The 72,089-nt window shown below is 38.9% G+C and overlaps 2 long non-coding RNA genes across 2 annotated transcripts; both read left to right on the top strand.

Annotated features, from left to right (window-relative positions):
• The first annotated feature begins 12,493 nt into the window (after positions 1–12,493).
• On the top strand, positions 12,494–14,672 carry LOC145553777 (uncharacterized). The gene is made up of 4 exons (XR_014089824.1): positions 12,494–12,688; positions 13,218–13,328; positions 13,793–14,066; positions 14,224–14,672. It is a non-coding gene; the product is annotated as an uncharacterized LOC145553777 (long non-coding RNA).
• A 9,066-nt stretch (positions 14,673–23,738) lies between these two features.
• LOC103461654 (uncharacterized) lies at positions 23,739–44,619 on the top strand. The gene is made up of 2 exons (XR_533165.3): positions 23,739–24,195; positions 42,733–44,619. It is a non-coding gene; the product is annotated as an uncharacterized LOC103461654 (long non-coding RNA).
• The last annotated feature ends 27,470 nt before the right edge of the window (positions 44,620–72,089 follow it).

The following is a 72,089-nucleotide window of genomic DNA, read 5'->3' on the forward strand; positions in this document are numbered from 1 at the left end:
TTAAGCAAATTTGGATTTCGCAATTTAACACCTTGAAATTGGGTCTGTGTCTCTTTAAGAGACTCCTGCTCTTCCCGAAACTCTGCCTTCAGGAAATCATCACAACATGGTTCCTCTATTAACCCTTTAACAACATTTTCAGTAGTGTTGCACTGAGAATTAGCTCGTATAATGAGCTGGGCTGATGCTCAGTTCCACCAGGTGTTTGCTAATTGCTCCTGGCTAGTCTGAAGGAACTGAGTGGGGGAGTGGCAAGGGAGGGCTGCTCTTCGAGGCGGAAGCTCAGAGACTGCAGCTCCGAGAAGGAGCTTGGTCCAATCCAGGCTTTTAACACAGCTGAATGGTTGCCATGGGAGACTAAAGGATTTCTCCTGGAAGACTTGCTGTGATAAATGGAACCACAAATTCTGCTGTCGACAAAAACATCCTGAAGGACAACATCCAGCCATCTGGTCATAACCTCAAGCTGAAACCATCTTAGGTTTTATAGCAGGACAACGATCCAAAACACACCAGTGAGTCCACCTCCAACCGCCTGAAGAAAAATAAAATTAAAGGAGCCAAAATTCCTTCCTAGCTGGAAAAGACTCACAGCAAGTGACACAGTTTCATCACAGTTGTTGCTGCTAAAGGAGATTCAACCAGTTCTTAGTTTTAGGGGGAAATCTTTTTTTCATACATTGCCATATAGGATTTGAGTAATTTTCTCCATTAATCTTCATTTAAAAACTGCATTTTGTGTTTATTTGTGTCGTCTTTGATATTTAAATTAGTTTGATTTTCTGAAACATTAATGTTTGACAAACATGCAAAAAAATTGGGAACAAAGAAGAGGCCAAAACTTTTTCACACCCCTGTGAATCGTAGTGGGTTTTGCCGATATAACAAAATAATAGTTTTTGAAGTCGTATTGGTTTATCTCACTCTGCTTTAAAAGGCACTTAGGAAATAAACTTTATTGAAACTTAGCCGCTCGTGTTGAAATTATGCCACATAATCACAGAGTCAACATATTTTCTTAAAAATTTGTTTTTTGGAGTTTTTGCTACAAATCTAAGTTTTGTTATTTTTGTGTAAATAAGCCAAGCTGAGACAGACTGAAACCCAAATCTACCAACAGAACCCGACAGTCAAAATAGACTGCAATGCCAATCACTGAGCTGCTCCCCTGGAATGAGGAGGGCTGGAGAAAGTGAGTGGAAAAATGTAGTGGGTAGCAAGAGAGCTTATCAAAAAGAGGGAGAAGCAGAAAGATGTGGATGAAGGAAAAAAGTCTAACATGGAAACAATGGGAAGCGGGCGGGGAATCGATAAGAGGCAGAAAATAACGATAAAGAATGAATTCTGTTGTCCAGCGAGATCCCAACAAGAGCCTCCAAGTTTCTGTCACTTTCCAGTGCAGATCAAGTAGCACATATTTTCTTTATTTTGGACCTTTTTCTCTTTCTTGCTGTTTTTGTCCATCTTAGCTATGAGCCCCTTGAGAAATGAGAAGCATTTCCTCTTTTTCTTTTTTCATAAAGCCCCTGCAACTTCTAGTCTTTTAGTGTCAGTTTGCTGCTCCTCTTGCAGTTTTTATATCCATTTTTCTTCTCTATGTTTTATATTTACTCTTATCTTCCATTTTCCATTGCAGGCCAGTTTCATCTGTCTTCCTGTCTTTTTATTCCCCTTGAATTCTTCTTTCTCTCTCTAAGTTCCTTCCTTTTTTGACTGTTAAGATTCTTGATATTCTCTTTAAAGGGCAGTGTTATGTAAAATTGAATTTTTACATAATACTGAGTTTTACATCATGTACATTATAAGTGAGTTTTACATTGTGTTGTAATATTTTTATTTCATCAAAAACACACCAGGAGTATTGCCTTGATTCTTTCATGCATGTTTTAGAAATCTTTGAGTCTCCCATGACTCCACCTTAAAAACACATCTCCACCTCTGAGCTTCAGTTTACAAGCTTCCCTCTCACACAACAGCCCTCCTGCACAACTCCCTCACTCAGCTCCTTCAGACTAGCCAGCAGCAATTAGCAAACAGCTGGTGGAACTGAGCATCTGAGCTCTTTATCGGAGCGACTTCTCAATGCAACTCTGATAAAGACGTTGTTAAAGGGTTAATAGAGGAGCCATGTTGTGATGACTTCCTGAAGGTGGAGTTTCAGAAAGAGCAGGAGCTTCTTAAAGAGACAGAGGCCCGATTTCAGGGTATTAAGTTACAGAGTCAAATTTTTTATAAGTTTTTAAGTCTGATTTGATACACTGCATTTATCTATTTGACTGGAAAATACATAATACTTCCTCATTAATGTAATTTTTGTCCACATTCATATTTAATGAATGGGCTTAGTTTTAGACTTTTTTAATTATCACTTCATCATGAGCATAACAACAAAACTATTGATTGGTCCTTTGCTGAACATGTGTGCTCTGTGTTAGAGCTGTAAGCAGCAGCGGAGGACCACAGGGAGGCTGGCCTCGCTCTCAGTTTTTCATCATTTTGTACACCTCAGGCTTTCAGAGAAGCCCAAAGTCATGCGATCAGCAGAAACACTCCGATGACTCTGCAGTTGTGGTGTCTGTGAGTGGTGGACAGGAATCTAAACACAGAGAACTGGTAGACCACTGTGCAGCACGGTGTGGCAGCAGTCATTTCATATTGGATGTCAACAAAGTGAAGGAGTTGATTGTGGAGCAGAGGAAGGAAATTGAACATTATGTTCCTCCTGAGAGAACATGTACACAGCCTTGCAAAAGTATTCACGTCCCTCGGATTTGTTTCACATTTTTGTCACACTGGAATGTGAACCTTTGCTGAGTATTTTGCTTAGATCTTACTTGACTTTCCATCGTTAAGTAAAACATATTATCTTGCGTCTTAGTGCAATTTCTGTCATATTACGTGTGTTTGATGGTGGACCCAAATGCAGAGAGGCAGAGGTGGCAGGTCAATTTGGTATTTTAATGAAACAATGAAAAAAATACATACAAAAAAAAGAAAAACACAGGGAGCCAGAGCGGAACAAAAACCATAAATACAAGGAAAAAGCCAGCAGGGGACACAGGGAAGAAACGAGGAAAATAACAGGATGTAACAGGTTTAGATGAGAGGAACCAGCAAGGAGGAACTGAGAAGGAGTTACATATAAATTGGTACTGTCAACAATATGTACAGTAATCAAGGATATCAAGCCATCTGTTTCTTTTTTAAAGGCTTTTTTGGCACAAGTGGTCTTTATTTGAAAGGGCAAGGAAGGGAAAGTAAGTAATAAAAGAGGAAAGACACGCGGCAAGGGTCACATGACAAATCTGAAACATAAATCCTTATAGGCTTGAATACTTTTGCAAGGCACTGTACTCCAGTTATTGATGCAGTAGTTTTCTTTGGGTGCGAGTATTTTAAGTAAGTATTTTCCATCCATTTTCTTTACACCCTTGTCCCTCGTGGGGTCGGGAGAGGTGCTGGTGCCTCTCCAGCGAATGTTGCGGGTGAGAGGTGGGGTTCACCCTGGACAGGTCACCAGTTTGTCGCAGGGCAACACAGAGATAGACAGGACACACAACCATGCACACACACACTCACACCTAGGGAGAATTTGGAAAGGCCAATTAACCTGACAGTCATGTTTTTGGACTGTGGGAGGAAGCCAGAGTACCTGGAGAGAACACACCATGCACAGGGAGAACATGCAAACTCTGTGCAAAAAGACCCCAGGCCAGAAATCGAACCCAGGACCTTCTTGCTGCAAGGCAACAGTTCTACCCACAGTGCAGCTGCAAGTATTTTCATTAAATAAAATAAATTCAGTCTCCTGCCTAGTTTGCTTCACTTGATTCCCTTCACAAAAAGCAGTGATTCTCACTCTTTGTTGCATTGTTTTGTTTTCATGTCTGTCACCTCTTTTTATTATTTTTTTTACCTCCAGGTTTTATCTCGCTCCTTCTACTTATCTGGTTCCCTGCTCCAAATTTCTCCATCCCTCCTTCTAGTGGAGATCACTTTCATTGTGGTTCCCTAAAATAAAGCTGTGTTCCCTTTGAGCTGGTCACTATCAGATCAAATTCCCGGTCCTGTTTTTCAGACGGAGGTTGTCCTCCTGGGGGGTCTTCAAAGCCCCTGCTGGGACACTTGAGCTTCTGAAATAAATCTTGGCCAGTAGCACAAAGTAGGGCTTTGAAATCCTCCTCATGTGTTTGCAGCGTCTTCTCCATCATGTTACTGAGACTGAAAGAAGCGGTAGGGTTAAAGTGAAACAGAACAAACGCTGCTGTGATTAACTGTTATATCATATTAGCACGATGAAGAAAGTAGACAAAACTGACACCATAAAGTTAAATTTTAAACAAATCAGAGCATTTACTGGATAACTCACATTTCAATTTAATCGTTTCAAGAGCATCATCTACTGACACTACGTTTCTCTTTTCTTTAATTGTTTCTGGTCTATTGATTTGATCAAATCAATCAAATTTGATCCAATTTGATCAAATTTTTCATATGGATAATTACAAACCAGATCCAGATCTGTCTGTCTGTATAAAACACAGACGAACACGTGTCATTGTACCTATATTTTTATAGTGATAAGAATTCTACAAAAAAAAAATCCAAATAATATTTGAAGTTTTAAAGAAGTCCTATAATATAATTCTGCAACAACAATAAAAAATACTAGAAGTAACAATTCAGGATGCCAACTAATCTGACCTTTACATCAACCTCGACATCATCATTGTGTATTGGAAAATCTATAAATCGAAGAAAAACAAAAATCATGCCTAAACCTTTAGCTTGCTTCAGGCTGCAGGACGTGTTGCTTCTGCGGTGTGAAACAGTGCATTAAATGATGTCAGGAGGGATTATCCTCCGAGTCGTCTCCCATCCAGTTACTGCCATGTCACAGTAAGAATGCATAAGCAGCCCAACAACACAACAGAGTCGGTTTAAAATGAGCACAGGAGTCTTGCCAGGGCAAAATCCCAAATGAGTGCAGCAAAAAAAATAAAAGAGAGAAGCCCTGCTGCCAAGCGTTTGCTGTGGCTGTGATTACTTGGACTTCCTCCACACAGAATGCAGTCTCTTCTTTTCCAAGCAGCTGCTGTAAAAACCACCAATCCGGGGGAAACAAAAAAAGAGGGAAAAAGAACGAGGGATCTGCCAGCTCGGTCCTGTGGGTGATGCATTACGGAGTCAGACTAGCGGAGGCTAATGATGCAAAAGGCGGCGTTGTTGACCTGTGATTATGCCTTTAATCTTGGGCTGGCTGAGCGTGCCAAGTGGTTTGCAGGTTTGGAGATACAGAGAACAAACAGATGAGTGTTGGTCAGCTCTGACTGGCTGGCTAAGCTTTGTCAGAATACATTACCACCCTTGTCATCCTCTGCCCCCTCCAGCATCCCACTGCACCATGCTGTGTTTGAATCCCAGGCTGCTGTTCTCTTTGATCCCCCCGCCCCACACACACACACACACACACCTGCTACTTTTCTTCAAGAGTTTTTCCTCTTGGGGATCACAAACACACACCAGCTGAGATCCTGCTGCTACTGTAGGAGGGGATCAGCATAAATCGGACCATCATTGAGACACTTAATTCTTGCTACTGTGGGGTTTTGAGGTGCTGAATGCTGACAAATCAAACCTGCTTCTGAATCTGGGTAAGTTTCCTGGTTTCCTCCCCTCATAAAGCGGAAGCTGAAAATCAGTAAAATGACTGAAAGTCTTGAGTATAATCTGAAAGAATTCACTTTATGTGTATTTTTAGCTTGTGCAGCCTGGAGAAAGTAAAGACATAATTTGGTATTTCCAAAAGAACAGAACAATTTTGTTTTCACTTAAGCTGAATAACTTCAGTGCTTCAGCTTCAGTGAAGCATCATCTGAGTTTCTGCTCATAATGAAGGAAATGAGCAGAAACGTGACATCTAAAGCAACAAGATCACAAGTTTTAAAAGAAAAACAAGAATTTACAAAAATGTGAAAAAAGTACATTTGATATAAAAAAAATTATTTCCTAACATGGCAACACACTGTTGCTAAGCTGTACTCAACCTAGATTTGTTATCTCATGTTATTGTTCTGCAGGTTTAGAAGTGAAAATGAAGGAGTTTTAGAATTTGTATATGATGAATATGAGAGTCTCTGTTCCACCCCCAGCTGAGACTCTGTTTCTGTAATTTGTGCAGCATGTTTTTAAAAATCAAATCATATCCATATGGGATCCTTAACATGACACATGAAGAGAAAAGATCATGTCACCGCTGGTTTCATGTATCTCAAGTGTTTTTATGGGATTAATGAAATTTTGGTGTGAGATTTAGGATAGGCGAATCCTTACACCTCAGAACTCATAAATCATAATCAATGTAAATACAGGCAGGATGGCTACAAATGACGGAGCAGAACATGTGACTGATTTTATTTTTACACGTCTGTGTTCTAACCATCTTTTTACCACCTGTGATCTTTTCAGCTCAGAATAAAGACTTCAAATTCTGGCACAGCAAGCCAGACTAAATGGTAATAAAATCCCCCCACAGGTAAAGCTCACTAATATGCACATGCTGAGTCTCAGTTTAGTTTAGAATGTATTGATCTTCCCTTTCTAATCCTATTTTTGGGACTTTTTTTGATCTTGGCTGATTTGAACATGGCACACATGAAATAGTCAAACTGTATCTCACCAATCAGTGATGAAAAGAATTCCTGGCTACAGCCTTGTGGTTGTGAACATGCCTTGGTGTGTTTTACCGATCTGATTGAGCTAAGTTGAAAATCTGAGAAAGCTTTCCTTCTTACAAAAGGGGATCCGCTGCTGAGCAAACTCTTTGCGGGATACAGATCAGGACCTAATCATGCCAAAGCTTTTCTGACTTCATTTGAATTACAATTTCTATGAACCATGGCACTGTTAAAGGTGCAGCATGTAACTTTATAAGCATTTACAATGTGTGTTTTGCCTACTTGTTAGAAGTGTCACCATGTTATGACCGATAGTGTGTGAAAAAATAGAGTCCCTCTGCTTCCTCACTATGAAAGTACTGCCATCTGCAGAAATGCACCACTTTGAGTCAGAAACAACCAATCAGAGCCAGGAGGAGGGTTTTAGCGCTGTCAATCATGCTTCTGTACATGCAGCTGGATGTGCTGATGGCGGAGAAACAACTGTTTATCTGCCGTCATCGGTGGCCGTGCTGGACAGCTAGCAGTAGTCTGGCAGAAAGCAACAAGGAAGGTGCGAGTAGTACGTACACAAGGATGATTGACAGTGCTACGATTCTGCTCTACTTTTCTTTTTTTTTTTACTTTTTTATTGTTATTTCTATTGGCGCCTGTGTACTGCCATTTTCCAGACACATAGTATCTGATACATCTGAATATACACTGAATATACAAAGTGAGGGACAATAAAAAACATTTCTCTTCCATTATGTGAAGGAATTTTGAATCACTGTCTTTTGTAGAACTGGTTCAATTTCACAACCTTGGAGGGTTTTGACCCTAATCTGTTTTTTGTTTATTTGTTTGTTTTTCTTTTGTTTTTGTTTTTTCATGAAACCAGTGGTTTTCATTTGATAGTTCTGCAATGGTCATGAAAAAAATGGCTGAAAGTTTACTTCCAGGATTTTCTGCTGGAGAGCAAAATTCAAGGTCCCTTTAGTAAAAAAAAAAAGGTTTCTCCAGATTCTAAGAAAACAAAGCAGCCCCAATTAAAACACTACCACCATCATGTTTAGCATTTGGTTTGCTGTTCTTTTCCTGACATTATCTTGGATGCAACATGATCCTCAACTTCCAAAACGTTCATGAGATGGATCTATAATCTGGTCAGCAGTGGTTCTGGTATTAGGACTCCCTGAATCCATCTCTTTTTTTCCCCAGCTGAGGATAAACGACTCTCCCTGACTCATCAAGAGTTACCTCTGAATTAGTGTGTATGCAGAATATGCATACTTGTTAGTCATTTGAGAACATTTTTAAAAAGCATGTATCGTTTTTCATTCAGTTCACGATGACGCACTACTTTGTGTGGACCTGTCATATAAAATCCCAGTGAAATACAACAGTTTATGGTTATAACACGACAGAATGGGGATCAAGTTCAAATCGTATATAAACACGTTTTCAAAGCACCGTTTATCATTTCATGTCCTCTAGTAGTGGAAATGATTGAAGTGTGACCACCTACATGGAAGAGCCTAATTAAAGTTTTCTTTTATGATGATGAGGACGTAGGCAGGCTGTGATACCAGGTAGGTGCAGGATCTGACTTGAAGACACAGTCACTGAGAGCCTACAGCACTTTGGGACTTGATGGATGTGGAAGTGGGAGAACTGTTGATGTTGGATTTATCTTTCAGTTTGTAGAGTTGCTCATTTCTTGTTACTCATAAAGATTAAAAATGAATTATTTGAACACCTACACATTTCTAAGGCCTAAAGAAATAACTTCAGAATAGGAATTACTAGTGTATGCAAACAAAAGTGTGGTTACTGATTAGGCTTCATTTGACCTGTTCCTACATTTAGCCTGGTGATACAAAACTAGAAAAAGAGACAGGAAACGTTTTACTTCAATTTCAGGTACTTATCAGTTAAACAGGTCAGACTGCTGTTGTTCTGGTTTTGAACTCGCACACATAAGACCTGAAATCAAATCAGTAGTGTAAGCAGGGGGGTGGAGGGATTCTTCTTTGTGGCTTTTATCTTTTGAAGGACTTTAAATCTATGCCTGGCAGCCATTGCAGGAGTCCAACATTGTTGGTGCCCTGGAATAATTGAAGACTCTGGGTAAAAGCCATTTTGTTACGTGGAAGTGTGGAAACAGAAGCACTCAGACTGCGCTGTACACCATAACATATATATATATATATTTATTTATATATATATATATAGCTGGTTTCTTTCTCAAAAATCCTACAGTTGCTGTAATTTGTTTCTCCACCAAAGATGTGGACAAGGGCATCTCCTAATCTATTTTCCTCTCTCACTTTGTGGAACAAATGCGCTAAATTCAACCAATTTTTCCTCAATAAACTGCATAAGACAGATGGAGTGCTTTCATCCAGTCAGCAAATCATGTTGGGCAAGATTGATGTTCTCTCTGTTTCTCGGAAAAACACTGGCTGCCTCCTCTCCTCCCTGCCGGACGGCGTTGTGTGCGTGCGTTCATGTGGTCAGCAGCAGCAAAGCCTCACATCGGCAGTCCTGTGAGGTCTCCGCTGCTCTGGTTCCTCCAAACTCTAATCATCGCTCTGGAAAGACACAAACAAACGAAGTGGAAATGCTTTGTTTGATAAGCACAGGTTTGATTATTGTACCTGTAATTGTTTCACCGTTGGAATAGTTAATGAATTCAAATTGGTGCGTTACCATTAAACTTGTGTTAAATACAGTATGCAACATGATGTTTATATTGCTTTAAAAATTAGGCAGAGGAGCATTTTTTACAGAACAACTTTTTTCCTCGTCTTTCTTTCTTAATAATTAAAACAACCAGACTGAAAAAAGAGAATGCAGCTCCAGCATGAAAAAATGACTTAATTTGTTACATTTAATCAAATTAGATTTCTTTAACATGACAACTTAGTGAACTTAATTTATTCACTTTGATTAATATAATTTGATTACTTGTAAAAAATAAAAATAAAATGCTTAAAAAAACAGCTGAAACACTGAGTTCCTTCAAATTAAAGGCTAAAAAATAATTTGTTTAGAGTAAATACCAAGAAGAATATAGATTAGTTTTAGTCTTCATTCCCATATTTCACTATGACAATTTCTGATTATTTTAGTGATGACATTTGATTAAATAATGTTTCTTTATGTTTTCATCATGTAAAGCTCCTTCAATTACTTTGTTGCTAAACTGTGCAGTATAAACAAACCTACCTTGCCTTGTCATCAGAACATTTCTCAGTGTTTGACATTGTGTTTGTTGCAATGTCAGATGCTCTCACACAACGAAGCTGGCTGCTATTTCTGGCTTTGTCAATAGTATTCACACCTCACCGCAAAAATATTCACACTCCACTCCTTACAGGGTTGTTGTTTTCACCCCTAACGAGAATGACTATGAAAAATCACACACAAACATTGTTCAGTTTAAAACTGGGAAAACTTTCTCTCTTTCCCAGAGGGAGACAATTAGCAAACAGCACAATTCTCAGCTTTATCTCAGAAGAAGCTCCACCTAATCTCTGTACTTTCAGCCGTTTCCTGCGTCTGTGACTCAATTTACGTTCTGAGCACTGCAGACCTATCATGATCTGTCTTTCTTGTGAAATCTGCGGTATGGATCTTGGGGTTTTCTGACTAACTTTGTACTTTGGAAGGTCACCTGCAGGTTGAGGCAATGAGTTTTAAGAGGAAGCCCGTATCTATAGCACCACATATAGCTTTACCTCCACAGGAAACCCTTGTGGGAGATCCAACGAGAGGCCATGTTGTCCATTTAAATGTTTGCACCTCGGCTTCATGGTCTATCAGCTCTGTTTTATAGCTTTGTTGAACTGAGAAGTAAGTGCATTTACAGTGGGATTAATTGGAGGTGATTGAAAGCCTGAGAGAAAATCCCAGGAACTCAAGATTCTGCTTTATTTTCTCGATTCTGAACTACGAAACGTCGCAAAAAAGAGGTAACTACAACATAAACGTAGACTCATAATATCAGCCATTAAAACCCACAAGTCAACGCAGCATCACCACTAACATTCGTAACATCTTTAAAGTGGGAAAACACACAGAGGCTTTTCTAAGAAATGGGTCTTGAATTATTAGGCCTATATTTAGGCAGACCAGCAAACGCGTCTTAGATCTGAGTTCATAAAGCGAGAGATTGCCAATAGTCACTGGAGACACTTGGCAGTGTAACATAAACCCCAAGCCCGAAAAAGTATTATGAACAGTGCAAATAATATTGGTGTCTGGGAAAAACATGGCTGCTCAATTCCCCAGAAGCTCAGCAGGAACAGCTAAAGCCAGCAAAAAAAGGCTTTATGTCAAGCTCTATTAATCCATGGCAATGCTTAAGAGATGGTTGTTAAATCATCTGTGAGTGTGCAGCGAGGTAGCTCAGTGCTTCTGCTGCAGCACATCCCACAGATGGGGAAACACTGAACCCACACTAGTGAGGTTTCACTCCCCAGTTTAGGTCTCTCCCCTCCAAACCTCTGGATTCCTAAAGAACGACTGCAACACTGAGTTCAACATGTCTGCCATCAAAATGTAAATAAGCAGAAATAATTTCTATAAACTCTTAAATATTTGGAAACGATGAATATTGGGATTAATGTTCAACAAATATGCATGTGTGTACAAGATTATTGTTTTAAAAAAAATGTGTAACTTTAAAGAGGACCTATTAAGCAAAACTGTCTTTTTGCACTTTTCTGTGCTTCCATTTGGGTCAGTAAACTATCTGAGCTCTAAAAGAAAACAGCCAGACGTTTTTTGGCAATAAGTAAATGTTCAGTTGGTGGCTGGAAAATGTGCTTTTGCAAACACCTGTCCCGTTAACCTAGCAACTCCAGCCGAGCCCGGGCCCTCACTAAACTGAGCGATGCTCTGATCACTTCAATTTTAGAAAAAGAACATGTTTTGTCAGCTGGTTTTACCGCTGTATGTGTTGCACAATGGCTGCTGGAAAACACAGGTGTTTTGTTGTCCGCTGCAATATGAACATGTGTCCATGAACATTCTGCTGTTGACGGAGAACAGACCTACTGGGCTGCATTTTACTTTTTAATGGCAGTGTCCCAGCCACATTGCCAAATCAATCTTGCAGTTTGCACAAATCATTTCACTAATGACTCTTCTGTAAACAACCGACAATACACGGCAGGATTTACCAACAGACTTCAACTCAGGGAAACGTCTGTCTCAACTGTTCAATGCAAATCAGCAGATAAAAAAAAATCACTCCACCTTCTCCAGGACCGTACGTAGGGTAAAAAGCTCAAGCCCTTTCCTCAGACCGCCGGAGCGATAACTTCCCAGTCATAATCCGCTGTTGTGTTTTTCATGGCTGAGCAGGAGGCACCACTCCTTCTGCTTCTGGCTCTGACTCAGGGTCAAAGATGAATCGCTGAATAACTGTGCATCTGCTTGCAACCATTTTTACATTCATAAAGTGAGTTGGGGGTGGCCAGTAACAGCTTAGTTACATAACAGTGACGAAGCCCTGAAACAGCTCAAATAGACAGAACTAACAGTATAATATGAGACACATAATCAGTGAAAAGATGAAGCTCCTCTATGGAGTTAGATTTGTTTCACAATTATTCAATCAAAAAAAAATTACACTCAACCAAAAAAAAGAGATTCAATCAAAAAAAAAATCTTCTCAAACAAAAAAAAAAAAGTCATAAAAACTATTTAATCATAAAAATATTTTTAAACATTTTTAAAGTTTTTTTTTTTGATTGAATCTCTTTTTTTTGGTTGAGTGTAATTTTTTTTTGGTTGAGTGTAATTTTTTTTTGGTTGAGTGTATTTTTTTTTTGGTTGAATTTATTTTCATGCTTATACAACTTTATTTGCTTTGGGGAAGCTTACATGAACATTCTGGGCGGGGATTAAGGACGAGCGGTGTAAGACGTCTCCCTATTGGTTAACGCTGACTGAAGCGACAGACTCTGAGCTTCTTCTTCTCAGAACTTCTCCGCCATTCCGCTTGTAGCAGAAAGCAAATTGTAAGTAATCTTCACAATATTACATTGATTAACAGCTACTAAGTGTCCATGCTTTATTCAGAGAATAACATCTTATGCAGCTTATGAGCACAGTTGCTATATATTTTGTGCCTTGCTCCGGGTTTAGTATATCAGGTTAGCTAATGTTAGCATCAGCTGAAGTGCTATGGGGTTGCCGCCTAACCCGTATTTGGCTGTTTAAAGGTTGCGTCCCGTATTGAACCGGTAACGGAACCGGTAATCTGTTCCATATTTCTATAAATCCCATATAGACATGACTATCACAAACTAAACTAATAACAATATTGACAAAAAAAAAAAGAAACAGGAAATTTTAAGGTCAGCTAAGTTGCTGTGGCTAAAGGACCCCCAGTACGCTGACGTCATGGTTGCCTAGATACCGACATTACGCAGCCGTGTAGAAATAAAAAAACAAATCTAAAAATACCTAATTTTTCTGGACTAAATTTGTGCTACATAACATATTGCATTGAATGTTGCATGACATAATTTACTGTTTCCCTTACAGAGTTCGAGGGAATCACGGGGTTGAAAATGTGGACATTGCAAAGTGCATGTTTACAGTTCGAGGTACTGGACGTGGCAGTTTCATTGCTGGGAAAAGTGTTCATAATCAACGGTAATGTACCAAAAAGCGTCTGTCTTTTTCTGCTATTTACAACAATGAAAAGCTTGTATCTGTTAATTTTCTTTTATAAAAAATATCTGCTACAATAAATTTATTTGGCAAAATTTCAATAATGACAAGTTGCTGTTATGCAAAAATGCACAGCGAAACAAGTAATCAAACAGGTTGTGAAGATTGTTCATGGTTTTGTGGACTTTACTAAACTCCTTTGTGGAAGAAAATGTAGCAACAAGAGAAACGCATACTTGACATATTGGAGTAATTTCCTTTTATTATTGACTGAATAATTTGTGTGGAGTGACTTGTTTTTTTTTTTACTACCATTGAAAACCAAAACCAAATTTATATATTTGTGATTAGCAGTAGGAAGTAATATTCACTACACAATTATTTCCAAATAAAGAATTTGACAGTAATAATGTTTTGTCTTCAAATGTGTCATTCTTATGTTTTAGAATTGAACGCTTGTGGAGAGATGTTTGGAGTGTAACTTCAAAGTATTACAACATGCTCCACAGTTTGGAGGAAGAGGGTCTCATTGACCTGTCCAACGCTGTCCATCTGTTCTGTTTGGGGTACATCTTTATACCACGATTAAGAAAAGATCTTCAGATTTTTGAGGACAGCTGGAATGCTCATCCGTTGAGAACTGAAAGAAACTTGTCACCGAACCGACTATGGACAATTGGAATGCTGCAGGAACAAGTGCCAGAGCCCGACCTCACAGAGGTGTGTTTTCCATGTTTTACTTGGCTGTAATTGTAACATTCAGATTTCATAACACAAACATGGCATCACTACATGCATGGATAACCTCTTTTTTTATTTTATTAGATGGATGGATGGATTTATGTAAATGATCTGTCCTTGACTTTTGTCTAAGCAGATCCTGCAAGGTGCGGAAGGGCTGTCCCAAGATCAACAAAGTACAGAACACGGAATTAATATTCCAGAAATCCAGTGCCCGCTGTCCACTGAGAGACTGAATGCACTGCAGGAGCATGTAAACCGTTTGGCTGAGTCTACATCACTTGGAGAAGATCTCTATTTCTTAGCTCTTGAGGTGACCTCTGGTTGATCTGATAGAGCATGGTGTGTACACAGAAAACTGCTGGAGATGTACCAGCCCTCCTGGCAAACCTACAGGTATATATATGTGCTAAGATATGTATCTTATTTTTATTTCTTAAGTCAATATTGTTTTTAGTCTGTCGATGTCACATTTTTGAAGAATTTACTGTAAGGAAATGATTTACATTAAATACGACATGCATTGGTTGTAAAAATGTTATGCTGTTTTTTAATAAATCCTGTACATCAGTGGTTCCCAAAGTTTTTCCTGTGAGGGCCACATACTTTTCCCTTCTCTGCTGGGGGCCGGAGTTAGTTTGTAACAGAAAAATTGTGACGATAGCAGGAGTGCCTAAATGTAGAAATCTATTGTTTTCCAGAAAGCACAATCAAATAACCCAAAGTTATTTTAAAATGGCCAGTTAACATACACATATAAGCCTCAGATATTAGTCCAAGGGCCAGAGGCCAAAATTGGAAATTTTTGTCCATTTCAGGGTGGTAAAGTCTATCAATATTTTTTGGAAAGAGACATGTCTCTAATATTTTGGTATCAATAGCCCTTCCAAAATGGTAGCTGAGTCATAGTTATTATTTCATCAAGTAAACAACTCATTTAAAAAATTACGTTTTTTGAGGCTGGTGTATCTCTGGTTTAGGGTCATGTTATGGGCATTTGTCAAAGGTCTATAATGCAATATTTGGTATCACCTTAAATGGGACACTCTTGGCTTTCATTTAATCCTTGTTCAGAGTTTCTCTGACCAACACAGAGGTCATTAAAGGTCATTACACCAAAATTATTACAAATTTTTCCACACCATTTGACCAAACTAGATGCATTTCTTAAATCCCAGTGATATCCAGAGACATCAGGGACACAAGAATTAACAACTAAAATACTGATGATACTAATACTAAAAATACTAATGAAAAAATATTAATAAGTAATAGACTTTGCCGTATTCTGATTTAGTAATGTAATTATATTAATTGTGTTACCACCCCCACGCCACTGGAGGCAGTACCTACCCCGAAAAGATGCAACTAAGGAGCAAATTTAGAAGTACACCAAAAGCTACAGAAAGCTTCAGGTGACCAGCAGCATTGAACAGCATTTGTTATTCATTTACTACCACATTTCTTTTAACCCAGCTGTACCGGAGAAGAAGTTAACAACTCCAGTACTCTACAGACTAAGGCAGTGGTCTCAAACTGCATTCTTCAAGGGCCAGAGTCCTGCAATTTTTAGATGTGTCCCTTGTTATCCACACCAAAAATCATTGGCTGAACTACCTTACCAGCATGAAGTCTTAGATTTCAAAGCAGTCTTGGTGCAACATTTGAGCTTGCACATTTCTGAGCTCTTCAGCCTGTTTGCACATCAGGTAGCTTGCATGCTACCCAACTGTTCCTGATGCTCGGGGTCCTCACATACAGTCTTAGTAGATGGAGAAATTCATAGCAAGATAGTAGGCTATTAGACCATTAGATGTGAGGACATAAACCTCTACCAGCTGGCTGGCTATATAGATAGGCAGACCATAGACAGAAAGACAGAGAACTTTATTTTCATCAAATGCTGACATTAAAATTTATTGCCTTGAGTAAAAGAATTCCCAATAAAAATGTGAAAAATTGCTCAAAGTATAAAGTTTATAGTCAAATAAAAATATTTAAAAGGAAAAATATGTAAATGTATAACTTTAAGTAAGTTAATTTATATGTCCAGTCAGTTCAGTTCTTAATATATCTAAACTCCCTCAGGATCTTCAGCATGACTGTCTCCTGCTCTCCACATAAAGCTGCAGTATGTAATGTTTATTAATTTTTTTTTACCTAATTAAAATGAAAACTATGTCCTAAAAATATAACATGGATAATCTGTGAAAAGAATCCTAATTTTCCATGTCTGGCATATAACAATTTATTTATCTTTTAAACTGGTTCTATTGGTCCTGTGTCTAGACAGAGGGATAATCAGTAGCTTAGCATCATGACCTGTTCTGAAGATCCTGCAGCTTCTTCCTAACATGGCGCCTCCTCATCCTGACTCTCAGACTAACAGGAGGAACCAGAGTCTGTTAGGTTAAAGCTCATCTTCTGAATTTGGGATGTTTTTCCTCCAATAGGTTCCAATAGTTCCAATAGGTTTGTGCTGCACAAACCAGCACAAACGTAGCCGAGTTGATTGACACCCATTTTGTCTGATTTGAAGAAAGTGGGGTACTGGTTGACCTTGGATGACCCCTAGAAACATTTCTTTATATCTTTAAAATGATAGCGGCACAAACGAAAATTTTTGCTGCACAAACCAGCACAAACGTAGCACAAACGTTTGACACCAATTTTGTCTGATTTGAAAAAGGTGGGGGGGCCAACTTCACTCAGGTCAACTGTGCTCATAAGCTGCATAAGATGTTATTCTCTGAATAAAGCATGGACACTTAGTAGCTGTTAATCAATGTAATATTGTGAAGATTACTTACAATTTGCTTTCTGCTACAAGCGGAATGGCGGAGAAGTTCTGAGAAGAAGAAGCTCAGAGTCTGTCAGCGTTAACCAATAGGGAGACGTCTTACACCGCTCGTCCTTAACCCCGCCCAGAATGTTCATGTAAGCTTCCCCAAAGCAAATAAAGTTGTATAAGCATAAAAATAAATTCAACCAAAAAAAAATACACTCAACCAAAAAAAAGAGATTCAATAAAAAAAAATACACTCAACCAAAAAAAAGAGATTCAATCAAAAAAAAAAAAACTTTAAAAATGTTTAAAAATATTTTTATGATTAAATAGTTTTTATGACTCTTTTTTTTTTGTTTGAGAAGATTTTTTTTTTGATTGAATCTCTTTTTTTTGGTTGAGTGTAATTTTTTTTTGATTGAATAATTGTGAAACAAATCTAACTCCATACTCCTCCACCTGCTTCCTGAGCTTCTACTGGTATCTGTCAGTCATCCTCATGTACGCGCTGCTCAATGTGCTAATCGAGAAGCAGCTTATCGTTGCAGGAAAACTGTTTGTCTGCCGTCATCAGTAGCTATGCTAACTAGCCTTAGCATTTGTGCCAGGCTATGTAGCAGAAAACAAGGTAGAGGAGATGAGCATGAGAGTGATTGACAGCGCTAAGACCATCCTCCTGGCTGCTATTGGTTGTTTCTGAGTGAACGATGTATTTCTGCAGTTAGTACTGGGAGCACTGATTATTTGTCACAATGCAGTGATCATTTTAGACAAAATGTTAACATATTTTTAATAAAAGTTACAAACTGCAGCTTTAATGCAACAAATCATTTTGTTTAAATAAATAAGATTACTGAGTTATTAAGATATTCTGTTGGCCATGTAAACGGAATAAAATGAAAAGGCTTTTTATTTTTTAAAAGCCTTGTCAACATGTTTTATGTCCATTCTACTGACAACATTTTCTTTACAGTGTGGATTTTTGCTTTTGATCAGAGACTGAAGGCAAGAAATCGGTGAGAGTGAGGCATGAAGCTGAAATAAGGTAATCAATCAGTCTTTGGATGATACAGTACCTCAGCGGCATGCTTATTGGTAAATAAAAATCTATTTTGAAACTAAGTTAATCATTTTTAGATTCATGTGTTTTTACTGCGGGTCGATTGGGTTTATAAATGCTTTGATAGATGTTTTATGCTTCCTGTTGTGGATGCTTGATGAGAATTAAATCAGTGCAAGGATCATTTTTGTGTCCTTTGCTCTCAAAAACAATTCCAGGACTGACATTAGCAGGGCCGAACATAGGAAGCTGTGGGCTGTGGGCTTCAGCTAATTTATGGGCCCGCTTTCCATTCAGCACCATGTTGTTATGTACAGCTATGCAATTTTACAGTAATATGTTGGATTTTTCTTAGTCCATGATCAGCACACATGAGCAGCAGCTGAGCAATCTACATATGAACAATATCAGAGATGTTGTGGTGGAGGATGAAGTAGATCACAGGCACATGAAGGCTTTGAGAGATATAAATCTAGACAGAGCCAATCAATTGAATAGGTTTGACCTAAAAGGTCTGCTTGTCTACATACTTGTCTTCAACCAAATCAGGAGATGCTGCTGCTCCCTTTGCCTCCCCCCATGTCTATCTTTAGAAGTCAGGTGAAGAGACAGCTGGACAGACTGAACCGGAACAAGCAGACTCTTTGGTGTCAGCCAAAGAGTGCAACATCTCTTCAACCTTAGCCTGACCCACGAGAAGGTTCTGTTGATGTGGAAGATATCCAGGCTGGTTCTGGTACCAAAGAAACTCACCCTCTGTGGGAAACTCCAGAAGACACAGGTGGAGGCCTCAACAATCAGCTGGATCTATGGCTTCCTCATAAACAGACCACAGTGTGCTGGAAGACTGTCAGACTTGTGTTTTTATAGATGACTCTAGTCATCTACAAAAACCAGCATCTTCTCATCTCATCTTGAACGTGAACAGAACAAAGAAGGTTATTGCATATTTTAGGAAAAACAGGGTTGGATCAAATCCTCTTTCCATCACAAGAGGAGAAGTGGAGAAGGTTGAGGAATATAAATACCTCAATGTTCATCTGGACATTAGACTGGACTGGAGTCAGAAGTCCTTTCCTGCAGTCATTGTTGTTTTGCAAGTTCTTGTTTAATTACTTCTTTTATTAAATTTTTTACCTTTCCGCGCTGCCTGTGCCTGTTCTGCACCTGGCATCCATCATCACAACCAAACATCATTAACAATATGAAATGGAAAGATCACAAGTTTATTTGACTTCATTATTAGTCATGTGCAAATAATTCAATTGTGTTGCTCTGACATTTGATTTAAGAGTAACACAGCTTATTAAAGTGAAATGTGTTTCTGCTACATTTATTAGGCATATTTTAAATTAGTTGCCTTCCTAAAAAGCCCAGTGAAATAACTGCTGCAGAAAAAAAAGCAATCCCCAGTGTGGGACATCTTTTTATTGGTGAAGTCATGAATTATTCATGTTCATTCAGCGAGTTAGAAACGTAGAGCTGGTTGTCATTTTTCGGTGACAGGCAGACATGGACAGATTCTTCTATCAGAGCACACAAACACAGAGAAACGTCTCTCATTCATCGACTGATCTGTGAGCAGGTTTCATCCAAATCACACATTCATACATTCACAGAGAAAGAGTGAGAGAGATTTGCGCGTTATTGATTTTCAAACACATTATTTCTATTCAGACGAGTGGAGCGGAGTCTCTGAGTGACAGGTGGTGGTGAATTTTAATTCAGTCATTTTTACATGAAAGCTCTGAGTCTGGAGGTATTTCATTGTCCTGCAACGACCATCCAGAGCAACGTCCAAAGACAAGCAGAAGCTTAAGTTTAACTTTTAACATGAAGGTATTCATTCTGACTTTTAAGAAAGCAGCAAGTATAAAATCCTACATAATAAGCAGCTTGGTAGGCCTACATCTCACTAGAAAATGTGGATTTATGAAGTGTTTCACTTTAACACGAATACAGACTTTTTTTAAGGTCAGTGGTGATTTTTCAGAGGGCAAAGGTCTCAGAGAAGATTTTACAGAAACATAATAAATGTTCTGATGTGTTCTGGGATGACAGTTAGTTTCTCAAAGTCTGGAGCCAATCAGAAGAAAATCTGCACTCCTCCCTCCAGGTCTGGGATCAGTTTTTTTTTTTTTTTTTTGGCACAAGCAGAGAAATTCACATGCCTTGATGTCTTGTTTACAAGTGATGGTGTGTGATGGGGCCGAAGATAAATAGATGGATTGAGGCCCTATCTACAGTAATGCGACTGCTGCTCTGGTCTGTCGTGGTGAAGAATGAGCCAAGCTCAGAATATATCTTTCTGTCTGTGTTCCAGTCATGACACATGAATCATAACTGAAATAATACAAGCAGCTGAAATGAGCTTCCTCTCCAGGGCGGCTGTGGCTTTGTGGGAAAAGTAGTCGCATGAAATCAGAAAACTGAGTTCGATTCCAGCTTGTTGATGTAACTGAGCAAGGCAGTCGATCCCGGATGCCTATGAATCTGTGTGTGAATGTGTGTGTGCATGTATGAGTGTGATTTGGTAAATGTGGCTCTTGTGGGAAGGGCTTCGAGGGGCTGCAACGACTAGAAAAGTAATTTTAATAATAATATATTTTTGCCACTGCACTCTTCATAACATGAATTTACTCAACAAACCTTCTCATCTATTTGCAGACTGTGCCTTTGATATTATTCAAATGTACACTGTAAATGTATTAATATTGTAATATTAACACTTTATTTAAACATTGTAGCATCCGTGTTAAACTAATAGCATCTTTTACAATATTTGTTTACGCACTGTACCTTGACTGTGACACAGATTATTCTTAGATATTTTTAATAACCACTCAGTATATTATTTACATATCTCTTGTCTGAATAGTCAAAAATAAATATTTGACTGTATAATAATAATAATAAAGTTTAATATAATTTACTGGAACATGTGTTTCTTTTGATGCAAGTATTTTCTTGTAAATGTACAGACATGTTGCTCTGTTCTTACCAGCTCTGTGAATATGAAAAACACCCTGTGGCAGAGGAGAAATTAATATGCACCAGTGTATGTTTGTTATGACACATATGACTTCAACACTATCTCAGTTGTTGCAATTTATACCAGCTGCTAAATTTGATGTGATTTAAATGTCATTCTTTTGTTTACCTACTACATCAAGGCAACATCCATGAGAAGAAAAGGTTTTTCTTCAGTGACAAAGCTGTTACGATAAATATATTCCATACACAAACTTCCTTTTAAGCCAAGAACAAAAGCAAGATATGAAAATATATCAATCAATCTGACGAACGTGCCAGTATAATTACACACCAGAATGACGCTTCTGTCATGGCCTTAAAGGGGATAATCATTTTCTAATTAGATAGTTCACTAAAAGCATTGATGTAATTGTATCTGGATGGTACAAAAATGCATGTTTTTTGTTGGCATAAAATGACACATTTTACATCATAGAATATTTCACAATCAACACCAGAACAAAGAAAGATGTTCTTCCTGAAACATTCGGAATATTCAACGGCTTCGTTTACTTGTCCCTTTCTGTTCCAAAATATGAAAAAAGTCAGAGTCTGTTCCATTTTAATCGCTTTGGATACCTTAAATAAAGAGACAGCAACAAGTGTTAAACCATAAGAGATTTAATTCACAGATAGGAAGGACGGGTGACATCCAAACTTCAGAAAGTAAATCACATGTTTTCTGAGAGACGCGTATATTCCACTGATTGCTGAATCTCGCTTCAGAATAAAACAGTAATAACAGCCAGGAGATGAGCCGCCGTGATTGAGCTGAAGGAAACGGCAGCCAGTTCTTCTACAGATAATTCAAGTTTAATCGGAGCCGTGCAGACGCTCGCACCACCACAGATATACTCCCAGTAGTCTAACGTTATCAAGCGGCAGAAAAAAAACATAATCACGTCTGCGAGAACGTTGTATATATATACTCTGGAATTACACTGATTGCTATAGACGTTGCCTGTGATAAGAAAAAAACTTGGTTTATACACTGTGGGCCGATACAACACTAGATCCTGCAAAAAAAAAAAAAGAGCCTGATATGAATCACTCTGTGGAGGAAAAGGTGTTTCAGGTTTAGAAAATAAAGAATGGTAACTGGCCATTCACAAAATGCTAGCATGAAGGCTTATTTACTCACCAAGCTGCAAATGCATTCACATACAACTTAATGTGACAGGGTGAAGCTGATAAACACATTCAGTGCAGGTCAAAACTTTTACAATGGTTCCAAACAGGAAATAAATAACCTGCAGATTTTCTCCCAGTAAAAATACCACAGAATCACAGCACTTAAGACAAAACTGTTTGATGTGACGTAATTACTTTTATTTAACTGCGACAGACTGGCGACCGGTCCAGGGGACCCCGCTTCTCACCCGAAACCTTCGCTGGAGATCGGCACCAGCAACCCTCCTGACCCCACGAGGGACAAGGATCCCAAGTGGGGTGTACAGAAAATGGATGGATGGATGGATGGACTTTCATTTAAATAACCGAAAGAAATAACTAATCCTACTCTCACATATTCTTCATTCAAACTGATTATTATATTAACATTATTCACAGGTATCTTGATTTTGATTCACACTTACTGTGAAAACATTCATGACCAGTCCTCAATGCTTTCATAAATTCCCGCTTAAAGGGGACAGAACATTCAAAATCCACTTCTTTTAGCCCTTATTACATTATTTTGTGTCCTTTCAGTGTCTAGCACTGCAAAATATTCAAAATTATTCTCTCCCGGTGCTGTGTAGATGTCTTTATATTCTTTTGCGTTATATTTTTCAGTCTGTTCATTTTTCTCTACTGCCTGGGATGTTTTCTTGGCTATGACATCACTTCCTGTGGAACTACTAAACAAGGTCTAATCAGTTTTGTGAATCTGCCTTTTTTTTCTCAGTGATTTAGTAGTCCAAGTTCATTTATGCTGAAGTTGTAAGTAAACAAGTCAGAATGTTTGGTTGTAGTGTGTACCAGCACACACAATTCCTTACCTTCTCCTTCTCCTGCTCTGAGTCAGTCTCTGGCTCCAACATGTAAGGTTGGATGGATAACTCCTCCGTTGTTGACATCATTAATAAACTTTGGAATAAAAAGTTTCTCTGCCAGTAGGTAATCATACAGTATCTCTGATATCAAACTACAAAAATGACCGAATGGGGTGGAGTGGAACGCTGTGTGTTCTGGAGGGGGGCAGGGCGGGAAATGATTCATTCACATTTTTAAAAAACACAGGAAAATGAGTCGCTCGTTCTAGAACGAGTTGCTCTAGAACGAGTTGCTCTAGAACGCACCTCTCTGGAGCTACAATAACCAGAAATTCAGACCAAAGTATTGCAGTTCTACTTTGTCTCTAGACCAGGGGTGCCCAAAGTCGGCCCTCATCCTGCATGTTTTAGTTCTCTCCCTGGTTTGACACACCTGCATCAAATGATGGCTCATTAGAGGCCTAAGGAGAACATTGACTTGCTGAGGAGGTTGTTACAACCACTAGGGAGAGAACTAAAACATGCAGGATGCCGGCCCTCCAGGACCGACTTTGGACACCCCTGATGTAGAGCATAAATGATTTAGATGTGATAAGGAAGGATTTAAAAGCATCATATATACACTTTAATTAATATGTTTTTGATGCAAAGGAGGAAAACAAGTCTTTGTTCTTTCTGAAACACAAGCTGTTCTCATCCCCAGTCGTTTAGAAAAATTAACATGAACACCATCTTTGAGATGCACTAAATCGCTTTCAGTGTGGCTGATGTTTCTTAGCCGTGGCTACTGTATTTAATTTTCTGTTTAGAACAAAACGTGAAACAGACATTGAAGCTAAACAGTTTTCATCTTAGGCTGTTGGTTTGTTGTGACCTGGCTTCTCCTTGGAAAGCGTTATTTGTGTGTGTTGGTTCTCCTTAGAGAAGTCATTAGATCATTTCAAACCAAACAGTTCTGAGGATTCTCTCAGGCTGTGTTTCCATCCTGGTCCTCAGGGACCAGGATTCAAACGATAGCACCTGATTCAAACGATAGCATTAGCTCCTGCATGCCATCCAGTGCTGCAGACGCCTGTTAATCACCCATTTATTCAGAGCAGGTGTGTGGCAGAAGGGAGACATGCAGGGCAGTTTTCCCTGAGGACCGGAACTGAGAAACGCCGCTCTGAGGAAACTTGGCACGATAAGGAGACCAGCGGGGAACGACATGTCATCTAGGGTTTCTCTTGATGATAGGTATGTATTCTCCGTTATTTTCCAGTTTTTAACAATAGTGTAGAAAAACTGGTTCATATAAAGCTTTGCTGGATTTTTAACCCTCAGAGAAAGAGGTTCACGTTTTACCTCACAGGTTCTGTCTGCTTGTTTCGGTCTGAGATAGAAACACTTCAGCTCTCAATATTTATTCATTTGTTCAAATCTCTGTTAATAGTGAGTATACACAAAAACCTGCATGTTTATTTTTTTAGTCCAAACTGCTGGTTTACATTGCTGGAACAATATAAGCCACCAACTATCTAAGGGAAAGTTTCATCCACACTCCGGATGAACAATTTGCTGGTTTCCTGACATTTCGAGGAATACACCGACCTGACCACTTCAGTAGTTGTGTTTCCATTAAAAATGTGCGCAAAACTTTGTCAATATTCCCCTGATATTGGGAAAAAAAATACAATTTTGTAATTGTTGTTATTCCATTAAACAAGAAATGCAATTAAAACCACACATGAATAAGTTTGTTCAGGCAATAAGTCGCTAAAAAACATGTGGTGCCATAATCCTCCTACTACTTCCTGTTGTCGTCTTCTTGGTTTGTGCCAGTAGCAACATCAGGTTGTTGGTCATGTGACTCATGTGATGCAGAAAAAGTGTTTCCATTGTAGTTTTGCAAAATAAACCAATTTTGATATGACAAAAAATCACCTCACCCTAGCACTTAAACTAGAGTTTAAGTGCAAGAGTTTAGTTGTTTTTTTTTTCAAAATTGTCACGTACCAACTAAGTAAATCTATTTTCAAAATGTCAGATTCTGCAATTATAGTCAGCGGAGATGTAGCTACTGACTCTCTTCCACAGGGTAAAAAAATAAATTGTAGAACAAAAACTTTATTATAAAACATTTAGTTTTTTAGCCCCTCAGCATTGAGTCTCTTCTTTCTCAGGACAGTTATATTCTAATTTACTGAGATTTATTTGGTTACTGAACATATCCATTGATATACAAATGGACTTGTTCGGCATTGAAAGTGTTATTAAACGTTACTAGATTGTCGTTTTCTCCTGGGCCCCCCACCGCCTATGGATTACAACTAGCTTTCTGTTTGAACGACGTGTGTTAGCGGGGGAAGAGGATTCTTAGAGACCGTCTCTGGGGTGGGATCTACTTTTGGGGGGGCAAAATGAATCTACGTAGCTGAACATAGACAACACCAGTAGCCTACAAGCTACTTAACAAGCTTAAGGTGCTGTATTGATATGAGCTAGTTATCTTTTAGCTAACATTACCTGCATCCAACAGCTTTACTCAGCTCAGTCGGTTAGTTTGGGGGAAAACTGAAAAGTTCTTTGCGTTTTGCTGGTTTGCTGCCATGATTCTAACGCATCTGCGTGGCTCTGCACAGCAGCAGCAGGTCTCCTTCACTGCCGCACAGGTGTAAACCCAGCGCGAGCGTCGTAGCCTCATGTTGAGTTTGAAGGCGGCTCGGAAAAACAGGTTACCGCGTGTTAATGTGGCGACACTAGACGGAGACTCGGATTTTGTGGAAGTTTAGTTTTAGTAAATTGCTCAACAACGCCACCCTAAGAATATTACCTCTTGTTTAAGGCACACAGGTTCAGTTATGCATGGATTAAAACATCTGAGAGAGTTTCAAAATTCCAGAAAACCATTTATTAAATTATTTAAAATGATTTTTAAAACCAGTTTCCTTTAAGAATGAAACAAAAGAAATCAAGAAAATAGAAGAGCTGCAGCAGCTGAGGTTACCGGCCGGAGGGAGCACTATGGGGACGACATCCACCAAACAGCAAATCAAACAAAACCTTTAACACACCAGACGCAGTGGGAACAACCCAAACTCAAGAATCACAGCACGCAGAAGAGGAAGACACCGTCACCAACACCGGACCTCAGCAACTGCAAAACAAAAGAAAACCAGTTAACCAATATAACAATCTTAAACCTAATAAAAGAAAAACTATATCAGCCCGACTAAATAAACAAAAAGGGCCGTAAATAAAATAAGTAAAGAAATAGAAGTTAATTAACAATAGACGGTACAAATTAAAACATCAGGACCAGGCGTGGCCCGCTTGTCCCGCCACAACAGGAGGTGAAATGGATGCGCCGATGCCACACCCCAAACACGCTTCAATGGGGGCGGATAACGCCGCCGCAGTCCAACTTTAGAATAATTGTACAGAAATCCGGGAGATTAACGTAGACGGAGCGGAGCAAAGCAGAACAGATCCGGGAAACGAACGCAGACTGAGCAGCAATGGTTCAACTGTGGGGAACCTATAAAAAATATTAGTCACCATTTTAAATAAAACTAGAAGAAACTGGAGCTTAGATGAGTGTTAATTTCTTACCTGCTGATCCACAAACATGCACACACACTCGCAGACCGAGGAAGAGAAGGAGCGCAGTGGCGTTTTACCTATGATCACACTTCAGTTTCGATTTTCTGACCAAGATCAGCTAAAGTGCAGGAGAGAGAGAGAGAGAACACCTACTAGTGATGGACCATCTGAATCCAGGCTATGAGGCTTGTACCGAGTAAAAAGGGGGCGTGTCCGATGAAGCCCCGCATCTAGGCTTGTGTCATCTTGCTGAAAACCACGTGACTGGCAACAAACAAGGCCTCGCATTGCACAGGTCACGTGACTGCTTCATTTTGCGTGTCGGTTTCAAAATAAAAGCGCTATGAGCCGTGCTGCATCATGGGTTGTTGTCCTTTTGGTCTCGCATCAGAGCATATTTATCTTCATTGGCCAAAATAAAATGAACATTGACCAACATATTTGATGTGTATTGATGATGGTACTCATCAAAATGTAATGTTTGTTACTGCTTTTATCAATTGTAGATTATGTTGCTTTTTAATAATTATATTTTTGTGATTTTATGATGCAAATCTTTTTGAACTGCATTGTTGCTGAAATGTACTACACAAGTAAACTTGATTAATTGTCTGAAATGGAGTCAGCAATAGGAAAATCTCTGACATCTGGGAATACTTTGAGATGATCACTCACAATAAAATTCTTTTTAGATGACGATAATTAACCCTCCACCTCCCAATTTCTCTCCTTCTGCAAAGTTCCACTATTATTTGTAGTCTGATTGGCAAAGATATATCAGTCTTTCACAGCGGAAACAGATTTAATCCTGTTGCAGAACTAAAATTCAACATGTAGCCAATTATAAGGGATCAGAGTCAATTAGAAATCTAAGAAAAAGCGAATGTCCCAACAGGCACTGGACTCCCAAGACACTAAAACATCAAATGTCTTTATTGTCAAATCAGTCTGACATAAAAGAAATTAGTAATTTTTGGAAGTATGATCCAACTGAGTGACAAGGCTGTTACAGTTTCACCAGCAGATGTCACTGGTGAGCAATGAATGAAGCATCGAGTAATGAACCTTTTTGCAAAGCAAAGGGCTGGAAAGCTTCATTGCTTCATGAGGCTTCATTTGCCCATCACTACCTACCACCAGAATATCAGCGCAACATGCACCAGCCAGCGATTTGTTGCTTTCCGCTGCCAGAGTCCACCGGACGCAAGCCACACAGTGGAAGAACAAAGACACATGCCTGAATGAACGCAGCAGCTCCCTTATATACACCACGCCCACCTTAAGAACCGGAACTTCTCACCTGGAAACTATTTCTGTGGAATTATGTATATTTCTATAACACTACATTAACATTGGATTAAACAGTTTTAACTGCTGATAAAAGTGACAGAGGACACAGATATGGGAAGTGTGGAACAACTAAAAACCAGCAATCAGGCCCGAAACCTGGGAGTAGTGATGGACTCTAACCTGAACCTTCAGAGCCACATTAAGACAGTCACAAAGTCGGCCTTCTATCACCTGAAGAACATCTCTAGGATTAGAGGACTTATGTCTCAGCACGATCTAGAGAAACTCATCCATGCGTTTATCTTTAGCCGCATTGATTACTGCAACAGCGTCTTCACAGGTCTGACTAATAAATCAATCAAACAGCTGCAGCTGATCCAGAACGCTGCTGCTCGGGTTCTCACTAAAACCAGGAAGATAGAGCACATAACACCAGTTTTAAAGTCCCTACACTGGCTCCCTGTAGCTCAGAGAATAGACTTTAAAATACTGATGTTAGTTTATAAATCACTGAACGGTTTGGCATCACAATACCTTAAAGATCTGTTATTACTGTACCAACCGTCTAGACCCCTCAGATCTTCTGGTTCTGGTTCTGCTCTGCATCCCCAGAACCAGAACCAGACGAGGAGAAGCAGCATTCAGTTTCTATGCACCACAGATTTGGAACAAACTTCCAGAAAACTGTAAAACAGCTGAAACACTGGGTGTTTTTAAATCTCAACTTAAAACCCACCTGTTTAGAGTTGCTTATGGCTAAATTAGGGTTAGAGTGCGGGTTTTGACGTCTTCCATGTTTTTATGTCTTTAATGTTTTTAATTTCTTTTTCTTTCTTTTCGACGATTTAATGATGTAATGTTTTTTTTATTTTTTTTATTTTTTTATTATTTTTTTTATTTTTTATCTCTTTCTCTTTCTCACTGTTTATTTCTGTTTTTATTTTAATTATGTAATGCACTTTGAAATGCCTTGCTGCTGAAATGTGCTATACAAATAAAATTTGATTGATTGATTGATTGATTGGAAGCCCCTACTGTATCAAATTCACATAGGAATAAAAGAGTTGGCCACTCAAAGGTAAAAACCCAGTGCATACAGCGTTCATGTTTTTTTTCATCCAGACAGCTTCCCGCGCGCCCCCTGCAATGGCACGGTGCCCCCCTCCCCTTGTAAGGGGGCGCGCCCCAAGTTTTGGAACCTCTGCCTTACAGCAAGGAGGTTCTGGGTTTGAATCCTGGCCTTTCTATGCGTAGTCTGCATGTTCCGTAGTATGCAAAAAGTCGGTTGGAAATAAATAACAGGTTTAGCATCAGATGTAAATCACTTGAGCATATTTTTGTGTTTAAAACTAACAAAAAGCCAGATAAATCACCAGGCAGTTTTTAGATTACAAAGGGAGAGACTTTTTCAGTCTCTTTTTCTTGCTGAGACATTAAATGACACTCCATCTTTAGAAAACCCACTTCAGTCGCTACATTTTATCAACTTATTGTTTGAGGCTGAAAGTTTTTGCTTGTTTGTCCTTGGATGAAGGCAACTCTTCTGTCAATAGCGGCTGATTTTTTTTTTCTTTTTTTGGGAGCTACGCCTCGGTGTGCTGATTTGCTGCATCTGGCAAGATGAATGATCACAGCAATACATTCAGCTCCACTGTCTCAATCCATCAACATTACATGGGAGTAGTAGTGGGAGCTGTACGGCCTGCATCTGGTTCATTTCAAGTTCTAAGAAGAAATTGGAAAAAAAAAAAAGGGCAAACAGATCAGTGAAACAAGAGTGTTTACTGAACATGCTGTCAATGAGATTTAAATATTATGACAGCTAAATGACACTTCAGTTACATTTCAATCATCCAACATTTTAAATGCTAACTCTCAATCTGCGCGAATTCCTTTATGCAGCTGTGAATCGACTAAATAGCTCTACTTTGCTTTTTTTTAATCATGTCATGTTTCCAAGTGCACGGATTTCTATTAGCCACTTTTATGCAGAAACACCCGTAAAACCCCCTTCAGTCTCCTCTCAGGTCCTACTCCACAGTCTTTCACTTTTGCTGCCGTTTATTCCTGAAAATTGGCTCCAGGCGGTGGGAGAGTGCCGGAATAAACAGTAAGGGGCATATGTCCGCCGTTAAAAGAGTAGGAAGCTGCGCGACACTCTCAGGAAACAAGAACAAGACTTTGGAGTCAAGCACCACGACGGAGCTGCAGTTCACACCATTAAGATGGAGGCTTTTTCTAAAAGAAAATCAGCCAGTGATGCAAAATAACACCGGAGCCTTCTGGTATGTCCAATTCAACTCGCAGTTAGGAAGAAATTTGTGGTTGTGTTAGAAAGAAATTAAAAAAGGTGAAATAAATGATTCAAACGCTGCACTCAGCAATTTACTAGAGGGCAGGGATAACAGCAGATCATTTCAAGTCATTCACAGTCACTGAATAATTCTGTGATAATGAAGAGTTGTGATAATGGGTGTTCACGTCAGCGTGCAGAGAGTCTCTCTGATGTTTGTGGTGTTAATGCATTTCCCACAGCAGTGCTTAAGTTTAAAAGTGAAATGACTCCAGACAGGAAAACTACGGCGCCATTAGCAATGTTTCATCGCTGAGTTAAGTTCAGTGGGCTTTCTGGTTCTGCTCAGAGATTCGTTTGAGTGCAGAGCTCAGAACTGGAAACAAAGTCAAATGTTTTGAGGCTTATGAGAAAAATCTCAATTTAACAAGTTTAAAGTTTGAAGTAAAATCTGCTCACAGTTTCAATTATCAGTCACAAAGGTGATGAAAGACGGGAACGAATCCACTTCCTGTTGGACTGATTGGTTGGTTCATTGGTTGATTGATCTGGGATGACTGGAAAAAAAAATTCTGTTCGTCCTTTCAGTGTTATGTAGGATCAACTGTTTTTTTTAGCTCTACCAAGTTATAATGTTATTCCCTCATCAAAAACCTAACTGGAGTGTTATCTTAATTATTTTATGAATGTTTGAGAAATCCTTTAATCTCCAATAGAAACCGTTCAGCTGTGCAAAATGCCTGGGTGGGCCTAGCTCCGCCTTCGAAGACGTAGCTCTTCCTCAGAGCTGCAGTTTACAAGCTTCCCTCTCACACAGGAGCCCTCCCCCACAACTCTCCCACTGAGCTCCTTCAGACTAGTCAGCAGCAATTAGCAAGCATCTACTGAGCTCATTATATAAAATACGTCCATGTGTAACGCAGGTAAAAACGTTGTTTCAGGGTATATAACAATAGATAATATTGTGATGAATTCCTGAAGGCAGAGTGATGGAAAGAGCAGGAGTTTCTTAAAGAGACAGAGGGCCAATTTCATGATGTTGACCACTAGAGTTGGCATACTTACTTGATTGTACTACAAAATGGCACTACGTGCCTGGAAAACACATAATTACTGTTACTAAAGAATTTTCTAATTTAATTATGATCTAGAGTTTGATTTTCTCTTCAGTCCATTCTTTGGTAAAACTGTTGTCACATTTTGAGGGTTTAACTTTATCCAGCTCAGTAAAATCCGTCCGTCCGTCCATCCATCCAAGAGCTGTATCAGTAAATACATTTGCTTGCTTTTAACTAAGCAGTTTTTATAATACAAAGACATCATATATGACACTTTCTCAAAAGCTTTGTGTCATTATTGATTTATTTATTCATCTTCCTTGGTTGTAATATTTTAAAATACTTTTTGAGAAGTAATTCTCCAAGCTCTCTCAGGGTCTTTCAAGGTTTTCCTGACCAAATTGATTGTTTTTCTCTTATTTTCACTCCAGCACTTGACGTTTCTAAAGTTTATTTATGATGCTTGCTTGCAAAGCCACTTAGCTCTTCATCTTCTAAGGCACGACATGGGTTTTATTTATAGGATGATGTTTGTCGCGTCACCAGGCTGTTATAGTCGCAATATTTTGTGTATTTAAAAGACGTTGTGTTTCTTGCTGTGACACCTAAAAGTTTCTGCAGCCCGTACAACGTGTCTGTTCTCGGAGATCACACAGCCTGGCAGAAACAGACACAAACCTGGGTGCAAGCAGGAGGTTTGCATCAGCATGGAGCTTTAAAACAAATTTTACTTGAACTTTGTTCAATGTGGAAAATGTATGACAGAGTATTAGTTTAAAACTTGTTTAATCCAGTGCAGGCAGCTCAGAGAGCTTAGTTTATAAAACGTCAGGCTTCTCTCCGCCAAACAGGAGCTCATGACTTTATAACTACAGCTTCAAAACATCAGCATTACTGTTCTCCACTGCTTTGTAGGAACCTAAGGAACTTAAAAAAAACCCTCATAAAGTTATTATTTCATGTAACTACCAATACTAGTATAAGTCAAGATGTAGCTGATAGTGTAAATTCAGGCTGGAAGACTCCACCCCGTCCTTTCACCCATCAACGTCATGCTCATCTCCGACCTCAGCACTGGTCCTCACCCTGTGCGTCCAATCATCAATCAGGCTCTGCATAAAAGGATCCACACCCAAGCCGTCAGCCGGTTCCCAGCTGCGTTCAACCCACCACCTCCCCTTCTCCACCCACATCCTTCGGCTCTAGGATGGCACCCTTTCCTGACCTCCACCACCCGTGTCGGGCCCCGGGGGAGAGCATCCCTAATCAGTTATCGGGATGTTCATCAAGTTCACATCAAATCTCAGATCAGATCAGCTACCGGGGCCCGAGCGCCAAAGAACTGTTATTCATTCCTGTCATTAAATCTTTTAATTGTTCCTTTTTTTCCGTCTGAGTCTTTCCAGATTGAAATGGTGTTAGTGGTTCAAACTGAAAGTTTGAGGCAGCCCACCAACGGAGCAAGCAGTGTTTGGAGACCAGATTTGTTTATTTATTTAATTATTTTTATTTTTTTAATTTATTTTATTTATTTCGAATGTGATAACAGTATGAAATAACACACATGAACAATAATTGCAAAGAATTATTTGAAGGGATGTGCATAAGACTGATATGGAACTGTCATAAACATGACATGACACCTGTTATAAACATGAAGGAGTGTTTATGAATGTCTATGACTTGTCTTTAAGTGTCATTTGGTAAATAATAGTTTAGTAAATTAATTAAAAGTCCATTAAAGTGTCATTTTCTACCAAATAATGCAAAGTTGCCATTTTTATTGGACTATTAATGTAACTTTCAAAGCAACTTTTCATTAAAAGTGTCATTATTTACAGAATGACACTTCATGACAACAGTCATAAATTGACATAAAGACTTCTTCATGTTCATGTTCATGACAGTGCCATATCAGTCTTATGCACACCCTGTCAAATAAAGTGTTACTAAAGAAGGTTTGGTGAAAGTGAGTGTGATCTGTCTGAGAACATTCCACCATCGCAGTGATGTCGTCATTCCAAGGCGTCGTCTGTGCATCATTCCAGCTCGTATGGGATGATTCTGAAAATCCACATTAAAATGGAAACGTGTGTGCACCAAAATTCTTGCTTTAAAAACTCATTGAAGTTGCATTTACAGTATATCTTTGTTTTATAAGCAAATACTGTTGGGGAAAGAAGTCTCTTATTTAAATGAAAGTATCAGAGTTTGTCCTTATCCTAATCAGCGGCACACAAATGCCTGGAGGCCATCTTCAGATTTCAGACATATTTGTCATAGGAGCTTCAGAAAAACAATTGACTCATTCTTTCATTATTGTTTACTCCTGGTACTCCTGATGTGCATTCCTCAAAATTTAATTAGAACAAAATTAATTCAGCGTTTTAGTCACCGACTGGCTCAGCTCTGCTGTGTGAATTATCAGCACAGGAAGTCATTCCTCCCCATCGCATTATTCCTCTCCATAAGGACTTATTGTATTTACGTTTATAGAAAATACAACACAGTTTTCTCTTTTTGGGATTAATAAAGTGTGATTAGATTTGATTAGGCTGAAAACAAGTTGAAAAGTTGAAACTAAAACAGACACTTCAGTGGCTGAATTGGATTTGATGTGGGTCTTAATATTCGGCGAGGCACATGAACACAGAAAGATGTGAACTTTATTTTTAATGGACTCATCTAAAATCCTATCCATGTTGACATCTTATCTCGTGTTAAAGTGCTATTATTTCTCATAGCCTTTGGCAGATTTCAGCGATCAGTGCATAGATTGCTGACAGAATTCGGCGGTTGAAAAGATAGAAGCGTAATCAAACTGGAGCCACGATAAAAAGACCTTAATGCGCTGTCTGGGAGCGGGAGCACCGATCTGGATGTTGATATGGACAGCTGCATCACTAAATGGTTGGGATTTGTTTTCAGTCAGATATTTGCACTTTGTCACACTTCCACTCCACGAAATGAAATGTTGAGTATTTGACCAAAGTTGGGGGGTTGGGGGGTAGTGACACAAAGGAGTTTTTAGCATCAAGGATAAGCAGAGCTGCATTTTTAATCAGAATGATCAGCTTTGACTGACCCTACCAGCACCAAGAAGGTTACAAGTCCACAACACAGAGAGGATTCCTTGGTATTAAATTAAACATATCTTGGTCTGGATGACAGATATTTATTCTTAGTGGCCAAAATACATTTTTGTTTTCTTTTTGTTGTGCTATTGTTGCTCCTGAAGCTCTGATAAAAGCAGCACACAGATGTTTAACTCCCTCCAAAGAAAATAAGATTTTACTGCAGGGACTTTTTGTGAGGCTGGAACAGCTCAGATATTCTCATTTTAACTTGTGGCGCAAAATATTTAGCAATTTATAAAAGTGAAAATATTTGTCAAGCCAAGATGAAGACTCCAACCTACACACACTTCAGTCAGGTGACGTTTCTCAATCAGGAGTAATGCACAGATGTGAACAAAATGGAGCACAGTTATAGAATGACTATGAAAAGTTAGATGAATTCTAACTTATTTTTTCTGTTTATGTCCAAATTAAAGCTGGCACTGCAGCAGAACCAGAAATGCAGGAGGAGGAGTTTTTGTCAGGATGCTGATCTAAAGTTGAGGTATTTTATGTCCCTTAACTGATCACTGCATGATATTTTGAACAGAGAGTGGAGGTGATGTCAGGTGTTAGTGATTATAATTAGAGATACACAATCCACCTTTTTCACTTCTGATACTGATACCGATATCTGACGTTTAGTATTAACCGATACCATCCAATACAGAAAAACAGCTAAATTAACATAAAATCTTTCTTTTTTTTAAACACAGAGATGGATGTACCGAAATACAAATTTACTTGTTATCTCTGTATCAGAACAGCTCACTTAGACACACCAGTAGCTTCACCAGCTTGGTAAAACATGTAAAAAAAAAAAAAAAAAACACTAATTTGTTCTGTCAGTTCAGTTAGGAGTGAAAAAGCCAATATAAAATAAATAATGAAGAAAATGAAAGTAACAAAAACAACAGGTTGAAGAACTTGGTGAAACGTACAAATAAATGCAACAAACTTCTTTCAAATGGTTCAAAAAATGCGATTAGGAATTCAAAAAATAATAAATAATAAAGCATTATGCCAACTCAGAGCAAGAAGCGTAGAAGTAAAGTGACTAGATCTGCCCTTATGGATGGGGCACTGATATCTGACCTAGAAGGTTTTTCAGTATCAGGACAATAAAATGATTAATATTGAACCTCTAATTATAACACCATATTACATCCAGCATAATACTGAACAATATTAGAAATTCATGCAATGGCAAATATTTTTAGTTAAATCTTATATTAGCTGCACTAAATCCACATTTTCCTCAGTCATCTGTTTCTGATTTGCCGTGACAAAAGCTTTCAACTCTCTGGAGCATTCTCTGGATGATCTTTTCATTACATGATCTGTTTGTGTTTATGACACAATCAACTGAGTCCTCAGCATGAAATATGAGTTTAAAGTAATGTCACGATGAACCCGCAACCACTTGATTTACAGGGGCAACATGAGATTAAGGAAAGGCGAAGGCAGCGGCACAGTGTGCCACTTTAAGTCTGATCTGAGAAAAGAAATCTGATGCAGTTGACATACAGATGACAAATGTGATTTTATTAAAAGCACTAAATGTGTTTGAACTTCCCATCTACATGAAGAAGGCAGCACAAAGCTCAGAGGAAATCCCACATGTCTTAAACAGGTGACTGCTGCAAGCTTAGGCCACGCCCCTTTGACTCTTTAACCCACCCTGCATGATCTGAAAGGCCTCAAAGTGGAGGTTCATGACTGTGTTCATTTATGGAAGTTAGATCTGAAAGACGTAGTTTGACCTCAAAAGGTTTTGCTACCTTACAGATTTCTTCAGTTTGTACTTCTGGTCCAATGACACGTTTTAATGACAGAAAACGACAATCTGAACAAATGTAAAATTTAGGTTTTCAATTATGACTCAATGCACTAGATTAAAAAAAACTAAACCAACTCGGCCCCTCTGTGAACAAGTTGCCAAACCCCCTGTTTTATATTGTTTATAAACCGTGATCATATTTTTTTAAAGCTTAGATGAACTGCAGTAGAAAAGATAAAAACATTTTTTATAAAAGTTTACATGCTGTAGTTTTAAGTTCTGTGTAAGTTGTAAGATAAGAAAGAGAGAAAAAAGATTTCCATGGGAGAATTTCAAAGCTAAACTCTCTGCTGACCAAAGATAACATGATGACAGACGTCTCCTGTTTGATAGAAATGATTGTGATGTGTCCTAAAACTTTTGGGAACATATTCAGTCGACTGATGAGACAAAAGGGGAACTTTTTTGGAAGGTCTGTGCAACATTAAAATACACAACATTTCAGAAAACTAAGCAAGAATTTCAGAGAACGAACGTCATGCCCACATTCATAGATTGTGTGGGTTTGACATTCTAAGAGTGCTGTGCTCTTTCAGGACCTAAATGATTTGCTATATTTGATGCAACCATGAATAATGCTCTATAGCAGACAATCCTGAAGGAGAATGTTTCAGTTCGTCTTCAAGTGCTCTCCAAGCAAACCATCAAGGACAACTCTGAATGGCTCAGGAAATATAAAATCATGGTTTGGAAGAGGCCTAATCAAAGTTGGAACTTGCATTCAATTGAGATCCTGTGGTGTGACCTTAATCAAACTGTCTGTGTTCGAAGGCAGTCCGACTTGTGCTTACCCCGATTCGCTTTGTCTGCAATCAAAACGTGTTGGATGATCTGAAACATTCAAGTAAAAAAAGAAAAAATCTGTAGGAGGAAACGGAACATTTATATAGTATTGCAGTTTTGGCAATGATAACTTCCATAAAAAAGTTCAGCCAGTAGTTAGTCATATGCTGCCATTGTTTTTGGATCCCTGAATATGTGAAAAGCTAATGAAAAAACCTGTTATTAAGCTTTTATTACAGTATCTGTTGTATACAGGGTTAATTCTGAGCTTGTCGTAAGTTTTCACTAAGATATTTCTTCCTGTGTCCCTGATAAGGTATTTGAAGTGCTGACTGAGAACGAGGAAGCAGATTGAGGTTTGATGCTCAACAGTAATTAAAACAGGAAATACACTTTTCAGCTTGTGAGTGTTATGTTTTATTAAAGGGGAAGTGTTGTGTATTTCGCTGGCACAATCAAGTAACTATGTTTCCTTCAGTTGTTATAAAAATTATATACAGTATATAGGAAATATGACTTAAAATAAATTGACTTCATAATTTAATGCCTTGTAATTTTGCCACTATCTTTTTTAAAAAGCTCCTCTTTTATCCCTTTAACAACATTTCTACCTGTGATGCGCTGAACAGTAGCTCATAAAATGAGCTCAGCTGATTCGCAGTTCCACCAGTTGTTTGCTAATTGCTGCTTGCTAGTTTGAAGGAGCTGTGTGTGGAAACTGCATCTCTGGGGAGGAGCTTCGTTCTTGAAGGCGGAGCAAGGTCCACCCAGGCATTTTGCACAGAAGAATTGTTTGCTACGGGAGATTAACTAATTTCTCAAACACGCATGAAAGAATGAAGGCAACACCTCAAATATGTTTTTGATGAGGGAATAACATTATAACATGATGTAAGTCTTAAAAAAAAGTCAATTTAGCATAATACTACCCCTTTTAAAATACTCTGAGTCATACAATTGTTTTCTGACTGAGATAACTTTTACTCTAAGAGAGTAAGTTTTTACCTCAGTCTAATTCTTATTAACAAATAAAATACTTTTTTTCAAGTGTTTTGAGGTCACACACATACATAATAAAGATATATTAGACCAAATGCATTCTTGAACATTACAAGTGTCTTGTCTTGAGGATCTTTTACCACCTTTTTGGTTTTCAAGACAACTAAGCTGACAAAGAAGCAAATAATGAATTTAATTGTTTCTCCTGGACCCTCTTCTATGTCACTCTTGCTTTTTATCATTCAGTTAAACATTTCTAGAGCTTCTCACATGAGTAACGTTTGAGAATTTGAGTTAGATGACTACTTTTATTGAGAGCTCACACTGCACGAGTCAGTGAGGTTGTTACAGTAGATCAGTTTTTTCTCAGCCGCTCCATGTTCCAGGAAGTGTGTTTTCCGCCGTGGCACAGACATGTTTGTTTTCAAAATTGTCTGTTGAGCTAAGTGATGCAGATTAAAGTTAATAAGAAAATATGGAATATTTTTACAGTGTTTAAGATAAATCTCCCTGAAGAAAGGCCCATTCTGTCCATCCCATGGTGACTGGTATTGAACATCAAAGTAAAATCCAATTAGATACTGTCTTAAATTAAATGCCACCGCTCTCCTCCTCACCCCCTCTCCTTTAATTCACAGCTCCTCTGCTCTGATTCTGAAGCAGTTCCCCCATGTTACACTTAAGTTCCTGATTAGCTAAAGTTAAAGTTTTACTGGTTCTTCTAACTCTAATTACTTTGGAAATACGTGAATTTTGCTATTGCTACATACAGGGGTTAAAAAAACTATTCTTAAAAAAAGATACATATGTAACACAGATACAACAGACACATGGAAAAAGTGTATTGACAAACAAATAGTTTCACAGAAAAAAATCTTAATTTGTCTTGAAATGCAAGTCTATTTCAATTAGTTAGAATTCATGGAAACATTCATTTTATTTTTTCAAATGTTAAACTTATGACATTTAACTTTATTACACAAAAGTTGATATATTTAAAGTGTTTAACTCTGCTTAGTGTGGTTAAAATGGCTTGCAAATTCTTGTTTGAAAATTAGAATACTACACAAGATCAATGAAACAGAACAAGTTTATCAATTTAATTAATACCAAATTCAATGTTATGACCACATTATGTTTTACATAGTCATGGAAAGACTGTCAACATGACAGTATGACGAGCTGATACTGATGTTCTCTGAGAGCTGGGTAAGTCACAAAGACTTACCCAACGTGTGTGGGAAATGTGTGTAATGTTAAATATCGCAAAGCATGTTTTATTTCGGACACTGGCTAAAATTTCCAAAAGCAGTTGGCATTGTTGTATATCCATCATTGTTTTTGATTATATTACTTTTGGAGTTTATATCTGCTGTTTACCATAAAGTGTTTACTATGCTTTCATTCTTAAAAGTCTAGCTAGGGACAAAACTTCCAGACTGGTTTTGGTTAGAAATCTGTAGTCACAAATTTTTTTGTTAAACAAATTAAACATTTCCTACATTAGTCTGTTAAATAACCAAAATACAATAAAACAAAGCTAGTTTAACATAATCTTCTGATTATCCATTATATGTGGATTTTCAGTGAGGTCATAATCATCAAAATGAACAGAAATAAACACTTGAAATGTGTGAACCTTTAAACTTCATCTTTTGCACACAATTTGTGAAATTAATAATCATTTAGATAATATTCCAGTTTATTCAGATGCACTTTTAATAACCAACACTCATCATTCATTCTCTCATCGATCATTTTGTGTTATTGCTACACTTTTCAAATGGTTTGTTAAAGTCAGCCTGTAGCAACACCGCCCAGCTTTAAGCTCCTCAGGACAGACTGACAGCATGGAGAGATATCTGTAGCCCTGGCCAAAGGTTGATGCATTATGCTTTATGTGAGCGATAATGTAAGGCGGAATAATTCTTTGAGCTGTCATTCTATATGTTCATTGTAGCCTGACCTTGGTATCTGGTTAGTGCCCCTTTAAACGTCTCTTATAGCTCATAATAGAATGACACCGACATTATCTGAGGTTCTGACTCATCTCTGTTCATCGGCACTGAACTGAAATTAAGGTAAAAACAGCTGAAGACGAACCATTACTACTAGAAACTTTGTCCAAGTCTTTTATTATTTACTTTATTTGTGTATCATGTACAGCAGGTCACAATCTAAATTATATTCAGTAATTAATTCATTAACCTTGACACTGTAAACTGTTAATAAGCGAATTACTTTACTCCCCATTCATTCTCAAAGCTGCTTTGCACACATTAAAGAGACAGCAGAAACAGATCAGTTTTTCTAAAGAGTAAATATAGTTTATAGCTCCAAAACCAAAAATAAAACATTTGTATTTCTTTATTTTATAAATGATAATTTCTGTTGTTTTTTACGGCAGATAGGTAATATTAAGCTACATTTTTAAGATAAAATTGAGGATTAGAAGCCACCACCCTCCGAAAGCACCAGCTTGACGATGTGTCGCTTGAAAACACAAGGTCAGAAAGCTGTTTTTAAAAAAAAAAAAAACAGAAAACATATTCTTGTTTCACCCACCAGGAATAGTGTCATTTATTTACATTGAAGAACAAGATTAAATCTGCTGTTACACCTTGAGAACTACAACCGGTCTCTTCTTCTGCCACAGCAGATGATTAAAAAAGTGTTAGCAACATTTTTGCGTGCAAACAGATTGCAACAGAAGGAACATGTTGACTTTAATGAATGACACAAGATTTAAGGCAGCCATGTTGACAGAGAGCTCTGGCAGTTAGCAGCCTGATCCTGTTTGTGTTGGTTGAAGGAAAACAAAGTTTCTTATGTAAGAAAACATGTTGGTTTACAGTCTTTACATGTAATTTGTGTAAAAAAAAAAAACATCAGCTGTCAACCACAGATTAGCAGCTGCACAACTTTTTCTTTTTTTCCCAGTGCTTGAGTCAAATCAGTCAGAGAAAAGTGAGATTTCCAGCTATTTCCATTCACATTCCAGTCACATAGTTTTACACAGCTGAGCAGTAGAAAGTATTCTGCTGACACAGTTGTTGGGGTAAAACGGGAAGGGATGACAATTTACATAAAAAATAAAATAACAAAACAGAAAAAAAGAAATTGTTCACATGAATACCAGAATTAGTTTTTATATTATTATTCAAATTTTTGTAATAAATCACAGGCCAGATAAAAATGTGCAGACCAACTGAGCTCCCCGCAGAGCGCTTTGGACCGATTAGCGCGCCGCTCCATTAGAGTTTCCAGCTACTTTTCCATGTAGACGTCTCCTCTTATGCTGCCTCCGCCTCACTGAGCAAATTGCCATAAAAATGTCATTTAATAAACTGACATTCGAGTCTGAGTCTTTGCTATAACTGTTCTTTTTCTCAGGTGGCCATTGTGTTGTGCAGTCATGGCCGAAATCCGTGTTCCTCACGTAACGTCATCACTTTTGGCAACGTTCAGCTGCAAAGTCGAATGCTTTGTGCTCAGTTTCTTTCTTTGGCGCTTCTCTCCACGTTTCTTAGGCATGGAAATAAAATAAACCATTGTGAGCAATTGAAATGGTAAAATTGTAAAAGACCTTAAAGCAAAGACATAAAAACCCTCCAGAAAGTTTGATCTACTGCTAAAATCTGACATGCTAACATCCTTCATCATTGGATTAATGTGCTTAGGCATGTGACCTTCACCAAGGTCATCATAAAATGATAAACGGTCCAGTCGTGATTTAGAGATGCATCTTGAATTTCAATTTAGACTAACCAACGGGCATTTAAAGGGGAAGGACTTCAATAGCAATAAGTCTCTTAAACCAAGGTTCTTCTCTGTGGTTCTCTAAATTCAAAGACAAATAAAAATAAATTACGGAGTGCATCGTCAAGGAGACAGACTGGTACATAACCTGGTTGATCAAAGTAATTTATCAGTTTCTTTCTTTCTTTCTTTCTTTTTTCTTTCTTTCTTTCTTTCTTTTTTTTTAAAGACTTGATTACCTCAAGATATCTGAAGTTATAATGGACATCAAAACATCATGTGAAATATGCTGAGAGCTTTTTTAACAAAACAGCTGGATCCTGAACATCTGGAGACAATGAAATGTTTCAAAACACAACATAGAATAAGAGTATTTAGAGTATTTAGAGTATTTATTCAGTATGATTTTAAACCGGTCTTCAAAATGATTTCAATAAGATTTTAAAGGTCCATTCTGTTTTTATTAACTTACCTGATCATTAATACGCAAACCAAATACACATGAATTAATTTGTCTTTATGCGTCAGGCTGTGCAGTGTGCATAAAATGAAACGTCTTACCACCACATACGCTGTAACATTGACACACCTTGTAATTAAATTCTACATAAATAGTTAAGGATTGATGCAGTCATGTTAGGCTAAAACAACTCAGCACAATTCCACTGGGAATCACACAAATATGTCTGTGGCTATTAAAGCATTTTAAAAGAAGAAGCTATTTTGCATGCATGCAGATTCGTCATTGAATGGAAATGAGAGCAGCAGGACGGCAAATAAGAAGTGAGTGAGAAAATAGAAATTGGATAAAAGAGCCACTTGCACACACATTTCCAGAGTATTGGTTTGGATATCCGTTTGTGTTCATCTTTATTTGTGGTTTTGGTATATTTTTATGCATCTACAGCTTAGAAGAACGTGGTCGTGTATAATCCTTGGAATTTATTTTGTTTTGGTCTCCAACATTGCATGCTGTCGTCCCTGGCAGCATGTCCTATATTTTCTGCCTTTCCGTGAGTTCACGTCTTAGATGTCTTCTTTCTATTTATTCAGAAAATCAGCTCCAGTGAAACTGAGAAACACCCCGTGAGACGTCATGGGGACAGCTTTCACCGTGGAAGTCTGCGGCATCAACCTGCTGGGAGACGGGATGATTCTGCGAAGTGACGGCGTAACGTGTCATTCCTTTAACCATCGGGGGGTTCTATAGAAAACAATGCAAACACTCAAAGATGAGGTGTAGTGAGCCAATCTTTTCATCTAGCAGGTTTCGCAACTATGACTGCTGGAGCTCTGGGAGTATTTGTATTGTGTTGAAGATGCAGTTGTTTTGTAGATCAAAGGGAAAAAAAACTGTCTGCATTACACACCAGAACTCTGGCAGACTTTTCCTTAATTCTGCCTCCTGTGGCCGAGGTGGTTAAGAGTTACACTATGCAGTGAAAATGATTCAAATCCACTCAAAGATGTAACTCACTCTGAGGACAATAAAGACGAGTCTAGCTTTTAGTCGCCATGGAGCTTCAGACTCCTTATGAATATAGAAATGCTTGCTTGACGTTTCATATGTGGTAAAGAAAACAGGACATGCTAAGCCGTATTGGCATGGGATTAGTTTTACTTTGGAACAGTCATGCTGTTTGTAATAACTGCAGAGATTGTCTGTTGTTGATCCCGTGCGAATCAAACATGTCAGTAATTTGTAAAGTAAAAATTATCCTGCAATTTCCTACTAGCGATGCACGATATTATCGGCATGGTATCAGTGTCGACCAATATTGGTTGTAAGATTTAATCAGCCATTCCGTCAAAATAACTCACAGATAGAAAAGATGTTGTTCTTAAATGACAAACCAGCGACAATGATGCCTGCAGCACAGCACAACGTCATGACATCACACGCGCCAAACTAAATCTGATCACGGCTGGAGAGCAGAACCAAGTGAAAACGTCAGCGGTGTCAAAGTTTTTTGAAGTGTCAGAAACTGAAAGCAGACCTGCTGTTTGCAATGACTGATCAGCATTGGTGATGCCAGGAGGAGCAACAACAAAGTCCTACAAGACTTTGAACTTTAACCATCTCAAGATCCACCATTACGATGAGTTCATGGTGGCCAAAAGAGAAAGCAAGAGAGCGGCTAACTGCAAAAAAGAAAAGAAACCTCACCAGCAGTACATTTTACAAGCTTTTGATATATACTGTATCGGTATCGGTTATTGGCCAGATGAGTTTTAGTATACCGTCATATGGGATATCAGCCAAAAATTTAACAAAGTGCATTTCTATTACCTTCTATGTTTTGCTGAACTCTGAGGTCCTGTCATAATACTTATCCAAAGCAAATAGGCATCTCTGTGATTTGTACAGAAATGGGCGGGATCCGAAACGTAATCAGGCGGTTTTTGTTTTCCATTAGAGTGCATTGAAAACCTTTTGGGTCCCAGACCAGCAAAACCTTACCGACGTACAGCAGCGAAATGAAAAGACTACGAAAAGAAAAGGCTGTATAGAAGGAGAAAAGCCAGATACAAATCGTGGCTCACATCATGCATCGTACCATACAGTCAGAATCATTTTTCTTCCGTTCATAGCCTCCTGGTATACAACTGCATCACTGAAAGCGCCACATCTTCAGCCTGAAATTTACATGAAAGATCTCCAGCAATGAAAAAGTTGGATCCTCCATCACTAACAATTTAAGGTTTGCAACAACATATGTTGGAGCGAGAACAAACTCTTGTGATGAATCACGATGCTGAGTGTTTTCTGTCCAATACACACCATTAATTAGCACCCGACTGCTTAACAATGAGCCTTTCACCTGCTCTTGTTTTACACGTTGTATAATTGGAAACATACTGCTTTGTGATGAGATTAGCCACTTCACTGCAACGTGTTCAATGAATTGTATTTAATAAACCAGAAGGTTTACTAAATGTTTTGATGTGATTTTTGTTGTTGTTGGTTTCTTTTTGTTTTTTTAATGGTGCCATGATATTATATTTCATAGAGCTGTAGAGAGGCCCAGCTATCGTTACAGTTTGTTCATATTTTTGTTCAGCCAAATACAGATATGAGTGAAAAATAAACAAAAGCTTAATATTGTTTTTATTTTTCAGCTTTGTCATGTAAAAGCTGAATGAGAGCTCCTGCTTCAATAAAAAGCTAAGTTAAGTGCTAACCCAGATGCATGAAGAATTCACACTGCCACGCAGTGCAAAATGATCCAGATGGTGGGATTCTCAGGCCACAGACATTACATTTCTTTATTGATCATAATAAAGTTGCAAGATGTTTGCAGTCCTACTTACTATGAAATTAAAATGAAAGCCATACATGAAATTAAAAACCCTCCATGCCCAGGGGAGCAGATGGATGATTGAGTCATATTTTTATTGGGGCATTGCTGTAATATCTGAGCAGCAGTTGTATCAGTTGTATCTTCTCACTACTTTCTGCGGGGCTGCATAGCATTTGTGGCTGCTCACAAACAAAGTTTTTGGAAAAACTGTTCAAGATACCGTTAAGTTTTAAAAACTTTGTGCGTTTGGTTAATTAAGGGGACATGGGAAGGCTGGTTCCCCTCTGGACTTTTATTGTGGAGAAAATGCTGAAACAAGGATCCAATCCGGACTGGAAAATCTCACCGTCTCAACAATCAGGTCTCTGTTTTACACCTTAGAAAAAAGTCAAGCAAAATATAAATGGTGCCATGGTCTTATAGTTATTTCCTACCATAAACATCAGTCGCTGCATTTTCATTACAAATGTGAGAAAATATTTGTCTATATTCTCCTGATAACAAAAAAAACCCAACTAAATTCAGTAATTGTGGTGTGTCCATTTCAATAGAAATTAAATTAAAATCACATGTGAATAAACTTTTTCACATGACAAGTCATTAAAAATCATAGTAGGGATGGATGTAAACATTATGATATATATTCATAACTCAGCCATGGCGCTAGCGCTGATCAACTATCAGCCATCAGAGATGTCAGAGTCTTATTCAGGCATTGGAGCGACAAGCCCCGCCTACTTGGCTACGTATGTGGCATTCTGGGGAAACTGTAGTTGGTGATTTTACATTATAGCTACAGATTCAACATGTTGGAATGTCACATGTCTTTCTGTAAGAGCTCTGGTGGAGCCAGCTGCACATTGTCTGGAAAAAACTAAAACAAGCCATCATCCTACTATTTCCCATTGTGTCCTTCATCATTTCGGTCAGTAGTAACATCTGGTTAGTAATCACATGACTCGTGTGATGCGAAAAAAAAATGGTTCCACATCAGTGTTGCATAACGCATCTATTTCGATACGACTGAAAACCCACCTCATCATATATACAGTAATTTTCTTTTTACAATTTCAGTTAACATAGTTACTTGATTGTGCTGTAAAAATGGCACTATGTGCCTGACAAACACATAATACTGCCCCTTTAATACAAATTGCAACTGAATTACATTAAACTGAATCACAGTAGCATGAGGTCTGATGGGGTTCAGAGAAGTGGGTCATGCTTTAATTTATAGACGAATCACAAATTCATTCCTGAAAGCATCAAACTAAGAATAATTGTAAAAAAATGTTTTCAAAATTCAAAATATTTCAATAGACAAAGCAGCTTAAATTCAAATGTCCTCAAACTCCAACTGAAAACGATCTCTGCGGTGTCCTGACTCCATTGCTAAATTATTTCTTTGTGCCTCTTATTACACTCATTTACTGTGACCGCCGTGTGTGAATGGTGATTATTCTGACTTTCAGTCTGTCCACACTGTGTGAGCAGATGGACTGAATGATCAAATGACTGGCTGTGATTGATGGTTTCTCATGGTTCCTCATCTTGTTTTCAGACTCTGCAGTCAAGGCCAGCCAATCCTCTGGGTTAGAGAGGCCAGTTAGCCCCTATTAACATTTCAAGTTAGGAAAAACATAAAATAAAACAGATATTCCCACATAGAACTGACTGTGCTTGCCTCCCCAACCCTCCAAAACAATTCCTCGTCTCAGCTTCTATCAATCCCTTCCTTCATACCCAAAGGTTCGTTGATGATTTGGCCCTATCAAAGTAAGAATTATTCACTTGTGCTTCTGGAGGATTGTTCTGCATACTACACTCTCAGCGTGATTGAATTTTCCACCTACACACTTGCATCGTTTCTGATGTCACTCACATCTCTCTGAAGCAACTCTGTCATCGTCTGTTAGCCCGCTCGATATTCCCCCACTGGCATTTTTTTGTTCTGTCTAAAGTAGGTCTGGCAGAGGGAAGGGAAAAGAAAAAAGAGAGAAAGGGTGTGTTTTCCTTGTTAAAATCAGCCAGGAGGGAGGAAAATAACCCGACAAAGTTTTGCTTTCTTGACAGAAACAGGGAAATGCCTTCCTCCGCAGGGAGCAGAGTGTCATCAAGTTTCGATTCAAGTACCGTCACGTTACACAACACCAATCATCGCTCACCAAAAGGCCTGCTCATCCTCCTGCCAGCACGCAAAAAATTGCTTGTTTAGTTTTCTCATTTCTTCAGCTGAATGTACACACAGTTTTCTCCTTTGACTGGGTTCACTGGCAGATTTTCATGTTGGAGAAATCCCTATACCAGGCTTCCCTTCACAACAGGGGGTCTACGATCCATAGCCAAGTAACACTGACTGCTACTGCAACATCTGAAGCAAAGCACAAACATGTTTGATATTATCTATAGCAGAAAAAAACTCTCTTTGCATGTCTCTCTATAGCCCTTGTAGGGCCAGACGTTTAGTCAAAGCATTTATGAATTTACTCTTTGTCTTTAAGACTATTTTCAGATATTTGTTGCAAATATGAACAAATATTACTAGACGTCAAACTTTCTCCACATTTATTGCATTTAAGGAATTAAGGAACTAAGCAGCTAATAAATAACAGTGAAACGTAGAGAATCTTTAGAATCCCTATGATTCAGTATCAGAGAGGCAGATATAAAAGCTGCTCCCGACGTTTTCAACCGTGTTTCTGCGCTTGGGAAATCAATGAGAGTTATGAGATAAAGAGTGAGCGTATCAAAGGTGGCACTGAGATCAATCTTCCTCTCCTGTAGCCTTATCGGGCTCTGAGATGCTTCAAAACAAAACTGAAAAATTGCTAAACCTTTGGAAACTTATAGTATTTATTAGTGGAAAACAGGCAAGACTAAATAACATTGAGATTCATCTTAAGTTCTGTTACGGCTCGTGGTCAAAATGGTTTCCCATAAGCAACGGATCAACAATCGGCTCGTGTCAAACTGGGAAAGGAATGAATGTGTTGGCAAAAAATGGGAATGAGTTTTTGAAGGCAAAAACCACTTTTGGTAATTAAAGGACAGAATCATTTAGACTCTTGTTTTTTTTCTGGGTAAAACAAAATTGGGTCATTTTATGAATGACGGTTTAAACTTGTGTGTTCTGAAATAGGAAAGTGTGCTATTGAGATTCAGAAAACAGACGAGTTCAAGTTGTTAGCAAGCCCATTAAATAGGTTTTACTAATGAGCGGTTTGCTGGACCTTTGACCTTATAAAGAAAATAGATTTTGTAATGAAGCTTGGCAACCTCTCTGGTCTAAGTCATTCAATTACAGGTTCAAATGAACACGCTGTTGTTGGCATAAACAAAAGTTTTGAATGACAAGTAGTAGTTTGAAGAAAAAAAAATCTTATGTAGTACCCCTTTTCTGAAAAGACAATTTATACCATATGCAATTGAGCATCAATTAACCATCCACATTTACACAAAACATAGTGTATATACAAAATATATACACACAGCCTCAATCCTGCAGTTTTATGAGTGACAACATTTGTGTTTTCTGATGTTAAAATGTTTTTCTTGGAGCTGCTGCTTTTGTTTTTTGAGGAGATATTTCCCCTGGGAAATTAAAATTGTTTTTCTTTCTGAGTTATCAGATACATCTGATAACAGAAAACAGTCATAATTTATGGCAATAGTTTTTGTGAGCATAAATAAAACAATTTTAATCAATGTTGAAAATGAAATTTAAAGTTTGATGCTTTAGTTTTGTTTCCATGGTTTTTTGCTGTTTGCTGCACATCAGACAGTGGTTTTGGTCAGTTCATCTCTCCCTCAGTGTTTTTATTTACTCGACAGGTCTCTGTTGTAAACAAGACAACGAGTCTCAAGAGATTTTCTTGCATAAATAATGGATTGATAATAATAATAATAAAAAAAATACTTGGTTGCTCCAACGCTTATAAAACAGTTTTAAATTAGCTTCTACTGGGTTGCATTTTGGTCACTCTTTTCACATCTTTCAATTTACAAATTATGTTAAATTACAATTATGTGATCAATGTCGTTGTGCCATTTGAGTCAAAATGTATAAACACTATCTCAACCTTGAACTGTCAGCAGAGCACAGCAGCTTAAACAAAGCCTGATCAGATCCGTTTGCCAGTTTTTTGATAGATGGGTTTTGAGAGACACACACACAGAGAGAAGTCTCACCTCTCCCATTCATTAAACCCTCTTCCATCCTCTCCACTCTCCCTGCTAGCTACACCTTCGGGGTTGTTTTATACAAATCGATGCAAGTCTCCTGGCTTACAAACACACAGTCATGAATATTCCCATCAGGTCCGAACTGGTCAGGACCTTCCTCAGAGGACACCCAGGATGCCACAGAGGAGCCTATCAAATCCTGGCACAGGGGTCAGTGGTTATTGTGATGCAGGACGCAGTTTTCATTACCGTCCGCTAAGGCAAAGCAGAATGACACGGGGCGCGGCTGTGCTGCTCATTCTCTGCAGCAGCAGAGTTACGTTTTCTGACATTAACATGTAGAGATGTAGCAAAACTCGTGTCAGACTGGAAAAAGGCGAAAGGATTGAAGATATTTTAATTTTTATCTTTGTGTGTTTTCTTTTGCCAAAATATTTTATTCAACATCTCAGTTTCTCATTTTCAAGAGGGTAAAAATAGGTTATGCAGCCATTTAAAAGTAATATTAAAAACGGACTAAATAAGCTTATCAATTCAGGTTCTAATGTTGCTACTCTCACATAAATGAAGGAGATACAAATTCACGTTTCATATTTAAGCTAACTGTAACTTTCGCTGCCTCTGAAATCCCTCTGCTGGACCAGAAGCAGCAGTTTGTTTGTGAAGATGCCTGAAACAATGACATGATGTCACCTCCAGTCAGGAGACCCACCTTTCATTAACACAAGAGACAGATTGTAGGGAAGCGTAGAGGGAGTACTTGATGGAATGACAAGAAGCAGTTACAGTCATTGTGTTCAGAAAGCAGCAAAACGTGGCTCCACTTATGGTAAGAAAGACAAGGTCACATTTAGCCAGCAATTTTATCCTCCTCCACCTCGTTGGAGGTGGACTTCCTTAGCCAAGTGCAACACAAACACTGTACCACCAACAAAAACCTCTATCTCACAAACACACATTTTTGTACTTTTTCTTACGCTTCACCATGTTAAACTAACCTCCTTCTCCTGTCACACAGAGGTTCACTCTTAGTCACGAATCCTTACAGGTACTTTTATTTTTCAGGTTCTGTCTAGTCCATGTTTTGATCTTTCCAACCTTTTAAAAGACTGGAGTAAGCCGGTCTAGACTCTAGTAAACAAAGTGGATTTTGTGGAAAATCAAGTCTTATCACATCTTTGAACTATGTATGCAGGTTTTTATGCACTCTGTGGTTGTACAGTGTGTTTGTACTGGGATCAGTGGTGTGAACTGTAGTGTTTTGTTGTGTCAGGAAGAGACCCAACAACCAGAAGGTTGTGCCTTTTGGTGAAATATCACCAAACCATTTTACAGTTGACATTTCTAAATCACATTTGAATCAAAAACTTTTTTTGAAAACGTGCATTTTGACATTTCAAGCTTACAGAGTTAAGAATAGAGACTAAATGTGATTAATGACAACGTAGGAGTGATTATCCATCCATCCATTATCTTACACCAGTGTTGTCCAAAGACGGTCCTGAGGGGACCCTGCATGTTTCAGTTCTCTCCCTGGTGGTAGTAACAACCTCCTCAGCATGTCAATGTTCTTCTTAGGCCTCTAATCGGACATCATTGGATCCAGGTGCGTAGAATGAGGGAGAGAACTAAAACATGCAGGATGCCGACTCTCCAGGACCCACTTTGGACACCCCTGTATGAACTCTAAACAAAAAGTATGAAGAATAATTCTTTAAATAAATACAAAAAAATCTCTAATAAATAACTCTTCAACTGACTCTTTCAAGGACTAATTAGTAAATTAGAATTCTTTTTTCAGCCTTACTTCTAGATTCAACAAATATCTCAGGAAGCAAAATGTCCTCCACTTCAGCCAAACATAAAGTTACTTCTTTCTGTTAACTCAAAACTGTTCCTGTTTTTATTTCAGGATGAATTAGCAGCCTGGCCTCTGATGTCCTCTACCCGTCCCTGTGTCGTGTCTCAGTAAACACTTCTGATGTCCGTCATGTCTCTCAAGAGCCTCCTAAGTATGCTGAAGGTGCAGCTGAGATTAGCAAGACTTTACATGAAAGAGATGAAAGAGGACAGAATGTCGACTGTAAGAATGAGTGAGGAGGAGGACATGGAGAATTTATAAATGCGTTTGTTACTGAGAGGAAGAGCGCAGAGGTAACCGAAGCACAAGGGCCGCAGAAAAGAAGATGTAAAAAGTTTTACACGAATGAGTAAAACTCCAGAATATGTGACCCAGTTACTCTCAAGGTTGAAAAAGGCAATATAGCTGCTCGGCTTTAAAAAGAAAAAAAAAGTGAAGAAATCCCAGCTTAAAGCCAAAAAGCTTTCCAGTCCGTGAGCCGTTTCATGTACTGAATGAGCCAAGAAATCCCGGGTTAAGAAAAGCACTTCCTCTAACTGAATCTGCATTTTCAGTCGAACCTCTTTCTTATTGAAAGCCACATTAATGTTGGAGAGTAATAAGTCTGCTGCTGCACTGTGGTTTACAAGCAGCGAGTGAGTTTTAGTTCAGACATCACATGCATCAGCTGCCCCCTGCAGTGATTCGGTGCGGGATAGGAAACGTAATTCCTCCTGCATCCTCCGAAGAACATGTCTGCAAAACGTCTGGAGGGAGCGCCGGACAACATAAGAACCGGAAAACCGCATCACCTCTCACAGCTTTCTCCTAAATAAATAGGGGAAAATTTAAACTTTAAGGTTTTCCTGCATTTCTTTGAATTGTGCTGTATCTCCATAGATGGATATTTTAAAATCCACTTTGTTATTAACCAAAAAAATTTGATTTTTGCTTCAATTTATGTTCCTAACAATTTCAGTAATTATGATATAATCAATACATGTTTTATCATTTTATTACCGTTTAGCTGAACCTTGGTTAGTATTGTCATATGCTGTAGTTTTGTGACAGATAGATTTATATTTTGTTTGTTTACTGTTGTTGTTTTTAGGTTATGTGACGGTGGTGTGTGTAGTGGGGTTTGTACTCTAGTCCAGAGGATAACAAAATCCAAAAAAGAAATCTCTAAAAACAAAAACAAACTGATCACAGCACTTCCTTTCACTATGTAATAACACTTCAAAACTTCAGTTTGACCCAACATGTAATCAAACCAATCAAACACACAAACAAAGGACACACTCTGGTCCTGATTATCAGCAGGGGTGAAAGTAGTTTTAAATTTTTGGGGGTACTATGACAGCATTTTACTTGCGCACACACACACACACACATGCATGCACACACGCACACACACACACACACACACACATACACCTACTAAGACATGCTACTCTGTGTTACTGACATCGTGGAGATTCCTACACACGTCTACATCTTGAAATAGCACCTGACCCAAACTCTTGCCCGAGTTGTTCTTGAAATCTGCCTTTGAAATACAATCATGAAGCCTTTTTATCCCCAAGACTCCTGAATGATGCAAGCCAAGAACTTCTGGGTTCTGGACCTCAATAAAATTCTGTATAAGTGCAGGTCTGGATCGCTCTTCTGCTTTTGTTTCTTATGTTTGGTAAAATAGTCACAGCATTAAATTGTCTGCGAAAATTAATAAAAATAAATATAATAAGTCACAGACTGTTCCTAGCACTGTGCAATGATTAATACATGAATAATCCTAATGAATTAATAGTAATTAAAAATAATAGTGGATAAAAGGCTTCAGAACATTTATACCACAGCAGGTATGGAAAACCACAAAAGCAAAAATTAAATCATATACAAATCTATTAATCTCTTCATGTTAAATAAATAAAAAGCATAACGTTTTATTTAAATATTTATGTCAGCTTGTGTCATGCAGAGCTGATCTGAGCATTTCCATAGCAACGATCAGAAGCAAGGCGTTGCACCAGAAGTGAGCTCACTGATGAGGGCATAGATGACATCATGTACATCACAGTAGATCAAAGAAGTTCTAATGCTTGAATACTGGAATCTCTAAGCATCAGTCAGGATCCAGACATTTCTTGGAGTTTCAGATTTGTTTATAGCAACAATGTTCAGTTTTGCGACGGCGCTTGTTCCCCTGATATTCCCGTTTGGTTGGGGCATTGGATATGCCGTGACCACCGGGATGAAGAAAGTGTGCGATCATTTCTTTCCAGGGAAGGATTGCAATGAAGAAAACGATCAGGATGAAGAGGATGATCTGTTTTGGAAAGGATTTACATCCACTTGCAAAAACAAACCGACCCGGCTGGGGAGGTTTGTTCTGAAAAGGCGTTGGATGTTGGGACCTTGGACTCCATCTCGTCCTCTGTACGAGACAGTACAGAGGACTGTACTGTCTCTGGAGAAACTGATCCGGCTGGGGAGGTTTGTTCGGAAATGATGGTACAGCGTGAGGGTGAGACTGCAGTCGCAGAAAAATCTTACCCGGCTGGGGAAGATTTGTCTGCGGCTGATCTCGCAGCCAAAGCTGTGGCTGAAGTGACAACCAAAGCTTTGGTTTCGCTGGTCCCATCCTTGCAGGAGAGTCCTCTGAAGGCCACTTTCACAGGGTCCTTTGAATTTCAACGTTCCCCAGATGGGGAACGTTATAATTCAGATGAAAACAGTGTTGTTGCTCATTTGTCTGAAAAACCATCTCTGAATGTAAAGATTTCCATTGCTGTCGAGGTTTCCTGTTCCCCTAACGTTAATTCAGTAGCTAGCGTTGGCTCAGATCTGCTAGATGTAGGGAGGACATCTGCAGGACCAGGACAAGCGGAGGAGAACTTCGTCAAGTTCTCCGATGAGCTCCAGAACAGCTGGGTGAACGCTGCATTCCAGAGCATCCTAAACCTGAGCGTCACCAAGCAGTGTCTCACTAAGGAAAGGGTTTTTCTGGAGGCATCGTCCATCCCCTGCTGTGGGAGTCTCATCCTCTCAGCTGTCCATCAGCCCGGCAAGCATTTTAGTCAACAAGACCTTTCCCCAGTTCTGATGGAGCTGAGGGAAAAGAAGCTGCCGTCAGACGTGGGAAAGGACTATGACAAAAAGTTTGCTGGAGTCTGTGCTGGTCTGGCTGGATTCGTTTGGTGGCGACACAGAGAGAGAGTTGTACGACAATGACTCTTGCTCTAACTGTGGAGCCACTTCCCTCAGGCTCCTGAACAACGGCGCCATGATTGCCCTTCAACCGGTATTATTTTCAACCAGTATATCTATACTGCTTGAATACTGGTTGGATTTGGCGTGCACACGCCGTTGTTCAGGCTGCGGGTCACCTTGGGAGAAAAAACACTGCCTGACCGATAACAAGGTCCTGGTATTTTTTTCTGCACAGGTTGACCAGGAAGCACCAAACCAAAGCCACTCAGACCATCGATGTGCCTGCAGAATGTGGGACGGAGACATACCACCTGTCCTCCGTTATCTGTGCGGATCCAAAGCTGACAGAAGTCTACTGTTATTTAATGAAGGGAGAACGAACCGTGAAGGCAGACAATGAGCATGTCTTCACTGCAGACAGCGACTGCAGTGAAGACATGTCCAACAACGATTTCATTTACATTTACGAGAAGAATTGATCAGACACCAGAGGACAAAAGGTACAAAGATTTGACAGGTTTCCTCTTTGCAGGTTTCTCTCCGGGCACTCCGGCTTCCTGCCACAGTCTGAAATCTCCACTGAAATGATCCAGTAGGCAGAGGTGGACCCTGGAGGCGGGTCCAGCGGTCGGCGCCGGTGCAGGGGGCAAAGAGCAGGGGGGGTTAGCATTGGGAAGCAGAGCCTCGGAGGAAACCCATTTCGGCCGCTTGTACCCGTGATCTCGTTCTTTCGGTCATAACCCAAAGCTCATGACCATAGATGAGGGTGGGAACGTAGATTGACCGGTAAATCGAGAGCTTCGCTTTTTGGCTCTGCTCTCTCTTCACCACAACGGACCGGTACAACGCCCGCTTCACAGCAGACGCTGCCCCAATCCGCCTGTCGATCTCCCGCCCCCTTCTTCCCTCATTCGTGAACAAGATCCCCAGATGCTTAAACTCCCCCACTTGAGGCAGGACGACCCCCCTGACCCGGAGAAGGCACTCTACCCTTTTCCGGCTCAAGACCATGGCCTCGGATTTGGAGGCACTGAGCCTCATCCCGGCCGCTTCACTCTCGGCTGCGAACCGCTCCAGTGAGAGCTGCAGATCACGTTCCGATGAAGCCAACAGGACCACATCATCCGCAAAGCCCGACTTCATGCTGGCAATGCGGACCAGACTCTGACACCGGTCACACAGGGACCTGACAGCCCGTATCAAGGGGCCTGGTACCCCATAATCCCGGAGTACCCCCCACAAGGCCTCCCGAGGGACACGGTCGAACGCCTTCTCCAAGTCCACAAAACACATGTAGACTGGTTGGGCGAACTCCCATGCACCCTCCAGCACCCTGCTGAGTGTGTAGAGCTGGACCAGGACGAAAACCACACTGCTCTTGCTGAATCCGAGTTTCGACTATCCGACAGACCCTCCTCTCCAGGACCCCTGAATAGACCTTACCAGGGAGGCTTAAGAGTGTGACCCCCCTTTAATTGGAGCACACCCTCCGGTCCCCCTTTTTAAACAGGGGGACCACCACCCCAGTCTGCCAATCCAGGGGAACTGCCCCCGATGTCCATGCGATATTGCAGATTCGCATGAGCCAACACAACCCTGCAATATCCAGAGCCTTAAGGAACTCCGGGCGGATCTCATCCACCCCCGGGGCCCTGCCACCGAGGAGCTTTTTGACCACTTCGGCAACCTCGTCCCCAGAGATTGGAGAGCCCAACCCAGAGTCCCCAGGCTCAGCTTCCTCAACAGAAGGCTTGTTGGTGGGATTGAGGAGGTCTTCGAAGTATTCCACCCACCGGCCCACAACGTCCCGAGTTGAGGTCAGCAGCATACCATCCCCACTACAAACAGTGTTGGTGCTGCACTGCTTCCCCCTCCTTAGACGCCGGATGGTGGACCAGAATCGCCTCGAAGCCGTACTTCCGTACGGCTTCGAGCCGGCCTCTCCAAACTCCTCCCACGCCCGAGTTTTTGCCTCAGCGACAACCCGAGCCGCATGCCGTTTCGCTCATCAGCTGCTTCTGGAGTCCCACAGGCCAAAAAGGTGTAGGACTCCTTCTTCAGCTTGACAGCATCCCTCACCAAAGGTGTCCACCAACGGGTTCGAGGGTTGCCGCCGCGACAGGCACCAACAACCTTGCGGCCGCAGCTCCAATAGGCCGCCTCGGCAATGGAGGTACGGAACATGGTCCACTCAGAATGGCCTCTCATGGCCTTGAGATGCCATGAGACCTAAATTATGAACATCATGGCATGGAGTGTATCCCAGTTTTTCATGTCTGGAATATAACCATTCATTTTATATTTTAAACTGGTTCTATTGATCCTGTGTCCAGATAGAGAGATAATCAGTAGCCCAGCATCATGACCTGTTTGTTCTGAAGATCCTGCAGCTTCCACTTCTCTTCCTAACATGGCGCCTCCTCACCCTGACTCTCATACTGACAGGAGGAACCACAGAGCTCTGTTAGGTTAAAAGCTCATCTTCTGAAGTTGGGATATTTTTCCTCCAACAGGTTCCAGAGGAATCACCTCAAAATAGATGTTGGACTGGATTTTATTTCAATGTCATTTGTGAATGTTAGAGCCTCATTTTCAAAAATGGAGCTATAAAGGTTGAAAAAAGTTATTATTTTGGAGAAAGTCTCATCAACATCAATATTTCCTCTAAATAAGAGGCAAAAAACAAAATGTGTTTTAAATCAAGCTTTAATATCATGTATCAAAGTTCATGCGCAAAATAAAATGTACTACAGAAATATGAAAGCATAGACTCACCGTTGGGTTTGCGTTCGCCTCCATGTGTCGCTAGCCTCGGTGATGCTGGTATTTCTTCAATATGACGCTTAGGTCATGTGATTAGCTCAGTGTTGAAATCTGACAACGATTGCTAATGTCTGTGACCTGAAGTAACCTCGCCATTTTTGTACAGCGAATTTTTAGATGTTGAATTTGAGACAGCAAATTTGAGCAAGTTGAATTTTTAGGACACTGAAAATATTGCATTTGAATTTTTAAAAGTTGAATTTTTTTATATGCTGAATTTTTTTAACACTGAAAAATATATATATTGAAAATTTCATCACTTTGAAATAGGAATGTGAATTTTTTTAACAAATGAAAATTGCAAACGTGTACAAATAATGACACTGAATTTTTTTTTAGGTCAAAATTGTATTCTGAATTAATTTTCAAATTGAAAAAGTAAGCGCAAATATACAACATTCAAGTTTCAGATGCATTTTTTATTCAAATTCTGATGGCACATATTTACTTCCATACGAAACGCACAGAATTGCGCAACACCTTGTTGAAACCATAATCACAGAGATTATTATTGTTGATGGATCATTAATTTGAACACTTTTTGTTGATTTTTGTTGTTGTTGTTCTTTAATAAAGTTACGAACGCTTTGAAAAGGACCCAGAGAACGTTCTGGTCTCAACGCCCTGGCGCCGTTCAGTTTGTCACCTCATGCTGAGATCGACTCAAAACCCTCAGCGGTTGACGTGTTGGAGCCCTGCTCTATAGCACGAACAGTTCAGAAACAATATGAAATGGGAAAAAAGTTATTTAATAACTGATTAAGTCGTGTTTTAGATTATTCTTGAAAAACGAATCAGTCACGGTTAATTAGTGGGTGCTCTCGCGGCTTCACAGTGAACCCACTGATTTTTTGCAGCAGACAGCCGCTCCACTCTCTTGCAGGTACTGCGTACCCCCGCTAAATCTTTTAGGGGTACGCAGTACCCTGCCGTACCCCCTTACTTTCACCCCTGATTATCAGTAAGGGTAAATATTAGGTCTCTGTAATTGATGTCATCCTATCCTCATAAGAGCAGCACCTGAAACCTCCAATCAGGTTCACTCTCCCATCTGCCTTTTCTCAAGTAGCCAGTAGATGAGTTGGCAGATCATTTCTACTCTAATATTTCAGACATCATTGATTCCATTGCTCCAGTTAAAGTGAACATTGTGTCTGGAGGGAGAAATCTCCATGGAGAAGTGATGAACCTGCAAGAAGTGAAAAGCGTCTGTCAAAGAGCTGAACAAAAACTCAACTCCAGGCTCAATGTAAAGTTATTATTTAACACTGAAACACGTAAAGGAAACATGTTTCAGTGCCAATCAATGAATGCAGTCTGCTGTCCAAGTTGCTCGGCACAGCTTGTTCTACCCCGGAAGCGGTTACCACAAAAGAGGGTCAACTTTACTTATGCTCTTCTCTCATAAGTCTAAAATAGTAGAAACTTTCATATATGCTGTTAGATGTGCAACTAGCCAAACTGGACAAAAACAACTTAAATATTGTGGCACATTTTCCCATCAGTGCAGCTAATTTTCTCTATTTGATTAGAAACAATGCAGCTTGAATCAGTACTGAAGTTGAACCAGGTCACGTAACGGCTGCTTCTCCACTCCGGCTCTCAGCTGAGTCCGTCATTGATTTCAAAATTTCATTCCTCTCTTTTTAAAGCCTGGAATCTCCTCCTTTCTAAACACATCTCTGATTTATTGATTTGATATCTGCTCCCTTGGTGGTTGAAATCCACAGATGGTCCTGGACTATTTGTTCATTTAAACTCAACTATTGGTTCTTTATAGTTCTGTCTTTGAAATTCCTTTTGCTATATATATATATATATATATATATATATATATATATACACACAGTTTTCATTCCCCATTCTCATGTTTTGTGACCATATTCTCATATGTTGACATTGTCTGGACTTATACCTTTTTTTTTTCTTTTTAAAGAATTTTTAAACATAAATGAAATGTCTCTTTATTTCCTTCTATCAACATGTATTCAGAATTTTCAACAATTACAAATGTCTTCTGTTTGCGCTCATTTTTCTGCAGAGTATTTATGAGCAGTCAGTTTTATTCTCACCTACAGTACAAAGCCATCTTTGCAGAGTCAGGTGGATTTTAACCACAGTACAGATACTAGGAAAAATACTGGATACAATTTATCAAATTCCAGTAAGAAAATCTGTGGTGTTAATTGTCAATTAAACAAACAAGAAGAATGCAAAAATATTTAGGAACTATTTAGAAATAATGTATAAACAGCTGTAGGCATTGTTTCCCTGTAAATCAAAGCACACAAGATAGCACTCAAACAAGAACACAATCAGGTTCAATTACTAACAATTAATGATTTTAAACACAAATGATGTGACTCGATTGATTAGAGAAATTATTTTGAGAGACCTCACTAATAGTTGAAGATGAATTCTACTTTTTATGACACCCTTTTTACACCTTTTTTAAAAGGCCAGCAACTTTTAGAAGACAGGATTCTCTCCATGTAATCAAAAGAAGCAAGCCGGGTGCTCTGACTGTAGCTTCAAAAACATATAGGCAGATTCCCCACAAATGCATACTCAATATTATTTAAGTAGCAGATAAATGTTGGGTGAATGTGTTAGAAAATCTGCTTGGCAAGAGTTTTTCACTTCTGCATCAAGGCCCAGTTGAATGACATGCTAATCTTTTCACCTCCAATTCCCTTCATTAATCTGTTTCTCCAAACTGAGACCGTGTAGAGCTGTTTACTGAACAGAACTGTTTACCACAAAATCCCCTTTAAAAAATATGAATTATTGCTTCAATAAAAATGGCGTACTAATGTCACTTTAAAAAGTACACTATGTTGAAAGAATAGTTGGGATAGCAATTGCTTTGCAATAACGCCTTTAATTTAAATGATTTAGTTTGATATGTGTTTCACCTTATTTCTTTCTTTCTTTGGTTTATGTTCTGCATAGTTGTTTTTTTTGTCAGATTTTCCTGCTTTCTTCATTCTTTTTGGCACTTTCATTTTCTTTAGCCATTACCTTCTTTGTATTTCCCTCAGTGTGGCATTTCTTAAATGTCATACAAGTGACAAGCAGTGAGAAACAGTGAAAAAGTTTCATTTTCAGGGGAGGACAGGAAGATTTCTGTGGTGGGACAAGACCTGTCAGAATTAGAATAGAATAGAATAGAATAGAATAGAATAGAATAGAATAGAATAGAATAGAATAGAATGCCAAGTCATGCAGATTAATATAAAATAAAACATAAAAACATTTTGTAACATCAGATTTTGATGTACAGGTTGGGCCATAAGTTTCCATACGTAGGAGAATGTAAAATGTATATTTCTTTTATATTTCAGATGTGTTTGACAAAAGAGCAAAGAATTGAAATCATACTGATGGCTGGATCAGGAAGCAGTCGCATGGTTGCACCAAACTTTAGCAGAAAACATGGAACGAGCCTCACACACAACACTGTGGCAAAACTTATTTGTAAGTTTCTTAAAACTGGAAATGTTGCAGATCAACCACAAAGTGGTCCAAGACATGTAGCAATTACAGAGTCCCACAAAAATAAGTTGTCCAATATAAAATGTTTTTTTTTTTCTATGTACGGAGACTTATGGCCCACCCTGTATTTTATATGGTGTACATTGGCAAAGAGTTGGTCATTATTCTGATACTGTGCATCTGGTTGTTATTTAAAATCATCCATCCATCCATCCATTTTCTTTACACCCTTGTCCCTTAATGAGGTCGGGAGAGTTGTTAGTGCCTGTCTCCAGCTAACGTTCCGGGCGAGAGGTGGGGTCACCCTGGACAAGTCACCAGTCTGTCGCAGATTTAAAATTATTATTATTATTATTATTATTGTTGTTGTTATTATAATCATCGTAACCATTATTATTATTATTATTATTATTATTATTATTATTATTATTATTATTATTATTATGGGCCAGTAAATTTTCTTGTCATGTTTTGAGAGTCCGCCTGTAATCATTCTGTTTTCTGTTTATATCTTAGTTATAAATTGAACAGTCATATGTGTACCACAACATGTTTTTAATTACCTATTTTCTGTAATTATTATGTCAGTAATTGATTTATCGCATTAAACAAAACAAAAAAAAAATGGTATAATTATTTTGGTTTTGGTTCTTTATGCACATTTCTTCTTGTCCTGTGGTAACTTGTTTCCCATTTGAAATGAATAAAGTTTTGTGAACAGACCAGGAAACTGAAGAATTTCTCCAGCTGTTTTCCACCTGACTCCCAGTGTCTCATTCCCAGTTTCCACTTCCTCCCAGCATATATCAAATGTTCTTTACCCTCCAGTTCATTACTAAATTATCCTGTCGTTGCCATTCCCTGTTGTCTCTTAGGTTTTTTGTTCCTGCTCTGTGAGTTCAGGCCTGTTGGCTTTATTGAAGGATTTATTTTGCTCCTGAACATGCCTCCTGCCAGCATCCATTTGTGTCCCTTCACCACAACTTGGACTACAGACTCACCAACACTCCCAATTCAGCTATATTATAGCTGTTTCACACCAGAATAATGAGTGTTTTCTATTTCCTATTGTTGCATCAGATGTCAGGAGTTTTTTTTTAAGCTCATGACATCCAGATGGTAGGAGAAGTAAAGCAGAGGAGTTCCTGCTTCAGTATTTCTGCTGGCAGGTTTTTTGGCCTAATTTTGAACAGTGCTGACTGATAATACCAGCAAATACACGATTAAAATTTACAAGCACTCAGTATGTGTTCATATCAAAGGCAGAGACAATTTTGCTGTAAACAAAAACACGTCTGACGTTGTTACACATAATTACCGGCTGTAGATCTGCTGCAAATCCAATCTGATGTGCGCATAAGATGCACATTTTGCTGTGTAAGCCGAAGCAAATGAGAGGGGAAAAAAACAACATAAATAGGAGACTGTGTAAGTTTCCTTTTGGCTTAACTTGGATCTTTATAAGATTGCAGCACGGCCTCCCGCCGAACAAACACAACGTGTTCAACTGGGAGGCACAATCCTGGAGGACAGCTGAGTTTTATCAGGCAGAAAGAGAAACGACAGTCAGTGTAAGTTCTGGGACTTTAGATTAGCATTATAATTTTTTTACTTTCCTCTCTATATACATGTAAATTGTCTGGGATGCATTGAAGTCGGCGAAAGATGCAGACATACAGAACGCCATGCTTGATTCACTCAATTTTTTCCCCCAACGCCTCAGATGCAAATTAGGGCATTTGATGTAGTAGCTGTTGTTCAGAAGACACTGCAGCAAGCAAGGAGATTGGTTACTAAGGTTGATAATTAAAGAGTGGGACAGTCTTCCCCGCCGCTTCCTCAGTTTATAAGCAACAGAAGAAATTTCTTTGCAGAAATTATCTGAGCTGGCAGACGCACAGAAGAGTAACGCTCTGGTTGTTAAAAGGCAAAGCAAGCACGCGTCAGGACGAGATGGTAGCGCTCCGTAAGCCCCCCATTACAAGGTCTCACTAATCCAGACGTGCAAATCTGAGTAGGAAAAGTTTCTTTCTTTATGTGCATAATCCGGTATTCTATGACATTATGATTAGACACAGGGAATAAGACAAAAAATACAGCGTCTGTGAGTCTGTTTTATGTTTATCTATGACAGAACACATTCTGAGACCGCTGGTGCTCAAAAAGGGAACGAGAAAACACACTCACCATTCTTTGAAATCACTTTTCGACATCCAAAATCTGTGAGAAACCACTAGAATTGCTCTTGAACTGCAAAAGTTACAGTACAAAGGATTTCAAAGAACAAATGAACACCTCTAATTAACAATAACTAAGTTCTATTTACATTAACAGTGACCTTTCCTTGAATATCGTACAACTCTTCAGATTTTTCTTTTTAGGGAAAACTAGGAGCTTCTTTAATAAGGAACAAATATTCATTTATTTGAAAGACAATGGCTTTTGGATGGATTTATACACCCAGCGACCTCTAAGGTGCAATTTCACTCAGCAGACATGTTGTTCAGTTTGAGCGGAAATGATGACCAGTTTCCGTTGAAATATTGATCAGGCACATTACTGACAGTTTGAATCATGTGTCAGTTATTATTTATAAATGCCTGTCTGATAAAGCCTGGGTTTCAAAATAATATATGAAATAAGTCCAGTACTGTCATTATCTGGACAGAAACATAACACATGTGAGTGGAATAAAAATATAGACAACTTCTCTTTAAAGCGTTCTTTAAAAAAAGAAATTTCATCTGACAACCAAATACTAACACTACTAACTACTACTAACACAGAACTAAGAAGACAAAATAAAACTAATGAAGATAGAAACAAAAAAGGTTCAAATGGCAAAGCTGTCGCATTTACAAGTGCCGACTATTTCCATTTGCAGGATTGCAAACAAGCCAAATACCGCCAACTCCACCAAACAGAAGTGGACGAGGTCCCAGCGCATACACATTATGTCCAAGTCTGATCCAAAATGACTAATTAACTCTAATCAGTGGCCCAAATTTATGTGACTTAGTCAAGAAAAGAAGCATTCATAAAGCTCTACGTACTTTTTTGAGCTTTACATCATGTTATCATATTATTTCCTCATCAAAAACATACCTGGATTGTTGCTTTGATTCTTTCATGCATGTTTGAGAAACATGTTTGAGAAAATCTTTACTCTCGTGGCAACCATACAGCTGTGCAAAACGCCTGGGTGGACTTAGCACCACCTTTGAGCCACATTATTCATTATATGAGCTACTTCTCAGTGAAACACTGGTAGAAACGTTGTTAAAGGGTTAATAGAGGAGCCATGTTGTGATGACTTCCTGTAAGCAGAGTTTCAGAAAGAGCTGGAGTTTTTAAAAAGACAGAGGCCCAATTTCAAGGCGTTGAATTACAAAGTCAATTTTATTTCGTCAAATATAAATATACTTTTTTTTTTAAGAAGTGAAGATAACATAGTTATTTCATTGTGCTATAAATTGTCACTATGTACCTGGAAAAATCTCATATTGCATCTTTAAGGGTAGGTGGCAAAAGAAATTTAACTAAAAAAAATTAATAAATAAAAACCCTGGGGAAGTTTTGCTGAAAACCAATTCAAAATATTCAAAACTTGTAGCAAACACATCATTCAAAAGTTTTGCACACTTTAATTCCTAACTGAATTTAAACGGCTTTTCTTCCACATTTAGCCTTTTGTTGTCCTTAATAGTAAGGTCTTTCAGTCACTTCAAAACCGTTTTATTTTTCTAACTGTTTGAACCCCTGTCTTGACCCCTCTCCAGGAAAATCACAATAATGTGCAGCTAATTTGCAGCTTTAACTCCCATTGTCCTGTAATGGTTAGTATGAATGCAGGGAGTAGATGGACATTAGCACACTTCAAGCGAAGTTAATGGTTTGGCAACATGATGGATGTTCAAAGCAAGAAAAGCCTTACATCATGTCTGGTAGCTGAAGGCTTAATTTCAGCCAGATGTCTTTAATTCTCCTTCGCTTGAGATGGTTTGTTTTTCTAGACAAACCAATATAAACTACAGCCTTAAGTATTTGCTTGTGGTGTGGCAACATTTTTTTCACACAAATGCTCTCGAAAACAAACTGAAAAATATTTCTGGCGCACAGCCTCGCAATCTGGTTTAATTCTCTGTTCATATAAGTTATCTCCCGAACACATAATGAATTAACCTCGCACATCGCAGCATTTAGGATGCATGGCTAAAAAAAAAGTAAAAAAAAAAAAAAAAAGAGCAACACTAAGCACGGTAGCACCTCAAAATATGAACTCTATTCCCACAGTTCATTATACATTTTGCAAATGTATGCAGAGGAGAGCTGAGTATGTGAGCTGAATGTACAACAAGAACTTGAATAGTCGGACATTCATCCATATTCAGTGTGTGACATTTTGAAAGAGACGTATAGGCCAGAACTGCTCCCCGCCCTCTTTAGTTTATACTCAGATCATTGTGTGTGTTTTTTTATTTGTATAAATAATCATCTACAGCCCTGAGAGAAGTGATGGGGGAAGATCTGGGTGTGTGTATGTGTGCGTGTGTGTGTAGCATAAATGCCACTGGATGAACACAACCTTTTACAATATGTTTAGGAGAATACCTTCCAGAGAACACAACAAAGACCAGTTCATTACTGTGTAACTACCATATGCTTGTGAGGCTGTGGGTTCAGACCTGGTTCAGATCCAGCTGGTGATTCATGTCATATCTCACTCCATCTCCCCCTGGCTCCACTGCGGGCCGTATGGCCTCACCTCAACACTCAGAGCTGCTTTCAGAGGAAGACAGGGGAAATCTTTAGCATCTTGCTGATCATTCTTTGGGTGAATGATGATGACATGTTTTTTTATTTCTTTGCTGGTCATTCGGACGACTGAAGATGGACTTGGGCCAATTCTTAGCAGGTGACGTCAAGTGGAGTAACTCCTCTGTTAGGGAGTTGGAACAGGAGGGGAAAACAAGGCCATCTGTGCTGCTGGAGATGTAAGAAGGAAATGAGCGCATGCTGACAAATCTTACTCTGCAACGATGCGTGTGTGTGTGTGTGTGTGTGTGTGTGTGTGTGTGTGTGTGTGTGTGTGTGTGTGTGTGTGTGTGTGTGTGTGTGGGGGTGTGTGTGTGCGTGTGTGCGTGTGTGTGTGTGTGTGTGTGTGTGCGTGTGTGTGCGTGTGCATGCGTGTACACAAGCCCCTTTCCACAACAAGATGCCTCAGTCCTTGGAGTGTAAATTATACAATTTGTTTTGAAAGCTGTGATTAAACATAACGTAGCGATTAGCAGAGCCGGATTTACAGGGACAGGAGCCCCTGGGCCAGAGCCCTGTCCACTAAAGAATACTTATTTTACTAAAGCAAATTACAGTACAGTACATGGCAGGTTTAATACGTCCTCTGGTCAGTAGCTCCATGTTTCCCAAAAAAATAGCTTCATAATTTTCAAACAATTGAGTATTGTATATATTCATGAAAATCTCATGTATATAATTCCTCTGTTATGGGTCAATTAGTTTTTTTGTTTAAAGTTAATTTTTTAGTACAAGACAATCAAACCTGCTTCAGACATGTAGTGCCAGTCAAAAGTTTAAATACACTTGAATCTCGTGTTTATATCTCGTGTTAATGATTTATTTATACCATTCTTTCTCAATAATAAATTAGCAAATAAATTATTAAATCGAGTGCATACACCTGATTTTATTGTAAGGTGCTCTATTCCACACATGGTAAAAATTTGACATCCAGGCTCAAATATTTACATAGACTTCCACCAATGTTAGCTGAGTAGCTCAATCAAGTTACACTTTAGCCAGATGTGTTTTGTAGCCGTCGACAACCGAATGGTGTAGTTGTCGGCTGGATATTTGTCCAATCATCTCTGCAGATTTAGTGATCATTGGTCGGTTTCCTTGCACCGATTAAACTTTTGAGCCTAATTGGAACATTTTCGACATTACAGTCGTTTAACGTTGGTCAGTTTATTTATCACAAAACCAGCTTTTTGAGTGGTTTGGGTCAGAGCCGATTGGGACTGTGTTCAAGTTTCAATCACTTGAAACTTGAACACAGTTCAAGTTTCAACTGAACTGTGTTCAGTTGAAACTCAACCCACAACCCGCCATGGCTCAGCTACCCCGAAACAGCATCAGTTCCTGACAACAAAGATAGGTTGACACCAACTCGGATTGAGATGTTTCCCAAAACCAAAGAAACTTCTGTTGTTATATTGTTGTATGTTGAATAATCCGTTCACCCTGAAAAATAGAGGTTGTGATGTAAGCCTCTACCACAAAACTTTGTGACCTATAAAATAACATGCCACACTCATTCTGGTGTTTTGTTGTAACTCATCATTTAATTGTGATCAAATGCTGCCTGTGCAAAAACTTCCAAGTATGAATACCTCTAATGACATCACATAAGGAAGAGGCCAGCTTCTGAATTGCAAATTTAATGCAAATTGTATTAAATTAATTTCTTAATTAATTAAGGCTGTGAATACTTATGTAAACGTGATTTCTTTGTTTTCTATTTTTAATAAATTTGCAAAATATTCAAAAACTTTTCTGCACATTGTAATAGTGCAACATTAGTGTGTAGAATTTTGAGAGAGAAGATTAGTTTAATACAATTTCGAATAAGGCTGTAACATAAAATGTGGAAAAACTGAATGAGCTGCAATTTGGAGGCAATTAAACACAGGGAAGCTGTTCCTTGGAGCAGAATGAAATAGGAAAAATGTCTAATCAAGCAGTTTCAAAAAATCACATATTCTGGTCAAATTATATTAGGAAGCTGAAATTGAAGTAATAATAATAATAGGAAGAAGAAATCAGCGCCCAGTAAAATATCCTACCAGGACATTTCTCCACTTGATTGTGATCTTCTTTATCTGAGTTTTATTCTTCAGGGATGAAGTCTGACAAACTAGGCACAAATGTACAGTGGTTTTCAGTTTGCTGTTTTATTTTTTAAATTAAATTCTGCTGTGTAAATCACACTTTATTATCCAGAAGTATGTTTGTCAGTGTTAATGCAGCTGTTAATAAAAACAAACACTATTCAGAAGAATCTCTAAAGTAGATTCCATAATGCAGATCTGTCTGGGCTGAGGAGAGTGGATCCCAGATGGATTCACTCCTCTTCCAGTTCAGATCCTGTTCGATATTCGTCCACTGCCGATTCGCTTCAGTTCATTTCATATCCAGGGACTTTACTGCTGCATATATGTTTATTAGTTTTGGTATTTACGACTTTTGCTGGACACAAAAATTTCCCAGTAAAATATTTTGAGTTTTTTTCATAGGGATCCACTGGTCCTCTTTTTTCCACTTCCAATATAATACATATATTTGAGGTTTAGTATGAATTGATAGTGATCTGATGCAGATCGTTATTTTCTGTAGTCAGAAAAACAGTGCTGAATTTAATTAAAACATTTCATTTCTTTAAAGACAGACACAAATGTACTGAATCACAAACTTATTTGACAGCTATGCACCAGTACAGAACACTAAAACACACCAACAGCTCCATAAAATTAGTCAAACATGTAAAAACAAACTCCAAAGAAACTTTTTTTCAAATGGTACAGAAAGTGCATTTAGTATTCTCAAATATAATGCAAGACAAATAATAAAGCATGACGTCACTCAGAGCACAAAGTGTAGCAGCTGTACAGGTCTGTCCTTATGGATCGTTCACATTGTCACTGATACCCAAACTAGAATTTATTTTCAATATTGGAACCGATACAGATATTAATATTTGATCGCTGCATCTCTAGTTTGTTAATGATGTGAGCCTGGTGTTATATGGATGTAAATTCTAGTCAAAAGGGCATCAGGAACATTTTTTAAAACTCTGACAAAAAAAATAAATCCTAGTCCTAAATGCTCTCTGAACTCTGTGTGTTGGTGTGTGCCTCATGTATTCGTTAACTGGCAGTGATGTGCCACTAAAAGCCTGCAGAGATGTGCAGAAGCTAAAACATTAACAGAGTGTCAGTATCTTGATTTATATTTTTGCTGCATTATAAATATAAAGACGAGTTTAAAAATATGCACGACGGTGAATTATTCAGCCGTTCCCCTCACACTCACAGATGTGTTTTGACTTCATGCTGCACAGGCATGGTGAGCAGTGAGGACACCACCGGGGTTCTGGTTTCATTTGAGATGAAATATCTGATGTAAAACGGAATTGAATAAAACGGACAAAATTTAGTTCAAAATGGAAAAGAAGGGGGACAATTAGTTTATTAACAGCAGTGGGGTTTTTTGAAGAAAATGGTATACCACCCATAGAGCATGTAAATAAGGCAATTTATTTGCAAAAGCATGCAGCTGCATGCTCAGTGTGCATGCTCAGTTAGAAGGAAATGAGTGTTTGAAAGTGTTAATGAGAACATTTCCCTTACATATATAAATATATATTTTTCCTTTAATGAAAAATGTCTGCCAGTCATTTTAATGTTTTTGGACTTTGTCCTTGTCTTTTCACGATTTTTTTTTTTTTTTTGGTAGTGAAACTTATTTTTCTTTGGGTGGAATCAAATCTTACAGAAACTGGTCTTTGTTTATCTGCAGCGTACATAAATGCATTACTCAGAAATATCTCATCTTGAGTTATCAGAGAAAGCAGCCTTAAATTCACTGTGGCAAACAGCAGGAGGGAGGAGGGCTGGGTGGGATGAAGGGGGACATGTCATGCTGTGCACCGGCTGGCTGCTTCCACAGAGTCGTGTGTGTGTACTGCCACCTAGTGATGGAGGGCTGAACGGGGAGACTGAGTGCGTCATGCTCTGTAGCCGAGCTGCCTGGCTGCAGAGGGACCTGGTTGGTGTCAGAAATTAGCCTCTTTTTAACATTCACAACAGAAGGTCAGGCGCTGTGAAGACAGTGAGCGTGGAGTGTAAAAAGCAGAAAACGTTGGAGGTTACGGAGGGAGCCCTGTGGTGCTCTGAAGCTCTGACATAACGAAACAACACAGCAGGACCCCTGACTGCGAGTCTGTAACCCTGTAAAGCAAAAGAGCAGCAAATATCAGTGAGTTCAGCTAGAAGGAAGGAGACGGGTGTTCTTGAGTCATCTTTCTCTGCTTTACACTCTCACCTAAAGCCTCAAACGTCAATTGCTTTGGATTGCATGTGACAGACCAAGAAGTAGTAATGTATAATTGAGGAAAGAAAGTCTCTTTATTTTTTTATAAAAATTTGAAAGTGTTGCATGCATTTGTAGTCGATTATCCTGAGAGAACAACTTATGGAAAGACATTTTATTGCAGTCGCAGCTGCAGTTTGATTGAGGTTTGTCTCGGCCAGCTTTGCAAGTTTAGACACTCAAATTGTCGACAGTTTATTTTCTTGCAAAACTGTCTTGGTGCAGTTTTCTGCTCCCAGTCTTCTAACAGTTGCAGGTTTGTCCTGTATTTAGCGCCATTCATCTTCCAAATATTTCTGACCAGATTACTTTCCCAGAAGTAAAGCACTCCCAGGGTAGGGTTAGGGTTAGGGTTAGCTCCTCCACAGCTACCATGATTAATGCTTTCTCTGTCATATCTGTCAGTTTAGGTGAATGACAATGACTGTTGGAACAAAGCTTGATGAGATATTCAAAGGTTGGGAATTCCTCCATCACTCGTGTGTTTCTTAGATTACGTTTACGCAAGACCGTTGCCTGGAAACTGTCGGTATTTTCAGATGTCGACTGGGAAAAAGCTCAAAGTTCAGACAGCACCACCAGGACACTTTGAGTCAGCTGTAGTTGTCATGCCAGGCCACTATATGGCACTGTGATTTTAGCCTGTCATTGAGCATGCTTTTGACCCTCTTGTAAAAAGTAAGACGTCGCCCATGAGCCAGAAATTTCAGAAATTGTGCTAAACTGAACAGATTAAGTAGCACAACACAGCACAATCCTATCCGCCATTGTTTCTGTTGTCGCTGTTCATGCATAGAATAAATCCTGCAGCCATGCGTTGATGCGCATGTCCGCTCTGAGGGGACAGCCAATGTGCTGGAGGTGTTACAGAAATGTTTCACTCTGAGAGCTGGCGTCACACAGTGCCAGTGTGACAGACTCTGGTTTCTGGTGTTATGTAAAAGAGCAGCTGGATTACAACAAAATGCTACGGTTTAACTGAAGAGCAACTCTGTGTGAACGGAGCCATCAACTGTGCTGTTTGTCCACAAATGTTCTCCAACAAATCTTTGCAGCCTTCACACAACAGCTGGATTTATGCTGAGGTTTGCACTCTGTTAAATACCTTCTGAAGGGTGACTGTTGCACTAGATTGCAATTAAGGATATAACATTAAATACGGGCCTGAGTAAAAATGTATGCCACACTTTTCAGTAAAATGTGTTTATATCCCCTATGCTTCACAACTACACACATAATGTCAGTCTATTACATAAAATCCACATAAAAAAAGTATATGGTCGTAACATGAAAAATGAGAAAATGCTCACGCTGTAGTAATATATTTGCAAGGCTCTGTAACATGCATGCAACACTGATTCTGTTTATTTGGAGAAAGGAAGAGCGGAGAAGAAAATCTTTCCAGCGGCTCACAAAATGACGGGTTTCAGGAGGTTTATAATTAGACAATTGCCACAGAACCTTTTATAAAACCTGGCACTGAGAGCAGTCCTCAAGGGCAGCAGGCTGTAAAAGTTTCAACATCATCTATTTCCGCTATAACCTTGATGAGTAACATATGTTTGCGAGGGGTCAGACGTGTCGTGCAGATTTATGCTTCTGAACTCCGAAAAGTGCAATTTCATCCGCCCGCAGCTCACACATCCAGATTTCTCATTTTAATTTAAGCACGCATCCCAACTCTTCTGTGCTCGGCTTTATATTTAGAGCAAATTTATGTCGAGGAAATGTTTAGAGGAGTCACGCTGCATTTTTCCAGTCAATTTCTTAGTGCTAAAGGGGACTGTGTGTTGGAGGGCGAGGAGGAAAAAGAGCAGGGTGTAAGTCATGTCAGAGAAGAGGTAGAATTCCTTTGACGGGAGGCGCAAAAAGGAGAAAACAGGTTGTGTGGGAAGTGTTACCTTGAACACTGCTGAAAGGAAATGTCACAGGTGTTTATCCATTCGTTGAACTCCTCTCTTCCATTACCTGCTGCAAAATTGCCACAAGACCTCTAAATGACTGTAGACTGTAGTCAATTTTGAGATTCAGCACCCCATGAAGACAAGTAATACCACAGTTCAGTCCACCATGAAAAGGGTTAAGACAGCCACTTAGTTCATAGGGGGAGAGTGGCTCCCCTTTATAATTACATGTCTTTTGTTAATAAATGGTCTTGTATCCTCTGTTTAGCGATACAAGAATAGCAACACACGTTCTTTCGAGAAGTTTTCTTTTTCCCCTCAGAGCTCAATCGCCACTTGAAAAGCAATCCTCCATCACCTAATTACTGCTTGACAGGTAATTTCAGTCAAGCAAAGCCTGACATGGATTCTGTTTCAAGACTCCAGCTAAAGGAGGGAAATGAAGAAGATTTAATAACTGTTCTTGATTTCATTCTTACTCTG

The sequence above is a fragment of the Poecilia reticulata genome, chromosome 1 (assembly GCF_904066995.2).
Source record: "Poecilia reticulata chromosome 1, P_reticulata-male-v2, whole genome shotgun sequence".
Taxonomy (NCBI): Eukaryota; Metazoa; Chordata; class Actinopteri; order Cyprinodontiformes; family Poeciliidae; genus Poecilia; species Poecilia reticulata.